General features: G+C 62.8%; 5 protein-coding genes across 6 annotated transcripts; 2 read left to right on the top strand and 3 right to left on the bottom strand.

Annotated features, from left to right (window-relative positions):
- Positions 1 to 22917: 22917 nt before the first annotated feature.
- JRK (Jrk helix-turn-helix protein) lies at positions 22918 to 32962 on the bottom strand. Its single transcript, XM_045803954.2, is given in 3 exon segments — positions 22918 to 29186; positions 29188 to 30660; positions 32890 to 32962. Coding segments are annotated over 2 exon segments (1626 nt in total). The 5' UTR covers positions 30244 to 30660; positions 32890 to 32962; the 3' UTR covers positions 22918 to 28616.
- A 6248-nt stretch (positions 32963 to 39210) lies between these two features.
- PSCA (prostate stem cell antigen) lies at positions 39211 to 42251 on the top strand. Its single transcript, XM_045803948.2, has 3 exons — positions 39211 to 39282; positions 40576 to 40683; positions 41492 to 42251. Exons 1-3 carry the CDS (start codon positions 39231 to 39233, stop codon positions 41704 to 41706), a joined length of 375 nt encoding a protein of 124 aa, XP_045659904.2. The 5' UTR covers positions 39211 to 39230; the 3' UTR covers positions 41707 to 42251.
- Positions 42252 to 48053: 5802 nt separating this feature from the next.
- THEM6 (thioesterase superfamily member 6) lies at positions 48054 to 52473 on the top strand. 2 transcript variants are annotated; one of them, XR_006780757.2, is made up of 3 exons: positions 48054 to 48677; positions 50847 to 51491; positions 52322 to 52473. XR_006780757.2 is itself a non-coding variant. In XM_045803953.2 (2 exons), the coding sequence occupies exons 1-2, from the start codon at positions 48165 to 48167 to the stop codon at positions 50958 to 50960; spliced, it is 627 nt and encodes a 208-aa protein (XP_045659909.1). In that variant the 5' UTR covers positions 48054 to 48164; the 3' UTR covers positions 50961 to 52473. The 2 variants fall into 2 exon arrangements, 1 of the variants encoding a protein (XP_045659909.1); XM_045803953.2 differs by having other exon boundaries at positions 50847 to 52473.
- Positions 52474 to 55159: 2686 nt separating this feature from the next.
- On the bottom strand, positions 55160 to 56530 carry SLURP1 (secreted LY6/PLAUR domain containing 1). Its single transcript, XM_045803947.2, has 3 exons — positions 56380 to 56530; positions 55826 to 55945; positions 55160 to 55477 (listed from the first exon to the last, which is right to left on the bottom strand). The coding sequence occupies exons 1-3, from the start codon at positions 56519 to 56521 to the stop codon at positions 55308 to 55310; spliced, it is 432 nt and encodes a 143-aa protein (XP_045659903.2). The 5' UTR covers positions 56522 to 56530; the 3' UTR covers positions 55160 to 55307.
- A 3384-nt stretch (positions 56531 to 59914) lies between these two features.
- On the bottom strand, positions 59915 to 61817 carry LYPD2 (LY6/PLAUR domain containing 2). Its single transcript, XM_087864409.1, has 3 exons — positions 61745 to 61817; positions 60579 to 60698; positions 59915 to 60134 (listed from the first exon to the last, which is right to left on the bottom strand). Exons 1-3 carry the CDS (start codon positions 61809 to 61811, stop codon positions 59929 to 59931), a joined length of 393 nt encoding a protein of 130 aa, XP_087720535.1. The 5' UTR covers positions 61812 to 61817; the 3' UTR covers positions 59915 to 59928.
- Between the last annotated feature and the right edge of the window lie 5204 nt (positions 61818 to 67021).

Here is a 67021-nt window from a genome sequence, read left to right as displayed (position 1 = left end):
AGGTCGGGCACCTGGCACTGGGCACCACGCTCACCACCGCCCTCAGCCGGCACGGAAGGGGCAACCGAGTCCCGGAGAGAGCCAGGCCTTGTCCATGCTCTGCAGCAGGGAGGCCAGAGCCAGGGCACCGCAGCGAGCATGCGTGGGGAAAGGCCTGTGGGCTCCTGGAGGCCCCGTGGGCTCAGTCCGCGCTCTGTGCCCCCGCGCGTAAGTCCTCTCGGCCCTGCCCCTCCCGGGCAGCCCCATTCTTCCCTGTAGAGAATCTTGGCCCTACTCAGCTGGGGGGCGAGTCAGTCATTCAATCAAGAGCAGCCAGCAGGGCAGGTGCTAAGCAAGGTGGGGTGCAGGGAGGTGCAGTTTGCCCCAGGGGCATCGTGCCCTGGAGGACGCAGCTGCGTGTGGCTCTGGGTAGGCCAGCTGGGCCACTGCCCCTGGAACTGCGGCTCCAGCAGGTCAGGCCTCGGCTCGGAGGCACGGAGGCTCGGAGGCTCAGGCTCTTCCCCACCAGGGAATCAGGCTGGCTCCCCGGCGGCCAAGACAGGACCAGGGGAGGGGGGCTGCCTCTGTGGCATGGGCGGGGGGGGGGGATCTCAGTGTCCCCGCTCCAGGAGGCAGGTGTGCAGGGTGGGAGCCCCGGACAGGGAGCTGGGCCCAGGACACGCTGCACACACGCGGCTCACCCTGTGAGCACCCACATGGTGTCTGGGTCTCAAATGTCCCCTCAGGCTGGGTCTGAGCATCCACAGAGCTCTGGACGGGTCTTGGGCACCTGCTTCCCCTCCGTGCTTCTCCTAAAAGCACTGTGTGACCTCCTGCAGATGCCTTAACCCCTCTGGCCCCAGCGTCCTCCTCGTCACACAATGGGCACACGGTAGAGTGGAGGCCGAGGGTCTCGGTGTGGGCGACTTGGAGGCTGATGGCAGAGGCTGGTGGTGGAGGAGTGGGCTGGACCTCTGACCCCCCTGTTCACTCCACCACGAATGCTCAATCTGACCCACGGCACATCACCCCTGATTCAAATGACAAAGGCCTTTTAAAATCGAACCACAAGAACTCATCATGGTTTTATGTATTGTCTAAATCTGAGCCCATTGTCACCACCTCCAGGAAGGCTTCCCAGCCTCTTAGCTGTGTTAACTGGATCTTCTGTGACCTTGTCATTCTTCATATGTGCCCACCTCAGAGCCCCTGAGCACAATGTCTTCCTCTGCGTGTCAGTCGGAGTGCGAACGTGTGTGCGTGGTGTGCATGTTCATGTGTGTGTGATGTGCGTGTACGTGTGTGTGCGTGGTGTGCATGCACGTGTGTGTGGTGACCATGTACGTGTGTGTGGTGCGTGTGCACGTGTGTGCGTGTGCGTGGTGGCGTGTACGTGTGTGCGTGGTGAGCGTGTACGTGTGTGTGGTGCACGTGTACATGTGTGTGTGGTGAGCGCGTACGTGTGCGTGGTGCGCGCGTACGTGTGTGCGTGGTGAGCGCGTACGTGTGTGCGTGGTGAGCGTGTACGTGTGTGCGTGGTGCGCGTGTACGTGTGTGTGGTGCGCGTGTACGTGTGTGCGTGGTGCGCGCGTACGTGTGTGTGGTGAGCGCGTACGTGTGTGTGGTGACCGTGTACGTGTGTGTGGTGACCGTGTACGTGTGTGTGGTGCGCGCGTACGTGTGTGCGTGGTGAGCGTGTACGTGTGTGTGGTGAGCGCGTACGTGTGTGTGGTGAGCGCGTACGTGTGTGCGTGGTGCGCGTGTACGTGTGCGTGGTGAGCGTGTACGTGTGCGTGGTGCGCGTGTACGTGTGTTTGGTGAGCGCGTACGTGTGTTTGGTGAGCGCGTACGTGTGCGTGGTGCGCGTGTACGTGTGTGCGTGGTGAGCGCGTACGTGTGTGCGTGGTGCGCGTGTACGTGTGCGTGGTGAGTGTGTACGTGTGTGTGGTGCGCGTGTACGTGTGTTTGGTGAGCGTGTACGTGTGTGTGGTGAGCGTGTACGTGTGTGTGGTGCACGTGTACGTGTGTGCGTGGTGAGCGTGTACGTGTGCGTGGTGCACGTGTACGTGTGTGCGTGGTGAGCGTGTACGTGTGCGTGGTGAGCGTGTACGTGTGTGGTGCACATGTACGTGTGTGCGTGGTGAGCGTGTACGTGTACGTGGTGCGCGTGTACGTGTGCGTGGTGCGCGTGTACGTGTGTGCGTGGTGAGCGTGTACGTGTGCGTGGTGAGCGTGTACGTGTGTGCGTCCGTGCCTTCCTGATTCTCCGTCCGAGCAAGGCAAGCTCTTGCTCCCTGACCGCGCAGGCTCTGAGCATGTGCTGGGCCTGTGGATGAACGAGACCGACCTGGTTCCTGCCCTGAGGAGACTCGGTCGGCTCGGGGTCCCCAACACCCCAGATGCTCTGGGGTGAGCAGAGGTGGGCTGGCTGCAGGGGTCCAGCAGGGCGGGGGGAGCAGGATTTCTGGGTTCTGTCCTTCGCCAGGGGCAGAGCCGGGAGGGGAGGATTACTAAAGAGGGGACGGGTCCTAAGGTGGGGACCAGGGCCACCAACATGGGTCTGTGGCCTGGAGAGAGGACATTGGCTTGGGCAGGGCAGGCAGCTGGAGAGCCGCGTTGTGGGTAGGAGACGGCCCCGTTCGAGGGCTGTGAGGTGGGTCAGGATGAGGGGAGAGCCAGGGTCCCAGTGTCCTGGCTGGCAGGTGTAGGGGTGCTGTGAGGACTCGGCAGGCACGGCGGGGAGCCCGCTGTGGGGGTTGGAGGCCGTGGCCACTCCCTCCTCTCTGCCCCACTGGGCCCCCAGCCAGGCTGCGCCACCCCCGCCGCCTCCCTGGACACCCAGGGGACTCAGATTGGATCGTGCAGCAGGAGCCCCGAGCGTGGCCGGCCCCTCCCCCCGGATGGGGGGATGTGCTGCCAGCTGGCCCTGGCCGGACACCCCCGGACGGGTTCAGGACGTCCAGGGAGGGGGTGGTGGCCAACTTTCCTGCTGTTCTGTGCCTCTCCATTTAGATGGCTCCCCAGAGCAGAGCGCCAGCTCCCAGCTACACTTCCGGAGCCATACAAGGAGACGGGCTGAGAATAGCTCAGTGTGACGCAGCCAGGAGCTCCCCCACGCAGGCAGGCTCTGCGCTATGCCTGCACCCTGGAGGGGCCGCCCTGGAGGGACCCCTGCCCGCCACCACCCCCCTCCTGGAAATGGCTTGGAGTCCCTTCTGCATTCTGTCTGCTAGCCACTCCCGCCCCTCCTGCGGGGCTGGGGCCTGGGCCCCCTGCCCTTCACAGCTGTCACCCCTGCCCGGGCTGTCTTTTCCAGGTGAGGCCTCTCTCCTGGGGTCTTGACCTGGATGTCCCAGCGCCACCGCCCTGGCCACCCTGCTCAGCGGCAGGCCCCACAGCTGCCCCTCGCGGGCGTCTGGCGTCTTCCCCCGCTCCTGCTTCACGGGCGTGGGCACCTCCCTGTCTGCCGCAGGCCTCGCAGGTGCCAGGCGTGAGCCGTGATGCTTCTGGGCCCTCAGGGCGCCAGCGTGTGCTGGGCCAAAGCCGCCCGGTCTCCCAGACGTGAGCTCATTATCTCCCCAGCTGCGGGGCCCACGGGGATGCCCTGACGGCATCTGTCACTAGGGCCTGGTCACCTCTGTCTGGGCCCCAGGCCATGCTCTGCCATAGCTGTCCTGCAGTTCTTACCGACTTTGAACAAAGGGCTCCTGTTTCCATTTTGCTGTGGACCCCACCAATTATACAGGCAGTCCGCCTGCCTGGGTCCCTTCCCCATCCTGGGGGTGGGGGTCCGCTGTTCTGTGATCTGTCTGAAAAGAGGGTTGACACAGAGATCACGTGGGAGAAGGGGACCCCACCGCATACTGAGCTTCCCCTGAACCTTGGAAGAGCAGGGCCGGGGGGTGGGGCGCTGGGGATCCCGATCAGGGAGCCACCAGTCCCGGCCCTTCTGCACGTTGTCGTCTGCCGCTGTGCAGCTTGGGCCTGAGCTACTCCAGACACCCTCTGAGCCTCGGCCTCTCATCGTGGATTGCGTACCCCAAGCTGGGTCTGCGGGGGCGGCGGGACACCTGACCAGCGGCTGGTTCACACCCCACATCCCTCATTCTGCATTCTTGGTCTCAAGTCTGTGTCTGGGGGGTGCCTGACCGCGGAGATTGGGAGGGATGGCAGCAAGCCCTAGAAGGAAGCCCTAGGGGCGGTGGGGGCACAGTGCAGAGCGGCCGGGGTGCTCTGAGGTGGGAGATGACCTCTCGGGCATCTGCCTGGCCTACTATGTGCCTCCCCCTGGTTTCAGGACACCTGTCTGTTCCCCGCAAACCAGTGTGGACTGCAGAGCTGGGCTGGGAAGGCCAGGGCGGGGCTACTGGGCTTCTCCCACCATCCCTGGACAGGACCTGGCCTCTGGCCCTTCCTCCCTCTCCCGGGTCAAGCTCCAGGCCGGCCTCCAATACCTCGAGGGTCAGGAGTTGTCCAAGATTGCTGAGGAATTGAGGCTCCACGCAGGACGTGATGGTCGTCTGCGCCCCCAGCCTCCTGTCTGGGCTTTTCCCACTTCATGGATTCCTCCAAATGCACATTCACTCGTCCCTGGCCAGCGTGGGGACGGTGCAGGGGCAACACTTGGAGGACAGGCCTCTAAGACAAGGGCCAGGGAATCAGGAGCAGGCTGGCTGTAGGCTCGGGCTGGGTGGGGCCACACAGTGAGGAAGGGACGGAGCCAGCCATCCTGGGGGGGTCAGCACCACCCACCACCGCCAGAACAAGACTGTCCCCCACCCCCACGACTGCCCTGTGGGCAGCTGTCCTCCCAGGATGCAGTGCTTGTCCCTTACCTGCAAGTGAGGGGACGTTGGGCCCCATCAGCTCTTGAGTGGAGGCAGGGCTGGACTCCAGGGCTCTTCCCACCGCAGCCCACCCTCCCAGACCCATGGCCGCCCCTGCCCTCTGCTCTGTCTTCCTCCTGTGTCCCTCACCAACCACTGGCATCCTAGGCCCATCCAGGGCCCGGGCGCCACCTGCTGGCTGCGGGTCCACCTAGCATGTTCTCTGGCCTCCCCTCCCCCCTCCCCCTTTCCTCTCCACCTCCCCCTCTTCCTTCCTCTCCACTCCCCTCCCCCCATCCCTCTGTTGCACTTCAGTTCCTCTGTCTCCAGGCCTGATGCCCACTGGCCTGACCCCTCAGTCGTCCCTGCGGATGGCGGTCACCGCTGCCACCTTCCTTGCTTCGTGGCAGAAGGAAGTCAGGCCCTCCCTGGTGGGGCTGGGGCTGGGGACAAACCATCAGGCGAGAGGACAAGAGAAGGAGCAGGTTAGGAGGACGGTCCTGGATATGTCCTCTGGGGGCAGTTGTCAGACCCCCAAACCTGGAGGTCTGGATGAGGGTGGGGGACCCTCGGGGGTGCCCCCAACCCACTGCAGTTCCAGCTCACCCCACCCACACCCACACAGTCCCCTCTGAGCTGAGAAGTGGGCCCTTTCTGCCCAGCAGGCTCCCAGACCTTGCCCCCATCAGGCTTCTGCAGGCCCCCAGACCCACTCCTGTAAGGGCCCAGAACACATACCTTTCACTTCCAAAACCTCAGCTAAAGCCACAGCTTCCACAGCCTGCCTCTCTGGCCTCCCCCTGGCCAGGGGCAGTGGTAGACAACACTGAAGCCCTGGGAGTTATGAACCAGGCCCTTGCCTCCCCCTCCACTGGGGGATGCTCACCCACTTATCCCAGAACCCTCAGGTGCCCCCAGGGCCCCATGTGTCCCCCACAGGTGGGGCTCGGGGTCCTGGTTCCTTCAGACCCAGGTCTGGGCAGGGCCTGGGTATCCGGGGAGCCTCAGGGAGGAAGTCAGACACCCCCAGATACTGGCCTCAGCTGTGAGGAGTCAGGTTCCCCACACCTGAGGCAGCCAAACCGACAGGGAAACAGGGCAGACAGGGGCTCCCGTCCCTAGGTCCTGCTCCCCCAAAGCCGCCCAGACCAGAGATGGATGACTGACGTGGGCCCATCACCAGAGCAGAGGCATCGAGAGCAAGCTACGGTGTTCCGCCCCATTTCCACAGCGGAGCAGCCTGGGGAGCCCTGGCCCCCTGTGCGCCCCCGCTGGAAATGGGCCCTTCAGTTACAGCCTCACCACCACACGTGGAGACCACATTCCCTGAGCTGAGTGGCACTGCTTTTTTCCACATAAAAATAAAATGGCTCTACAGGAGCCCACAAGGACCTCAGTGTCAAGTTGAGAGTGAACCCGGAGAACAGGAGATGGTGTCTGGAGAGCCGTCCCATCGGCCTGCAGGCTCAGTGCCCGTGGTGGGAGCAGTGCGCCTGTTACCCGATGCCACCCTCGGTAAGGAGGCAGTCCCACAAAACCCACAGCCACTGGGCAGGGCCTAAGGCCATGCCATAGCCTCACTGCAGGACAAACTTAAGAGAGTGAAAGTAACTTCCGCTGCCAACCCACATCTGGGGCAGGAGGTTGGGAGGCAAGGCTTAAATCTGTAGACAGTCATCTGAGCCAATCCTGGAATACATTCTCAATCCACTCGGCCTCAGAGCCTGATATCATCATTATCATCCTTGTCACCACCCTTGGCATTCACCTGGCCAGCATCCTCATCACCTCCACCAAAACCAAATGCTAGTCATCAATGCCATCATCACCAGTTCCAGCACTGACACCAACACCTCAGCCCCTCCTTCACCATATCACTTTTGACCTCACAGTGATTATCACCATCCCCATCCCCATCATCACCATTATCCTCATCACCACCATCATCATCATCACCATAACCACCATCCCATTATCCTCATCATCGCCATCACTGTCAACACCACCACCATCACTACCATCACCACCATCACCATCACCACCGTCACCATCATCATCATCACATCACCACCATCACCACCATCACCATCATCACATCACCACTGTCACCACCACCATATCACCATCATCACCATCACCACCATCATCACCACCATCACCATCATCATCACCACCAACATCATCACCATCATCACCACCATCACCATCACCATCATCATCACCATCACCATCATCACCACCGTCACCATCGTCACCATCACCACCATCATCACCACCATCATTACCACCATCATCATCACCATCATCACCACCATCACCATCACCATCATCACCACCATCACCACCATCACCATCATCACCATCACCACCATCATCACCACCATCACCATCATCATCACCACCATCACCATCATCACCATCACCACCATCATCACCACCATCACCATCATCATCACCACCATCACCATCATCACATCACCACCATCACCATCATCACCATCACCGTCATCATCATCACATCACCACCATCACCATCATCACATCACCACCGTCACCACCACCATCATCACCATCATCACCATCACCACCATCACCACCATCACCATCATCACATCACCACCATCACCATCATCACCATCACCACCATCACTGTCATCATCACCATCACCGTCATCATCATCACATCACCACTATCACCATCACCACCATCACCATCACCACCATCACCATCACCACCATCACCATCACCATCATCACCATCACCGTCATCATCACCACCATCACCATCATCACATCACCACCATCACCACCATCACCATCACCACCATCACCATCACCATCATCACCATCACTGTCATCATCACCATCATCACCATCACCACCATCACCACCATCACCATCATCACCATCACCACCATCACCATCACCACCATCACCATCACCATCATCACCATCACCGTCATCATCACCATCACCGTCATCATCACCATAACCACCATCCCATCATCCTCATCATCACTATCGCCATCAACAACACCATGACCATCATCACGACCAGTTTCATCACCAATACCCCTGATACCCAATAGCTCATCCACATTTTGGCCTATATAACTATGGTTATATAGATATCTATCTATATATATATATAGAACTTTGGTTCTATATAACTATGAACACAATCAGAGTTCAACCTTTCCCGTCCTTCTTCCATCCTTCCATCCACCACCTACCCTTCCATTCTTCCGTCTAGCAAGACCTTCTCCACCCAGTTTCTGCCCACCTATCCAAGCTTTGAGGTGCAAGATGGTTAAGACCAGACCACAGTCCTCACGGAGTCCAATGTATGCAGACCTCTGGGGCACAGCCCGTGGTGGGCTCTAAAAGTGTGCATCAGGGCTTCAGGGACCGGAGGAGGAACCATTGGTCTTCTGGGGTCCTAGGCACAGAGCCTGGAGCAGCTACTAAGGAGTGGGTGGGTGGTGAATGTGGCTGAGCAAGGGCAGCTCTGTGGGCCTGGGAGCGTCGGTCCCACAGAGCCCTTCCCCTCCGTGCAGACAAGGATCAAGAGGCCGTGCAAGGAGCCCCAGACTTCGGAGGTGTGAGGTGCACAGAGCGTGCGAGCTCCTCTGCCCTGCCCCCAGCCACAGGTTGACTCTGCTGCACTCCTCCTTTGTGTGTCAAAGAGCCTCCCATTGATCCACCTGTCGTATTCAGCCACTCGGTGTTACTGACTTGCTGTGGCCACACAGGGTGTCGGGGTGTCAGTGGTGCACAGGGACTCATCACATCTGCTCTGGAGGCATCTGGGCTTGTTCGCAGGGGGCTCGCGCCCATGGTGGGAATGCCAAGGGCTGCAGAGGTCCGGGGATTCTGATGGCTCAGCTCTGGGGAGGGCAGATGCACAAGAACGGGGATCTCGGGGAGGCCAAGCTGGTCAGGGATGACCTCAGCCGCCTCGCAGGAAGGACTGAGGTCTGCCAGGTGCCCCCAGGTGGGCAGAGCCCCATCAGCCCGAGCACGCTTCTGCCTGGCCTGACACCACTCGCGCAGTGCTACCCTGCTCCGCCAGACCAGCTCCAGCACCCAGAACGGCAGGCTCAGCCCTGTGCTGGCATCTATGCTCCCTACGCAGGGAGGCTGCCAGCACAGAGGGGCCCTGGGGGTGGTTATTTGCTGAATCACCGCAGAGATGTCACTGAGCCCTGGCACCCAGCTGCAATCCAGGTTGGGAGACAAAGCTCCCGCCTCCAGCTCCCCGTGTTCGCTCTCTCTCTCTCTCTCTGAGCCCCTCCCCAGAAAGGCCTGGCCCAGCCCCAGCAGAAAAAGGAGGCTGAACCAGGGTCTTCAAGCATGTTGGCCATCCATTCAGGGCCTGGCTGGATGCCACCTGTCCCCTACTCCCCTGTGAGTGAGGGGGCATCCAGCCAAGCCCTGGGCAGAATAGACTTGACCGTGTGCATAGCTGTGAGAAGTGCGGGAAGAGCTGACTCCCAACGGTATTCCAGGGGGTGGCCTCCCATCACCCAGGGGCTTGTCCGTGAAGGGCCAGCCTCTTGGGATCGCTGACGGTGGCCGTGGCCTCCAGCAGCTTCCCAGAAGTAGGACCTACCATGAGAACATCTGTTCAGTGGTTCACTGAGGGGGGCTCTCCGCAGAGGCAGGACGGGGTAGGGGGCAGAGCTGAGGAAGGGCTTGTACACAGCTCATGTCCGGCTCCAGCAACCCCAGTGGAGCGCCAAAGGGTGACCGTGGCTCCCAGGAGCCCGTCCGCCCACCTTTCATCCCACACCAGTCAGTGGCCTCCACCTGCCTAGAGGGGGTCCCTCCCCGACCAAGGCCGCTCTCCAGCAGAAGGGGCCTTGTGAATTGTTCCCAGCCGGCACTCACAGAAGCTGGGCGGGGTGCCGCCCAAGTGCAGGGGTCTGGGTGGGCCCAAGGGATGGGGCATGTGACTGAGGTCTGCAGTGCCCGAGCTGCCCCGAGCTCAGCAGCTCCAAGCAGCCACCCTCGTTCTCTCTCGGCGTCCCCGGGGCAGCAGCTGGAGGGCCTGGGCCCCCGCGGGCTCTGCGCAGCGCCCTGCTAGCCTGGCTGCCGGCAGCACCTGAGGGACGGACCCAGGACGCGTCTGCTCCTGAGTTCTTGCGTGTGGTGGCTGGCAGGAGGCTCTGGCTTCTCACCGGTTATCGGTCCGGCCGCCCAGCGGGCTGCTTATGGTGGGGAGGAAACGGGGAGAATCAGAGAGAGAACACTTCCGAAGGGATCTGGGCCCCTCCTGGACGATGGCCCCCTTCCTCCCTGGACACTGACCTTTTGCTCTCACAGGGCTCTTTTGCCTTCCCAGTGTCCCCTCTGAGAAGCTTTCTCAGGCTCTTTTCTGTAAACCCCCAGCCCCTGGGCTCAGCCAGTGCCCATCTACAGGCCTCGTCAGGGGGGAGCTGTGTCCCAGTGAGCATGGGGTCAGGTGAGATAGGTGCCAAGAGAAAGGAGTTCCCTGCCCCTTCAGGGACCCCCGCTAGCTCTCTAGGCTCACCCTCACCCTGGGACCTACAACCCTTTGACTTTTGCATCAAAAGGCCTCTGACTTCAGCTGGTGACTGGGAAGGGCCAGAGCCCAAGACCCTGTTAGATGCGGGGGAAAGGCAGGGCAAGTGGTCACTAGGCCCCAAAGACCGATAGCCACTGAGGGTAGAGCCTGGCACAGAGGGGTCTCAGCTCTGGTCCCTGCAGGCCCCTGCCCACTGTGCGACCTGGACGTGCCCCGTTCTGCAGCAAAGCACAGCCCTGGTCACTCCCCCAGGAGCCGCCTGGATAGCTGCCGTCTGAACGTGTGGGGAGCCAGGCTCTGACACCGACACTCCCCCAGCTCTTCAGTGAGTCAGCTCCATGACCACTCGTCTGCCCCCACACCCGGAACCGCTGCTGTCACCCAGAGCACCTGGAACCTCACTCCAAGCTCGAGCTGTGACAGAGGCGGTGCAGGGGGAGTGTTTCAACCAGGGAGAGCACTGAGTCACACGTGGGGAGGAGGCAGGAGGTCAGCACAGGCTCTTGGCTTCTCCAGGTTAAAACACACACACAGGGGCTCCAGGCTCCCTGGTCTTGTCCTCTTTAGGAGCAGAGAAAATACAGGGACTAAAGTGAGAACGCAGCTTGTGACTACCTTCAAGGATCAGCCTGAGACCAGGGTCAGGGCTCAGCGTGTGACCAGGGTCAGGGCTCAGCGTGTGACCAGGGTCAGGGCTCAGAGTGTGACCGGGACCAGGGCTCAGGGTGTGGTTGGAATCAGGGCTCAGTGCTGTGCCTGGGTTTGGAGCATAGTCTGGGGTCCAGGCTGGGTATGATCCCACTGTCCTGGCTGCCGGGAGGAATTGTTATTGGGCACCAGTGCTCGCCCCGATCGGTCCATACCTGTCCATCCGCTAGGGCACCCGAGGTGTGCCCGCCTCAGCTGCATTTGTGGCTTCCGTGTATTTTTCCTGCATTTATGGAGCACACACCTGTCCTGGGCATGCAGGGTTGTCCAGAAGAATCAGCCTGGCCTAAGCCCTGAGACGCTCTGGGGCCTCATGGGGCTCCTGCTTGGACACTGGGGTCTCCCTGGGGTAGAAGGAGCTGGGAGGAGGTGGGGAGACTGGAGGCTGCAGTGTTCTGGGCAATGACAGGGCCCTGGGCTGACCGTGGGCGGTACACAGTGGAGGTGGGAGGGGAGAGGAGGTCATGGAAGGGATGGGGGAAGAGGTAGGTACTGGCTTGGGAAAGGAGTGGCCCTGGGGGTTGGGAGGGGAGGCCTGGCTTTCACCGCATCTCTCAGCCGCCCCGACACGCACCTGCCCGCCCAGGCCAGGCACAGGAGACCCCGGGCTGAGTGGAACCTTCCAGCTCCTTCCGCGACGAGGGGCTAGAGCTACGCATACTCCCTCATGCGTCCAGCAGAGGGCACTGTGCAGTCCAGAGAGAGCAAAGCGAGCCCGTGGTCGTGAGGGTCTGCGTGGTGCCCAAGGCGCCCAGCGTCCACACTCACATGCGTCTTGTGCCCAGGCTGGAGGCTGTCCCCGAGAGGCTGCAACAGAGGAGCGATAATCACATCTTACAGCCTCGTCTCTGGGGGGGGGGGGGAGCCCATCAAGCCCAGACAGGGGCAGCCCCAGGGCCCCCACCCTGCTGTGCCTCTGGCTTGCCCCCTGGCCCAGTTACGGGGTGGTGGGCTGACCCTGCCAGAGGGCTGCGCATCTGCCCCACTGGGCCCGGGAGCTCCAGCCTGTCCTTTGGGCCGTGCCCGACAGTCCCTTCCTGCCCAGGGTCCAGGGAGGTAGACGCATTGGCTGGGCATCACACGGGGGGAGGTCAGTGGTTGGGGAGCGGCGCCTAGGGACCCCCGTGAAATGGGGCGGTGGTGGGCATAGTCCACACTCCACCTTCCTGGACTGGCCTTCTCTACCTCCAAAGGCCCGTGTACCCAGAAGGTCTAGTTGGAACCAGAGAGGTGGCAGACGCAGCCACAGTTCAGCAGCGCCCTGGAGCCCCTGCCATGAACCGCAGCCAGATGGAGGCCCAGGCCACCGTCCCCATTGCCGGCCTCGGTCTCCCCGTATGGGCCCTGAGTGGGCAGAACAGACTTTCCAGGCTCCACGGTCTCAGGCAGGGACCCTGGAGACGTCTGGCCTTCTCCCAAGCAGAGAGGGCTCCTGACCCAGAGTCCCTGGGTGGAGCTGCCCTCTAGACCTGTGTGACCTCGGGCAATCTCTGTCCCCCTGTTCCTGAGGGGCGTGGGGGGAGCTCTGTCAGGGAGGTGGTGCAAGGCTGTGTCCGTGCACAGGAGGGACGTGTTAGCATGGAGCTGGGGGAGGAGGGTCAGGAGGCTGCAGAGGGACAGGATGTCACAAAGCCCTACACGTGGGGGCCACGTCCATTGCACGGGCCCCCATGGCCCTGCCTGTCTGTAGCTGAGGGCCCAGCCTCCCTCCTTCCCTCCGTCGCTTCCTCCCCTCCCTCCTTCCCCCTTTGGGGAAGGGACCACCCCTGCCATCCCTGTGCTGGTCCCTGTGCTGTCCAAAGGGACAGAAGTGACCCATAAGCAGTAACCACCAGCAGTGGCTGGCTCACCCCCTGGGGGGTCTACTGGGACCTCCTCTTCAGTGGCAAGAGGTCTTCGTGCTGCCAAGGAAGGCACATCAAGCCGCCACATCGCAGAGCCCCTCCCCCCACCCCCCCGGACTGTAGGGGTGCCCGCTGTCTGCCTTGGGCGCCGCAGAACAGTGCCCCTGTGTGCCAGGGCTGGGGGAGCTCTGCTGAGCAAAGGCACGGGCTCAGCCTGGAGGCTCTGGGGGGGGGACCCTCCTCAGGCCCCTGTGAAAGCCCCCCTCCCCCAGAGCAATCAGCATTCAGGGGCACGGGCGGATGGTGTAAGAGCCCGCGCCCCCTTGTCACCCTGCCCTTCCCAACATTCCCCATTTCCCCTTCGTTCTCCCCTTTCTCCTGGCGCGTCTTCCAGCAAACCCCATACCCCGCGTCCTTTTGCCTGTAAATCCTTTGGTAAGTGTCTGTGAAACAAAGCCTTTCGGGAATAGAAGCAGACATTACTTATGACTCCAGTAACTTGCGCTGTCCTGCTAGGACCTAAGGCCCCACCCTGCTCAGCGTCCCCCAGCTGACTACAGAATACTTGTTTTATGGGTGGTTTCTCCAGTCGAGAGTGAACGCGGCCCTGCATTGCGTGGGTTGGTTCTTGGCCGGCCACCCTTGCTTTGGGACCTTGAGGGTCAGCCAGGAGACAGCCTTCTGTGCTGGCACTGTGAGACAGACGCCCACGCCAGGACACCTGTCACCAGCAGGTGCCAAAAGCCCAAGACCCACCATAGTGGGGTGGCCAGGGAGGCCCCCGCAGATAGACCTTAATGGACTCAGGCTGAGAGGAAAGCACATGCAAAGGCCCTGAGGCAGGAATAAGCTTTGCCATGTTTGAGAAACAGAAGGAAGGAGCCCTGGAAGGAGGGGAGGCAGGGAACATCAGAAGAGAGGCCAAAGGTTAGCAGCAAGGTCCAGCCAAGAAGGTCCAGCCGAGAAGGCCCGTGGGCTGGGGGGAGGGAACGTATTCCAGGGTAGAGGAGGATGTGCTCTAGCCTTTGTGGGATGGGGGAGGGGGAGCCAGGGCTGGGGAGGGTGGCGGGGCCATGGTCCAGGTTGACCGTCCCCTTCTTTTCTCTGTGGATTAGAGGTCCAAGATGCGGAGGCTGGCCTTCTCCCCTGGGCTTCCTGTCACCTGAGCTGAATATCCCTGCAGGTGGGCCCAGGACCAGAGGGGCCGGCAGGAGCCTGGGCACCCCTTCCTCTGTCAAGGGGGAGGCTGAGGGCGAGGCAGACAGAGAGCAGGCGGCTGCAGGAGGCAGGCTGGAATCTCTGAGCAGCTCTCGTGTGCCAGGCACTGTTTCAGACCCTGCAGCAAACACAATAGTAAACTCCCATCTCTGTCTACTTTCTGCCCATTATCCTCCTCCTCCTGGTCCTTCTCCCCTGGGTGCTCTCAGAGGTCCCTCCCAGGGCACAGTCCCCTCTTCTCTATGCGTGGGCTGCTCAGGGGCGGGGGCGCCGAGGTGGGGGCCAGCGGCGCGGGGCCGGGCTGCAGGGAGGAGCCAAGGGTCGCCAGCAGTCTGCAAGGCTGGCCTACAAGGCCCAGGGGTCCTGCCTGCTCACTGTCTTAGGCTTAAGGTCCCCACGACTAAGTGGCCTGGACCTCAAATAAGGCAAAGAAGATTGTGACCGGTGGCCGCAGGGCCTGCCGTGTCCCCCGCCCAGAGAGCAGAGGCTGGCAGGCTCAGGGTGGGCGGAGGGAGACCTACGCACCGTGCACGCTGTCCCCGGGAGAGCCTGAGGTCGCCGGGGGTGGGTCAGCTGGTTAAGTGTCCCACTCGATTTCGTCTCAGGTCTTGATCTCAGGGTCGTGGGATCGAGCCCCGCGTCGGGCTCCGCACTCTGCTCGAGGATTTTTCACTCTCTCTTTCTCTCAAATAAATACATAAATCTTTAAAAAAGAAAGAAAGAAAGAAAAAAAGCACCTAGGAGCACTAGTGTCCCGGTGTCCGGAGTCCAACAGCCTAGGACACAGGCAGGAGGGTGCGGTTCCAGAAGCTGCTGCAGAGCGTGGACAAGGGGGTGCTGTCCCCCTGCTTGTGTCCCTGCACATACGTGCCCCTTGTCTGTGGACCCCTTGTCCTCTATCGCCTGGCCTCGAAGAGCCTGCTGCAGCTGCCTATGCTGCAGCCCCACCTAGACTGCCCATCCCTCCTTGCCGCTGGCTGCTGGCCTCTTCCAGAGAGCCCTCCATGATGCATGCCGTGCACGTCGCCGTGCCAGGTCCTAAGGTTGTTGAATGTTCTGGGATTGGTTGGTGACGTGTTTGTCACCCCCTCGGGTCAGGACCCCTCAAGTGTCCCCAGTGCCCAGGACTGGCACGTGGTAGGCACAAAGCCCCTGAGGACAATGCGATGAACCAGAAAGGGGATGGGGGGACCAGAGAACCAAGCCAAGGGGGCAGTGGAGACCCCCAGAGAAGCCCCAGTGTTCCTGTGGTGACTCTAGATGAGGGGACCTCTCAGGGTGGCACTGTGAGCCCTTGCCCATAGCACTTCTACACCTGTCACAAGAAAAGGCCACTGGACCAGGAAGCCCTAGGGCCCACTGGACAAGGCTGGAGCATGGGCCCAGGCACCTCTGGTTGGAATGGGGCACCCTCTACTTGCCCACGGTGGTCCTGCCACGTCCCTTCTGCCCACGTTGCCACGGTCATTGGAGGCTGGGAGCTACTGATGGATGTTTTTATTTCCCATCTGGGCCTGGGGTCAGGGACACCTAATTCAGGGAACAGAGCCAGGTCAAGCCCCTCACTGTGGCTTAGTCACGAATACCAGGAGAAAAGCTGGCCTCTGGAAACTCCTGGGCTGTCTGAGGCAGTAAACTGCTCTATGGGAAGAAGTGGGGTGGTGACCGGCCGTGCAGTGGTGGCACGAATGGATTCCCGACGACAAGTCCTGCTCCCACCCCAAGGCTCCAGAGCTTTTTCTCCATCCCTGAGATTTTCTGGGGCTTGGTCTCTTGGTGGCTCGGGTGACTTTCAAGGGCAGTGGGCCAGCCACGGACATGACTTAGGAAGCTGAAGGGCTGCCCCTGCTCCCAGTGGGTGCCTGGTTGAGTGGACACAGGGAACTCAGCTCCTCTGGCCTCAGGCTCCCCACCAGTAAAGGGGTGAGAACACGCTCATCCACAGGAGGTAGCAAGATGAGGGCTTCTAGGGCCCAGCACAGCCTGGCACCATCGGGAGCAAATACAAGTCCAGGTGGAGGACACTCAAGAAGGCCGAGCGCGCTTGAGAAGAAGCCAGTGTCTCAGCTGGTCTCATATGTAGCCCGCCAGCGATTTGCCCTTTCTCTCTGGGCCTCTGCTCCCATCTCTAAGGTGGGAACACCTACAAGAGGATTGTGAATCTGGGAGGTGATTGATAAAGAACAAGTTGTGAACTCTTGTTCTAAGTACAGGAAAGTTGTCCCCAGGGGTAAGGGAGACCTAACGCAGTAAGCTCCAGTGGGAAACAATATCACAGCAGACTGCTCTGTGAGAGTGAGAGGGGTGGATGGACAGACAGATGGATGGATGGATGAGTAGAAGGGTGCATGAATACATTGATGGATGGGTGGATGGGTGGGTGGATGGATGGACAGTGGATGGATGGATGGATGGATGGATGGTGGATGGATGGATGTTGAATGGATGGTGGATGGATGGATGGATGGATGGATGGATGGATGGACGGTGGATGGATAGTGGATGGATGGATGGATGGATGGATGGATGGATGGATGGTGGATGGATGGATGTTGAATGGATGGTGGATGGATGGATGGATGGATGGATGGATGGATGGATGGATGGACGGTGGATGGATAGTGGATGGATGGATGGATGGATGGATGGTGGATGGATGGATGGATGGACGGTGGATGGATAGTGGATGGATGGATGGATGGATGGATGGTGGATGGATGGATGGATGGATGGACGGTGGATGATGGATGGACGATGGATGGATGTGTGGATGGATGGACAGTGGATGGATGGATGGTGGGTGGATGGATGGATGGATGGATGGATGTTGAATGGATGGATGGATAGATGAGTAGAAGGGTGCATGAATACATTGATGGATGGATGGATGGATGGACGGTGGATGGATGGATGGACGATGGATGGATGTGTGGATGGATGGGTGGACGGTGGATGGATGGATGGACGATGGATGGATGTGTGGATGGATGGGTGGGTGGATGGGATGGTTGGGTGGGTGCTTGGGTGGATGGGTGGTTAAGCGAGTTAATGCATGGGTAGCTGGGTGAGTGAGTGGTTAGGTTAAGTAGATGGAAGGGTGTGTGGATAATTAGGTGATGGATGGGTGGGTTAATGGGTGAGTGAATGAATGAGGGCCTGAAGTGAATGAATGAATGAGGGAGTGACCATTTGCTAAACCGAGGTGAGTACCAGCTCTGTGGCTGACTTGACTTCACAGATGTCCAAGAGGAAGACAGTTCTCAAGGGTGGAGGGTGCCCTGTCCAGGGTCACATACTGGCATGGCTGAGACTGAGAGCCAGGTCTATGACGGCGAAGGCTGTGTGCTCTTGGCTGCACAGGGAGATCTCTCAGGCCGAGGCCTCAAAACACCCAGGCACAAACCCAAGAAAGCTGGGCAAGACCTAGGCCACATTCTTGAGCACCATGTCCCTGAGCAGCCCGGTCCTCACTCCTGATGATCCCGGCCCTCCTTGGAGCTGCCCCTCACCCTCCTAGGCTCACAGCAAACACACGATGGATAACCAAGGCCTCTCTCCTTGACCGTCTCCCTCCGGCCCAGGAGTCCAGTGCCGTGCGGGCCTGCTGCCGTGCACAGTGAAATCCGCACACAGTGGGGCTCCATAAATGTAACGAAAGGGACAACACAGGGATGGTGGGCAGAGGTGAGCAGGCCTGGATGGCTTCCCAGGGCTCACTCCAGGCTCACTCACCCCAGCCCAGTCCCCCAGGCTCACCCCACCGGAGCGTGGTCGGGCAGAGGACACAGCCCCAGAGCCCTGACCCTCGGGGCCTCTTTCTGCTCTCAGAGGCAGGGCAGGAGGGGTGTCTGACCTCTCAGCCTCTCTGTTTCCCTGGGCCTACGTTGCCCACAGTAGGTGTTCAGTAAACGTTTGCTGATGGAAGGATGGAAAAAAAGACCCCCAGTGCTTCCCCACTGCGCCAGCCCCACGGCCCCTCTGGCCAGTCCCCCCTGCAAGCTCAGCCATGGTGTTTCCTGGGCTCGTGCCCCTGTGCGCTGGGGGCTGGGTTGCTGAAGAGCACAGGGAGGCGGGGCGAGAGGGACGGTCTGGGGCGTGTCTCCCCACACCCTGCACTTCTTCCTCAGGCTGCAGTCCCCAGGTGCCCCCAGCCCTGGGCGCCTGTCCTCCCGGCAGCCTACTGGTGCTGGCCTCTTGGTGGCCCCAGCTATCTGCTGTGGCTCGTCTGTACCCTCAAGCCCAGAGTCCTGGCCACCAGGCCCTTATGTCCATTTCTTATAACTCTGTGTTTATCGTGGCAAAACAGACACACCATTTTCACCATCGTGGCACTGATCACATCCACAATGTTGTGCACCCATCACCAGCATCTCTAGAACTTTCCTCCACTCCAGACGCTCTGTGGCATTAAGTGCCCTGGCACGCACGGAGAGTCCCAAGCTCGGCCCCTGGCAGGGCCACCCCCACCCCCCAGGCCTCACTGGGGCCTCCAAGGAGGACTTGAGACCGAAGGGTCACATGCCTGTCCCCGAAACAGTGGTACACATATCCCAGCTCAGGGCCCCTACTCGGCCCCCCACCCCCTCTCTATGACTCCAAGGATCACCAGGGCTGCCCAGATGGCGCTCGGAGCGAGGACAGAAAACGTAAATACTAGCGAGACAGAGGCCCGCGATGCGTTCATTACCCGGCAGACAGCAAGCTGGAGAAGACAAGTCAATTAATTGTGAACACCTTGAATTCAATAAACAGAAGGGCTGTTCTATTGACTTAATTGTTTCCGCCGCAGTAAAGCAAGTGCGCACGCGCATTTAATCCTCTGTCCTTGGGAAGCGGGGGACGTGGGTCTCCTCGCAGGGCAGCATCCTGCACGAAGGACGGGTGGGGCTGCAGTCAAGCCCGCGGCCTGCCGTGGGCTCTCCCGTTGCAGGAGTGAGTGCTGGGGGCGGCCCTCAGCAGGACGGAGAGGCTAGCCGGGTCCGCAGAGTGGCGGCTGGCCCCACCCAGGGTGGCCAGAGGGTCAGCGGCTGCCAGGGCCCTGCCAGACCCCTGGCACGTTCTCCTCAGCCCTGGGCTCCTCCCTCCCAGAAGCTGCCCTCCCTCTGACACCTCCCCTGCCCTGGCCCCTCTCTGTTGTTTTAATATCTATTTAATTAAAGAATGAGGCACCGTGACAGCCCATGGCCTCATTTTTGGAGCCACAAGTAAGGAGATTCATGGATGCCCTCGTTAGAGGTGCTGGCCACAGGCACGTTCCCGAGCTGGGAGGAAGTCTTGCACTCTGGGCTCACACCAAAAACGCACTTTATTAAAATGATTGCCCCACGAAAAGGGGCAAAATGACTTATTCAAGCAGGAAGAGAAAGCGTGCTATGGAGGGCCTGCCAGAGGAACACGAGGCAGCCACAGGGACCCACCCCCTCCCACACCCGCCCGGGCCAGGGCCTCCCCCACCAGACAACCCGGGCCCAGTTCCGGCACCTCCTCCCACCGGCCGGCCGCAGGGGGCCAAGCTGCCGCAGCCCCCCCTGGAGTCCTGCCGGGGAGGCCAGAGCCCCCCACAGGCTGCGTGTCTCTGCACACGTGTGTCCCCCGGTCCAGCCAGGACCCCCTCCCTTGCCTCGCAGCAGCAGGGCCTCTGGGACCCACAGTGGAGGGAGCACATGGCTGACAGAGAAGTGGGCGGAGAAGGAACAGTGCCAGCCAACAAGGACCAGGCGAGAGTGGGTCTGATTTGGCACGGCCGTCCCACCGCAGGCTGCAGGCTGGGACCCCAGGAGGAGAAGCCAGAGCGGGGGCAGGCAGGGACTCTGCTGGGGAGAAGCCCGCCGTGGGCCGTACCGCAGCCGACTGGGAGACTGGAAGGCCGTGTGAGGGCATGGGTGGTCCCTCCGTGCGGGCGCACCCTGGCCCCAACACACTGGCCACAGATGGTGGCCCAGCGGAGCTCCCCTCCTCAGGGTACAGGCTGGCCCCTGCTTAGGGACCAGCCCAGGCTCTAGTGCCTTCCGTCCATGTCCAGGTCCCCGTCAAGAGGCCTCGGAGGCATCCGTCAGGGATCCGTCAGGACGCGCAGGCTGTCGGGGGCCCGGAGAGGCCACTGAAGGCTCCATCCCTACGGGGTCCCACTGACTGGAGCAGTAAGCCCAACAAGCCCGGGGTTGGGGGGGGGGGGAAGGTCTGCAGCCCAGCCTAGAGGTCAGGGGCCGTCTGTAGCTTCTGCAGGCCTCTGGCTCCCAAGGTCAAGGCCGCCTGGTCCACACTCCCCTCCACTCCGACTCCAACCCCATGGGGCAGGTGCCACACCCCACCTGGGTGACAGCCTCCCTCCTGCTCCTTGCTCCCTGCTGGAAGCCCATCCCTTAGGGGAGAGTCTCCACCTTGTGGGCCTCCAGGCCCCCCCAGCGCAGCGAGGTCACAGTCCACATTTCAAGGTGGACCTTGGGACAATGGTCCCCGACACACGGGCCAGGAAGGCGAGCTTCTGTGGCATCAGGGGCTGGGGCATCGTGTGACGCATGGACCTCAGCAGCGTGTCCCATGAGATGCACTGTCCAGACCCAGACCCTGGAGAGTGAGGGGATGCTATTAATGATTGTACCCAGACCGCAGGTGCCCACCGGGACCAGGACCAGCCCAAGCCAACCAGGACACAGGGTCCCCTTTGGGTCCCCCAACCCAGCCCAGCAGGGCCCAGATGGACAGTGCAGAGCCAGAAGCCCCCAAGGCTGAGGGGAGCTCCTCCAGCTGTAGGGGCTGGCCAGGGACGTGCTTACCCAGGAAAGCAGCGGGCAGACACAGCCAGGCCTGCAACAGGGCCAGGCCCACCTGGCAGCTGCCCAAACCAGGGAACTGGCCTCAGTGGGGCAGCCTCTTGACGAATGACAACAAGCCGGGGCCAACCCCCCTTCACTCCTCCCCTGGAGCCCGCAGCCCATCACCTGTCCACACTGGAGGGCGTCTGGCAGGCAGCAGACCCATTCGTACTTCCAACCAAGTCTAAGGAGCAGAGAAGACTCTGTTCATCGCAGGTCCCTCAGCCCCCATGGCCGAGCAGGTGCTGAGCTCACTGGCCGGGCCCAGGCCACTGCCCTACTGTGGGGCTGCTCCCAGGTCACAGCCTGGTGACCTCTGTGTGCTGGTGTCCGACCCTGGTGACTCACATCCACATGGGGACCCTGCATCTGTTGGCACGGGAAACACCGCAGCCAGTCCCGGGGTCAGAATCCCGAGGCCCTAGCCCTCCAGGCCGGCTCCCTCTCGTCCATCCGACATTCCTCCAGTCCCTAAGACCCAGTCCACTCAGGTCCCCAGGGCACAGGCCATCCAAACTCTCCCGCGATTCTGCCTCTCTCGAAGTCCCTGGTGTTGACTGGAGGATCTCAGTCCTGGATCACCACCTCAGCCAGGAGCTCCCTGGAGCTGCAGCACCTCAGTGGGGGCCCTGATGGGCTCCCTGACGGGGACAGGCTAGGAGGGAGCCCGGATGGATGCCAGAGCAGTGAGGGGAAGGGCTGGGCGGGAGGCAGCCCAGGGACCACCCTCTCACATCACCATGACCCCACCTGCCGGGTCTCAAGTGTCCTGTCTGTCCTCCTGGGTGGCCACCCTACCTGGGGGCTGCTCCTGCCCTGCCGGTCTCCCTGAGCCTAGTCTGCAGGCAAGGCCTGCTCCCAATTTCAGCCAGAGAACTCCTATGCACCCTCCCAGGCCCACTTCCAAGCTCACCACCTCCATGAAGCCTTCTCAGTTCCCCCAGGCCTTTCCTGCAACCCCAACCTTGCACTTCGTGGCTTGAGGGCTACCTCTCTCGGGCTGCATTCATCCTGGTCACCTCTGTCCCACAAGCCAGGCAGCCCCCGGGACATGAAAAGCCCCAATAAAGGCTGGGTAAATGAGTAAGGGCCCTGAATGGCACTGGGAGAGCCACCTTTCCACACACGAGACTGTCCTGGGCTCCTGCTGGCTCCCAAGGCCACGCTGGCTCTGGTGGAGTGACGCTGCCCCTGCTTCTCCGACAAGCATTTAGCTGGAGCCCTAACTTGGTTCAGCTCCTTCTCCCTCCTGCCTCCCTGTGGGTCTCTGGGACTGAAGTGTGGGATGCGTGCGCAGCCTTGACTGGATGGCCAGAGCTGCACGTTCTGTGCCGTGGCTCCCAGCCACGGAAGCCAGCGCTGGGCTTTAGCAGATCTCTTTCGGTTGCAAGAATTGCTGCCCTGCCCCTGCCTTCCTGAACATTTCTCTGTGCCAGACAAGTGCGAGGTCCGGTAAGGAAAAGCCTGTCCCAACCTCCCCGAGCTCCCCAGTGTAGACAGATGGCTACGGATATAGACGCCAAGGGTCCCAGGTCTCGAGCAAGCCACACACCCACCATCAGGCTGGAGAGCATGGACTGGGTTTGGGGGAGGAGGCAGCCCGCGCCTCCTGAGTCCACCATGGAGAGCCACCCCACCCTGCCCCTGCCCCTCACCTCTGGAGCTCCCTTCCCGGGCCTCCCTGGGACCTGAGGCCACCGCCTCTCACCTTGCCCCAGCTGCCCGAGCACCAGAAGCAGCCAGGAAGCAACGAGGACAGCGCTCTGGGTGGTGTGGGGCTGGTGTCCATGGACACGGAAGTGAAGACCGGGGGGGGGGGGGGGCAGGGGGCCTGGAGGCCGTCTGGGCCCTGCGGGCAGAGGGCGTGGGAAGCACACGCTGCCCTGTGTGGGGGCCTGCGGAGGAGCAGCCTGTTTCCCGCCAGCCCACGAAATATGCTTCTTCAGCACCAAAATACAAAGCAAGTTCTCTAAGGCAAGTTTACTGGAAAAGGTCAATTTTTAATAATTTCGTATGCCTATTAGTCCCGTGTGGCCTGAAATGGCAGTGGTGAGCACCGTGTCCTTCCCAGCTCCCGGCCAGCTCCGAGTGCTCGCGGCAGCCAGGGTGGGCGGTGGCCACAGCAGCGCCGGCCCTTCAGGCCAGGAGCGCGGCCCCGGCTCGAGGGGCCGCTCGGTCACTCTAGCTGCTCCCGGCTCTGCAGGAGGAGCTGAGGTCCAGGGCTGCAGCAGGACCTTGGCTGTGGTGCAGATCGGCTCAGGGCCTTGACCCCTGCTCTGTGCAATGGCGACCACACTGCCAAGCTCAGCAAGGACCAGGGAGGCGAGGCCGGTCTGCGTGCCGAGGGTCCCGCGTCTTTCTGTCGCTCCGTTCACTTGCGGCTTTTACACGAAGTTCTTCTAACGTAGCACTTTAATTTCTCTAACAGACTTGTTCACTATTTTTGGGTGAGCTCCGGAGTGGTTGCTCTCAGGCTGACCAGAACGTACTTCAGATGTGTACGCGCTCACTTCCCACTGGAGACCCTTCTCCTCGCGTGGCCGTGGCACATAGCACATCTGGAAACATGACGCACCCAGGATGATGGCTTTATGGAACGGTAGGCCTTTTTAAGAAGCTGCCAGGGGCGCGTGGGTGGCCAGCTGGTTGGGCGTCCAGTTCATGCCCTCGGCTCGGGTCGTGATCTCAGGGTCATGGGATCGAGCCCTGCGTCGGGCTCTGTGCTATGCACAGCCTGTTGAGATTCTCTCTGCCCCTGCTGCTCATACTCTCTCTCTAAAATACATAAATCTCACACACACTAAAAAAAAAAAAAAAAAAAAAAAGGCAGCAGCTGCCAGAGGAAAGGGCAGCAGGGGGTCGGTGCCCTTAACCCCAGATGTGTCCAAGGTCAAGTGGACACTGTCTTCTCTGAGGACAGAACCGCCTTTACCAGGGCTCTGCGTGGATGTCATTTACCGCCTGGGTCGCTCGCTCGGAGCCTGAAGAACGTCTTTCGCGTTCTTGGAAGGCAGGCCCGGCGGCAGCGAGTTCTGTTCTTGTGTATCTGGAAACATCATTCACTCAGTTTACTCTGAAACAGAGATTTGGCGGACGCGGGGGTCTTGGCCGTGGGTTTCCTTTGAGCACTCGGCCCGCGCCATCCCCGACCGTGCTCGGCTGCCAGCCTTGCCGGGTGCTCTCAGGATGGGGCCATGTTCCCGACGCTGTGGATTGCGGTGTCGGTCCCGCTGGAGCTCACCGGGCCTGCTGCTTTCTAGATGAACGTGGCGATTTTTCGGGCACCGTTTGAGTATTTTTGCTGTTCCTTTCTGCCTCCTGGGGCTCCGGGGGCACGTACCAGGTGTCCCTGCACCGCCTGGTCACCTGGGTCTCTGGGTCAGTCGAGGCCACTGGTTCTTTCTCCTGCCAGTTCACGGCAGCTGCTGAGCCTCTTGGGAGCTCTCCGCTTCAGTTCTCATGGTGTTCAGCTCCGAATCCCCACTCGGTACCTGGCGTGTGCTAATTCTCATCTCCCTGTTAACGCTGCGTGATACGCCATCGCTGTCTCTCCCTTTGCTTCCCCTTTCCTCCTTTAACCGTGCTCTCCTTTACTCTGACCCTGTGTAAAATGGCCAAGTTCAAGTCTCCTCCTGTTAAATCCAGCGCCTGGCTGTTCTGCAACCTACTTTTCTCCTGGGGTCTGAGCCATACTTGACGGTTTCTTCGCATGTTCGGGTGGGAAACGGATCACTTCAAGGAGTGCACCACCCTGGCCACCACCGCCCCCCCCCCCCCGCCCCGGGACGTGAGACTGTTATCCTGTCGCTTACTGTGTGTGCTGGCGCTGCGCTGGGTGGGGGCAGCGCTTGTCGCCGCCCCCTGCCCCGGCCTCTCTGCTGCCTCCCAGGGCTGCAGCCTTGGGCTGGCCCACCGGCGCCGCGGCCCGCACCAGCTCTCAGCGCCGCTCCCTGTTGGCTGACTGCTCTGGGTTTTCCAGTCCCGCCATGGGATAAAGGCTTCAGAGCCTAATCCGAGCAGATGTGGCTCCTTTGGAACAGCTTCTGAGATCATCAGTGTCTGTCTGAGAGCCTCCTGACCCACAGCCAGCCTACAGCTCAGCATGCCACCACTCCTCCCATGGGCTGTTCTCTCCCAGCGCCCGCTCTCTCGAGCGGCCCTGAACCGCACACGCTGCTGCAGTCAGTCCTCCCACGGAGGGAAGGGGATGGGGCCACAGCCTGCCTCTCCCCTGGAAAACACCTCTGAGCCACAGCGCTGGTGCTGGGAGCAGGGCAAACGCCGTTTGTCTCGGACAGTTCTGGGGGTGGGGGCGGCACGCCCAGCTGTCCAAGGCCGGCTCCGTGTGGAGCCCCCACCCCACGAGCCGAGACCACCACGGGCTGCCTGCCTCCATCCTCCACAGGCCGGGCCCTCCTGAATCATCTGCCTGCTGTGTCCTCGCAGAGGGGGCTAAGGCCAGAACGTGGCTGCTGGAGAGAGCGTGGAGGAGGGATGGAGTCACAAGACCCGGTCCAGCTTTCCCGGACGGCTCCCCGGTGTGCGCACTCCCTTCTCCAGCCGTGCTGTCCAGACACCCTGGCAGCCGGTGGGGCCTGTGGGACTGGGACCCGGCCCGAAGGACGGGAGCAAAAGTGACGCGTGCCAGCGGAGGGGCCGCTCAGAGGAAGTCTGCTTCCTGCGGCTGAGGGCTGGAAGCAGCGGACACCGGGAACGGGGACAACCGTCTTCAAACACGACATGGGAGCCGCAGGTCACCAGCGGCAGAGGAGCCTGGCTCCACGTGCTGAGCTGCCCGCACGACCCTGATCACCCTCCTGGACGTGCCGGCCGGAGCCGAGGCAGGCAGGCACCTGCTCTCTCCCGCCCTCGTGGACCCACTAACACCCCGAGCCGCCTTCCACCCCTCACCTGTGTTCCCGCCTCCCCAGCAGCTTCCTGCCCTTGTTGGCGAGCCCGAGCTCTCTGGAGGCAGGACAGGGGCCTGGTCTGATCGCCCTCCAGCCTCAGGCCGAGCACAGCGCCCAGCACACGGCGGGCAGCGACTACATGCCATGCTCCATGCTGACTGCGGGACGACGCGTGCGTGCGTTCACACACCAGGAAAGCCCGCGGAGGCTGGAGCCTCTGACCTCGCCTTCCCCCAGCAGCTCAGCCTGGCCCTGGGGGGCAGTGGCGGCGGCTCCCGTTTGCCCCAAATTCTGCTTCCTGCACACCCCGGGAAAGCTCAGCCTGCATGGCCACCTACCCCTGCCTCTACCCCATCCCTGCATGGTCACCTCTGACTCCAGGGGCCCTGAGCTGCCTCCAAAGGCTCTGCCTTCTGGCCCAGGAAAGACCAGCCAGGAGGGGGTGCGAGAATGTCCCAAAGGGATGGAGAAGCCTCCCAGACACCGTACCGCGGACCCTTCCGCCAGGGCCAAGTGCTCATGGCAGACGTGCAATCCAGGCCTCCTGAAGGTGCCTCCGAGGTGACCGGAGAGGAAGGAAGGGGGGATTGGTCCCACCCGGCTCCGCTTTCACAGCCAGCCTAGTTGGGCTCCACCCAGAACTACTTGGGAAAAAGAATTCTGAGGCGAAAGCATTCTGACCACCTGAGCCCGAGGCGCCGGGCAGGAAGAGCCGAGCGAAGTGGCTGGGAGGGGCTCTCGGGGGACAGGTGGGTGCAGAGGTCTCGGGCAGGAGCGCAGGAGTGTGGCGTGGCGGGACGGGGTGGAGGCGTACACCTGCAGCCGGGCCACACAGCTCAGCAGACGGCCTCGCTGGGCCCTGGGCCTCTGCCAGCACCCTCGTGGGGCCCCACAGCTGGCTGCAGCCCTGGGCACCTCGCTCCACCCGAGGCCTCCGGGGGAGACCCGTCACACGGGGGGGGGGGGGGGGGCAGACCCTGCTCTGCCCCAGGGCCTCCCGAGCAGCAGGAGGGTTCAAGCTGGCGCCGTGCTCTGGCTGCCTGTGGAAGGAGCGCCCTGAGGACAGACACCCCTCAGGCCGTCCGGTGACAAGCATTTATTGATTGGCCACAAATCGGCCAGAACGGGGGCAGGTCGCGAATCCATGGCCTGGGGTCTAAGGTCTGACGGGACAAAGCCTCCACGGAGGACCCAGGAGCCCCACGTGTCCTGCCCCTCCCCCGGCCGCACGCAGCCAGCAGAGTCCTGCTGCTCGAGAAGCACGCTAGGTTGCCGGGGACAGCTGCTCGGTGTCCGCTCGGTGTCTGTCCGCCTCTCCGGACCGCCACGACCGCTGTGAGGGCAGGCACACCGGGGACTCCCGACACCTCACGTCCCGTGACACCACAAGCAGCTGCAATTCAACAGCACGGGGCCACACGAGTCCGCACAGGTGCACGGATGTCACCCAGGCGCAGGGAGGGAAGGGCACGACGGCAGCCCAGCCCAAAGACTCCACAGCGACACTCTGACAACGGCCTCGCTTGGTTCCCGATCTTCACACGCGCATCTGGAGCAGGAAGCACGCACGTCCACAGGGTGGCACCGTGGCAACGACCGTCGCCTCGTGCTTGGGAAGACGCACACACGGCAGAGGACAGGCCATGAAGCACGCGCTGCATCCCCTTGACTGCGGGTGGGCGCCCCAGCAGGCAGGGGAACAAAATCTACCGGCCGGCTGGGCGGCCAGGCCGGAACCCGAGGGCGCAGCGGTGAAAGAAAATACAATGTCGCAGCCCCCAACGTGCGCCAAGGAGGGTGCATGTGGTGTTTCTGGCCGCCGCCAGGCATGGCTCCGGGCCAGTCACAGCTACAGGCGGCGGGAGCCATTGGAGGCGCCACCAAGTCTTCCCACAAGCAAGCCGTGCAGCCGGCCCGTCCCCGCGCGGGGTACTGCGGCGTGAACAGCCGAACACAGAAATTCAAACACGTCTGGAAATGTAGACAGCCTGTTTTACGCGCTGTGCGTGCGCGCCTAAGATTCAATTCTGAACGCGTCAGGAAAATCCGGTAACATGCAGGCGTGAGTGCGAACTCCTGCGGAACGTGAGGCATCACACTACAGAGTGGACTAGGGACCAGAGCACTAAACATGCCCACAGTGCACCATGGCCCCCCTCGGGGCAACAAGAGGCCCGGGCAGACAGTCCTGCTTGTGCCAACTCCGTGTGCGGCCCCCACATGCTAGGTCCCAGCCCAAGGGGTGAGACCTCCTGGCAACAGGGAGGAACTTTCAGGAGGCTGGCGCAGCTGAGTGAGTTCATGGCTCAAACGATGACCCACCACATATAAAGCCTCAAGCAGGGGCGCCCACCTGACACAGGGACTGCCGCCACGCCACAGACCGAGCCCCAAGGGGAGGGCGGGGTAGGCCGGGGAAATGCTAGCCCCGGCAGGTGGCCACAGGTACTGCCATCTGATGGCCCGACAGCCGGTTTTCCTCCTCCTGGATGGACAGACTTCTCCACCCACACACACAGCCGGTGAACACGAGGCCAGAATCTGCCTGGCAGGGTCCTGGCTTCTGGCCATGGGACACTCCAGTTGGCTTCAGGTGTGGGGGACCCTGCCGGAGCGGCTGCTCACATTCACGTGGCAGGACAGAAAACACGGTAAGCCCGTGATGAACCGGACTCACAGGGATGGGCCGTCCCAAGGGCCGAGAGCCCACACCGGGTGCCCCGACCTCCTGGACCAGCCCTGGCCCGCAAGCGAGGGCCGCGCTGACGTCAGTGCTCGCCCACCGTGGAGGAGCAAGGCGGAGGGGAGGCCTCCTGGGAGGCCTCGAGTTTGACCACGGCTCTGAGGGCCACACGCCGCCGCTTCACCTGCCTCTGTCTCGTGAACACGGAGCGTAGGGCGCGCAGCTGCCCCACTTCCTGCTCTGTGAAGCACGGCTGGCCCTCGGCGAAGCGGATCACGGCGTCAAAGGACAAGGCAGCCTGCTCCCAGGCCGCCTCATCGCCGTCCTTCTCGGCCTGCTCCGGGTTCCCCGCAGCCAGGGCCGGGGCCCCCCTGCCCGCATATCCCGGCCCGCCCCTCTCAGCGGCCGCGCCCTGGGGAAGCCGGCTGCCAGGGTGGGCTGGGGCCTCTCTCCCCAGCTCCAGAATGTGCGCGAAAGTCTGATGGTGAGGCTTCACCCGGAGGCGCTCTGGCTCTTCCTCGGAAGACGAGCCCTCGCCGAACGTGACCGCGGGCCACAGCTTCCTCCATGCCCGGCTGAAGACGTCGCCGGGCACAGCGCTCCAGGCGCAGGCTACGTTGAAGACGGCGTCGTTCATACTGTAGCGGGGGGTGGCAGGCCTGCAGCGGGACGGGGGGGCTGATGAAGTGCCTCATGAAATCTCTCCGGATGCCCTGGTCCATGGGCTGAATCAACGAGGTGACGCTGGCGGGCAGGAAGATAGTGAAGATGTTCCCGGAGGCCAACTCGGACTCCCGCGGGCGGGCGCGGGCGTTGTCGAGCAGCAGAATGGCTTTGCCGTCCTCGGGCAGACCCGCCGCTCGGAAGTGCTCCTTCACCGACGGAACGAAGATATGATGGAACCAGTCAGAAAAAATCTCCTTGTCCACCCACGCGTTACCCTGGGCCTTGTAGGCGACGGGCAGGTGCTGAATGCCCCCAAAGGCCCGTGCGCCGCCGCCTTTCCCGATCACCAAGGGCTTGATCTTGTGGGAGCCGGTGGCGTTGGCGCACATGAGGACGGTCAGCCTGTCCTTGCTCTGCTTCATGCCAGGCACAGGCCCACCTTCCAGGCTGGGATCTGGCAGGCGCCGCCAGAAGAGGCCGGTCTCGTCAGCGTTGTAAACCTGCTCGGGGGACAGGCCGTGCTCGGCCGTGAGGCTCCGGAAAAACCCACAGAACTGCTCCGCTGCTCGGTGGTCGGCCACCTGTTTCTCGCTGGACGCATCCAGCTTCTTAATGCCGTGTCTGGCCTTAAAACGCCAGAGCCACCCGCCAGAAAACACGCAGGGCTCTGTTAACTGCATCTGTTCATAGAAGTCCTTGGCCTTCTCGATGAGCATGGGGCCTGAGACGGGCACGCCCTCGGCCCGCTTCCCCAGGAACCACTCGTACAGGACGCGGTCCAGGTGCTCGAGCTTGGGCGTGTGCAGGGTGCGTCGCTGCTCCAGGGCCTTATTGGAGTCCGAGTTGGCGAAGAAGCGGAGCAGCTGCGCCTTGTGGGCCTTGATGTCGTACAGGGTGGACATGCCCACGTTGTACTCCTGCATCAGCACCTTCCTGCTCTCCCCCTTCTCCAGGCGCGTGCAGATGTCGATCTTCTCCTTCAAGGTCAGCACCACCCTCTTGCGCTTCTCCCCTGGGCTCCGCCCGGCAGCCTGCTTGGAGGCCATGGGCGGGGGGGGGGCTTGTCCCCAGGGGCTGGGGCAGACACACGTGGGGGGGTCCTGGCAGACTCCTTGCCTCTCCTCCCCGTTTCCTCTGCTCCCTCACTTGCCTGTCCCGTTCCACTGATCCCGAACCACCAGGAGCCACAGTTCCTCCTTTGATCCCCCGTTCGTGCTAGTGATATTGCCGCCTCCCGGCCTCTCTGCAGGAGCGATGACTAGTGTCACACAGTCCCTGGATGTGTCCACATTGTTGGAACCTCTGGCCTTCTCTGAGGGGGACGGTGGCCACTCCTCCCTTCAAACATGGACCACAGAGTAGAGGGGTCCTGGGAGCTGGCTTGTGGTTAATCGAGGCTGTACTGTCTGTGCTGGGGACGCCTCTCCAGGCTCACGGTGCTGTCTCACACCGTGCTTTAGGAACTGGAAAGCAGAACAGGGGGAGAAAGAATGTCACGGACTGTGGGCCTGGGCCACCTGGAAGCACGCCCTCACCACCTCAGGCGTGCAGAGAAGCTGCAGCAGAAACCACAGTGCTGTAGGGCGACCAACACTGGGAGCTGGCCTGAGTGGCGCAGCGTCAGGGAGGCCGCCCAGCTGGGCACGTGGGCCCTTGCCAGCGACCTCTCGGTCATCACAGCACCTTCAGGCTACACAACTCCATCCTCTCCTAACCCTTTCCCACACACCCCGCCCCCTCCCTGCACCGCTGAGCAGACTCGTGGGGCAGAGCAGAGGCACCCTTGCTGGATCCCTCAGGAATCACATTCCCGCCACGCTTCACCTGCTAAGACACCAACATCCTCTGGCCTGTGAGGAGTCAAGGGCTGTTGCCCTGAAGTGACCGGCCCTGCTGGTCTACTCAGTGCAGTGTTTGCTGGGACGGTCCTGTCTTCTCCCTCACAGCCCGTGTCCCCTCGCTTCCTTCATGACTTGGCCGCCCGCGCCTCGCCCCCTCCCACCAGGGAGAGACGGCAGATGGCCTGGGCGGCAGCTACAGCCAGCTCGCTGCCAGTCATCCCGTCCCACAACGAAAGCCATGCAGTACGCACAGGTGGGCTTTGAGCGACTCCCCCCACCCGCCTCCCACCCAAACCCTTATTTTGGCTGTGTCTTCCCACGGTGTGTGGATGCTTAGGCCACACGACTACTCATACGTGGAGCATAAAAATGTAGCCCTTTGAGACCACAACTCGAGCAAAATGACATTTATTCAAATGTAGCAAGCGCTCCGAAGACTGACTCTAGGCCTCTCACCAGCCAGCTTGGGACACGTCCTCCCCCCCCCCCCACCCCGCCCCAGTCTGCCTCCTGGTCTGCTAGCTGAGCGCGCTGCTCCTTTAGGGAGCCTATCTTCATCCTACTCACAGGGCACGACGGTGTAAGAGCTACTGCTTGGCCCTACGGGGAGCAGAGGGAAGTAAGGGCCACCACGCGCCCTAAAGCAGACCCTCCCTCAGAAAGCACCGCAGCAAGCAGATGAGGGACAAACCAGGCGCAGCAGTGAGGAGGCAGAGGAAGAGGAGGAGGAGGAGGCAGGGAGGGAGAGGGGGGAAGGAGGAGGGAGGGGGAACTGCCGGAAAAGGCCTCCTACAGGCTCTGCCCCTGAAAAGGAGGGTTCTGGATGTTTCCTCTCCCTGACATGCAGGTGTCTGCAAGGTGTGTAGGATGACGTTCAGTAGCTGAAAACACTGTGGTACCGTCTGCGAGACAAACTTCTCTTAAAAGTGAAATTCAGATATCCTGATACTCTGAAACAATTTCTTAAGCACCAAAAGGTCAACTCACACAGCAAGAGAATGAAGGGGGTTTCTAGCCTTGTGAATTCAATGTAAGCACTGGGACTGAGGCCACATGAACACAGGTACACATCTTACCCCCAGCGCCGAGGGACAGACAAACACGGTGGGGGGAGGCCATGAGGGGACAGAGATGGGGCAGGAGGGAAAGGAGGGCGCACCCCTTCACACTGGCTCCCTTTCCCTTCGAGGGGAAGCCCGGGCCTGAGAAGAGAGCCTGAAGGATTTAGGAGAAGAAAGCGGAGCAGCAGTAGCGTGCAGGGGGCCATGAAGGAGAAATACAAAAGAAAACAAGTGATCTGGAGATTGAGGCGGACACGGAGAAGACTCTAGGGGCAAGGAATGCGGACGGGCAGGCGCGCAGAGAGGAGGGGCGCCGGGGCGGGGGTGGGGGTGGGTCCCGGGGGGCGCGGCCCGCTGGGAGGGGGGGACGCCGGGGCGGGGGCGTCCGGGGAGGGGCGTCAGCAGGCCCGCGAAGGCCCGGTTCCGCCCACAGGGCAGGTGCGGGGCCTTTGCAAGAACCCCGGTGCCCGGAGACGAGGCGGGCTTTCGAGCCGCGTGTTTTGAGAACGTTTGCTTCCCGGGCCCCGGGGGGCAGAAGCTGTCTGGGGGCAGAAGCTCGGCCCGGGGCAAACGCAACACCGGAAAGGAAAAAAGGAAAACCGTGCAAGTCCCCGTCCGGCAGGTCCCGGGGCGGGGACCCCGTGACCGACCCTCTCCGCCGGCGGGGCCCCGAGGATCTGCGAGCGGCGGCGCAGCCAAGCCCGGCGGCGGCGAGCCCGGGACGGGAGGAGCCTCCGCCCGGGGAGCACACACGGTGCGACGCCCGTCCCCCGGCCCGGCCCCCACTCACCTGCGGACCGCGGCCGCCGCCGCCGCCGCCGCCGCCGCCGCCGGAAGTGCCGCCCCTCTCCCCGCCGCCGGTCCGCTCCTGGCCGCCTTCCCCCGGCCACTTCCTGGACGCTCTAGGCAGCCCGGAGGACTGACTCGGCCTCTCGGTGGCCTTGCGGGCAGCCGGGCGCCGCGGCGCGGGGGTGGCGGGGCACCTCCCAGTGCACCTGCCGGCGGGGCGCACCCGCCCGGCAGTCGCAGGTCTCGTGTGAGCGGATCCGTGTGCTGAAGGACTCGGGGCTCTTGCAGTCCGGGCCAGGGTTGGCAGGAGCGCCGTGAAGGGACCCCTCCCCTTAGTGAAAGCCAATGGCCCGCGGGGCTTTCTTCCCACTGGGCCGCTTACTTAGCTGGCACCTCATCCACACCTGATGTGCGGGGTTTGGATGTTGGCGTGTGAGGCTTCAGGGCTGCTGAGGCTTGCGCGGGACCTGATGCGGTCATGAGTTGAGACCGCTGGGACCTTGGGATGGGGTGAATGTGGTTTGCATGCGGGACGGATGGGGGTCTTCGGAGACCAGAGTGCAGCTGTGGTGGCTGAGGAGTGCCCCCCCACGCCCACACCCCCATCCCCAGAACCTAGGGATATGTGACCTCAGGTGGCAACAGGGGCTTTGCAGATGTGATTAAGTTAAGATTCTTGAGATGGAGAAGTCATCCTGATTATCGGGTGGGATGGGGGACAGTGTAATCACCGGGTCTAGTAAGAGGGAGGGAGGAGGGACAGTCAGGGAAGGCGACGTGACCACGGGAGCAGAGGGCAAAAGGAAACGTGACCGAGACTGGGGTTGGAGGCTGCAAGCCGAGGAATGTGCAGTCTTTCCTGCAGCCTCAGGAGGAACCCGCGCTGCTGACCCCGTGTGTGTTACTTTCAGCGCACAAGTGTCTAGTTATTTGTTACACAGCCGCGCGGCACTAAGACAGACTTCCATAGCTCCCTCCCACTCCGTTCACTTTCTTCCGGGGCTCCCAGGATGCTACTGCCCCAGGCCCTCCCTCCACCGCCCCGGCCCCAGGTTCCTGACCCGCTGGGCGCACTCCGGGCTTGCTGTCTCTAGCCACACCCACTCCCTGGGTGATCTCCTCTCTGGGCAGTGCCAGCACCCGCAGGTCCTGCCAGGACCCCTCTTGAGAAACGCTCCCAGCATCTCCGTGGGCAGCACCTCATGCCCAGGATTTCTAGGCCTGAGCTCCGGTAAGGCCTGAGCCTTACCCCGTCTGCACACCCCCATCTCAGCAAGTGGCACTGTCATCCTTGCACTCACTCGGGCCAAAAATTCAGTCACGCTTAACTCACGCTGTGCCTTACACCTGCACGCCCTCGGGATACGTGACCTCAGGTGGCAACAGGGGCTTTGCAGGAGGCTTTACCAGGAGCTCTGCCCAGCTCTGCCCCCCCATCCACGCCCCATCTGACCTCCTCATGCCCACAGCTGCTCTCTCCCTGGCCCGAGCCGCCCTGGCCCCCTTGCTTCTGTTTTTGCCCCCCCAGGCAGCCCTCTACTGCTGCATGATGAAGCACCCCCAAACTCAGTGGCTTGAAACTAACCATCTTGTTGCACGTGGTTCTGTGGGTCAGGAATTTGGGGGGCTAGAAGCATATGTGTTTGACAGAGGAGAAAACTGGGGGCACCGAGTATGACTCAAGAGGGACTGAGCAGGGTTTCCTGAGGCAGCCAGGTGCCCCCCCCCCCCCAGCAAGGCTGGCTCCATCCCTGTGAGTGACACTCTGCTGCCACCTCATGGACTTGGGCTCACATGCACTTCCCAAAACCGGCATGGGGCTGGCAGGGGCCTGGGGTTTGACCCCCAAGATGCATGGGGTTCGCTCAGATCCTCCCATCATCACTCTGGGACCCTTGGGCCTCGTCTCCAGGACTGAGCCCATGCCAGCAGAGAAGAAAGGGTCAGGAAGAACCGGTGTCTCCTGGGAGCTGCCACTGAGGACCCCCTGCCCCATCACCCCCCATGCCCAGGACCGAGTCCCCAGACCACACCTGCTCACGACAGCCTCCCTATCCCTGTTCACAGCCAGAATGGCCTTGAGAGTGTCAGTCAGAGCAGATCACCCACCGCCCCACCCCTGGCGTCCCAGTGGGCTCCACAAAAAGGTCCCCAGCAGGCCGCATCACATCTGGCCCCTGCTGCCCCCTCCAGGCCCACCACAGGAGCCCCTTCTGGGCATGTTGTCCCTCAGCCCACAGGCCTCCACTTGGAGGCAGGACCAGGTGCAGCAGAACCACTCACCCAGGTCCTGGAGGCCTCAGGTCGGAAAACATCACCAGCCAGTCCCCGGGGAGGGCCTTGGGGTGACAGGTCTCTCACAGCAAAGAGGGGGGCTCTGGCTCCAGGCTGAGGGTGCTTGTGAACTCCACACCCTCTGGCAGAGGGGCAGTGCTGCCTGAGTGGGCCGGGTCTCCTGGGCTCCCTGACCTCACTCCAGGAGGGAGGTGAGGGGGTAGAGATGAGGAATACCTCTGAGAGGCACCTGAGGAGGAAGGAACCAGCAGGGGGTGGGACAGAAGGCCAGGGACAGGAGGGGGGGATGCATTTGGGGCAGAGCCACTGATGGTTCACCTTTGTGAGAACCAGGAAGAGACCCCTCCTCTGGGGTGCAAGGCCCTTCACAGAATTAGAGGCGGATGGGCTCCCAGGCTGGCGGTGGGCCGTGGGAGCTTGGCCATGGTGGACCGGGGGTGAGAAGCAGGTCCCAGGGCCTGTCATGGGACTCAGTGCCCCCACTACCCACATGCACGCACGCACGGAGCTTGCAAGATGCCTGAATTTCAAGAACCCAAAATGGAGGCCAGGCATGTGCTTTCCCCGGTTGTCAGTGGTCTGGCAGCGTGTGGATGACCCTGTCGATTTTACCGATGTATTTTTCTAGAGGAAAAGGTCTGCAGAAGTGGAAGGTGACATCACTTATGGTTTTGTAACTAACCTACCATCTTTATTTTCAAAATTAATTCTGCCTAAAATATAAGATTCATCCAAAACTGGTGTCCATTCACATGGCAGCCCTGGGAGGTCTGGTCTGTTGGCAAGGACCCTGCAAAAGGTGGGCCTGACGATCCTGCCTCCTCTCGGGGCCTGGCCCTGCTGCTGGTCCCATCAGCCCTGGCTTTCTGTCCTGGCGAGAAGGGAAACGTGAGCGGGCAGGATCTCCAGGGAACCCAACGGGTTGGGCAGGTAGGTGGAGAGGCGAGAAAAAACAGGAAAATCTGGATCCCCAGAAGGTGACGGCAGAGCAGAGGAGAGGAAGGGGGCTAAGGGTGAGCCATATCAAAGCCACACCCTGACCCTGTCCACCACAGGGAGGGACTGCAGGAGCTCAGGCCCCTTAGTGACAGACCTTGCCAGAAAGTTGGGACAGCCAGGGGATCCAGGCTCGGTCTAGGCCAAGGGGCTGTATACAGGGTGTGCCCAAAACATGGGCGATGAGACAGGACGCAGTCAGTGACCAGGGGCAGGTCCTCTGGGGGACCGGCATCAGGGCTCAGACTGTGACCCTAGTGAGGGCTTAATTTTGGACTGAGGTCAGAGGTCAGCCTGTGCCAGAGGGAGGGGGTTGTTAACCGCGTCTAGGGCGTCGTGGCCATGGGCTTCAATATTTGCGCTGTGGGTTTTAGGCCTTCACTCAGTCAACCCGGGCCGCTCGAACAAATGACTGCAGACCGCGTGGTAGAAACAACACATTGGTTTCTCACAGCTCTGGAGGGAAGTCCGAGGCCGCGCTGCCGGCAGGGTCGGGTTCTGGTGAGGACCCACTTCCTGGCCTGCAGCCGGCCCCTCCTCACCGTGTCTTTACCTGGTGGGGGGAGCTCTGGTGTCTGATCTTATCAGGCCACAAACCCCATCATGGGGGCCCCGCCCTCATGACCTCATCTGAACCTAATCACCTCTCAACGGCCCCACCTCCAAAGACATCACACTGGGGCTGGGGCTTCACCACAGGAATTTGGGGAGGGACACAATTCAGACCATAGCGTTTTTGCCCCGGCCCCCCACAATTCATGTCCTTCTCACATGCAATGTACACTCATTCCACCCCAACAGCCTGAAGTCTTAACTCGTTCCGGCACTGAGTCCTACAAGTCAAGTCCGAAGGCCCGTCTAATACCATGCACATCAGGTCTGGGAGAGGCGAGGGTCCTCCCAGCTGCAAATCCGTGAGACCAGACAGGTCGTGGGCTTCCAGAATACAGCGACTAGACAGGCGCCCCATAGACCTTCCGGTTCCCAAAGCGAGCAATTGGAAGAAAGGAAGCAGTGGCGGGTCCCAAGCAAACTCCTAGCCCAGCAAGGCAGAGCTCGGGGTCTCCTTAGACCCAAGGCAATCCTGTTTGGCCTAATTCTCTGCCATCGTCCTCGGTGGGACAGCAGCCTCGACCCCGTGGCTCTGAGCACCTCAGGCTGGGTGTGTCTGTCGTGGGGGCGTCCCATGCAGGGTGCTGAGCCGCAGTCTTGGCCCGCACCCGCTGGAAGGCAGTAGCTCCCCCACCCCGTCGGGACAACTGACAGTGTCCTCAGTCATTGCCAAACGTTCCCTGGGGCCCGGAAGCCCCCCTGCTTGAGAGCCACGGCCTCCATCACCTCATATCGAATCAGATTAACAAACATTTATGCACCTGTCAATATTTGAGGAATGAATGTTCCGGGCTGGTGCTCGGTGCCGGGTGCCTTGAATAAAAAGGCAGATAAGAAGGGCTCCAGGCCAGGGCACCCCCAGTCCCAGTGAGCTGAGGGTGGGTGGACAGACAGACAGCCATACACGGAAACGGTGATGTCACGGTTTAGCACATGAGGTACCCGAGCTGATGGGCCTCTGGGCTGGAGTGGGGGTGTTTAGGGAGAAAGTTCTGAGAGGGCAGAGGAGACCAGAAAGGCAGCTGGTGGAGCCGCCACACTCATCACCCCCCACGTGACCTTGAGCAAGGTCCTGTCCTCTCTGGGCCCCAGGCTCTTCATCTGCCGAAGGAGAGACGCCTCCACAGGAAAGGGCCGGAACTGGTGGGTGCCAGGGGGCCATGCAGGAATGACCCAAGGTGCCGCAAATCCCAGGGAGCTCTGGGTCTCACCCCTGCCCCACATCACCGTGTTATCTTGACCCAGGACTCAGGGTGTGAGGGCGGAAGCTGCCCCCCACCAAGGAAGTCCTTGTGCTCCCCCCACTGCCCAGGAGAGCTGGGAGATGGAGCCCATTCCCCAGCGAGGGCCCTGCCGGCAACATGTCCTGGGCCCTGCCCTGTCCCCGGGGCAAACCCAGGGGGGTGAGGTCAGAGATGCCATCCCAGGGCCAGGTGAGTATCGGGAAGTGAAAAGTGCTCTCCCCTCCCCTGGGAGGGGCCTGTCACCTCCCCAGACACACAGGGTCAGCAGGCAGTAGGTGTGGCCTGTACCTGCCAGCACCCGGCTGGACACTCCAAGGGGTCATGGGGAGACTGTTTACACAGGGAGGGTCACGTTTAGAGGGACAATGGGGAACCAGGCCAGAGCAGCCACTGGGCTCCTGGGCTTGGAGGGTGAGGGGAGGGAACGGTTACCACAGGCTGGCCAGGGCCGGTGCGAAGGGAGGAGGCCGGCCCCTGCACCCCTGGCCTCAGGTCTCCAGCTCCCGCCAGTGGAAGCCCTTTGGGATCCTTATGGGATCCCAGGACACAAACGGAGTGGAGAGTGGGCATAGATGACGTCCAGCCTGGTGCCGACCCCTCCACCTCCTCCTCCAGACGCTGCTACTGCTCTGCTTCCCAGACTCCCTTGCAGCTAAAGCTCCATGGTGTGTGGGGATTAAGGAAGGTCAAAGGGTTAAGTCTACCCCCATCCAGCCTCCACGGCCCTTCCCAGGATGGTCTCCCCCCTCCCCCCACCGAGGCACCTCTCCTGTGCAGCCATTCAAGGCCTGTTGCCCCTGGGGAAGCAGGAGCCCTGGGAGCAGAGAAGGGCTCAAGGGGGCTGGCCCTCAACCTTGGCCCTCCCACTCACCCTTATCTGGCCTCACTGCTCGCTGGGAGGTGGGCAGAGGCTCAGCCCGGCGCCTCACCCTGGGGTGGCCGAGAAGCGGCCGAGAGTGGGGAGGGTGGCCCCCCACCTGGGCAGGCCCTGCCTTCCGGAAACAGACGGAAAGACAAAGGGAGTGGCGGGGAGCAGCCTGGCAGGGCGGCCCTAGACTGGGATCTACCCACCCTGGAGTACCTGCTGGCCCGGGGAACCCGTCCATGTTGACAGGGGGCGGTGGAGCCTCCCCCTTGCCAGCCCAAGCAGTATAAAGCCACCCGGAGTCCAGCCCACTGCCGCCCGCTGGTGACCATGAAGGCCGTCCTCCTCACCCTGCTGGCCGTCAGTTTGGCCCTGCGGCCAGGTGAGACCTCTGCCACGATGGGGCCAGGCCACGGGAACAGGGCTGGTGGGGGGGGGGACAATCAGGGGAGACCAGAGGGGCACTCAGAGAGGGGACCCACCCAGAAGGACAGAGAGAGGAGGTGGAGGTGGGGGGACGGGGGGAGGGAGGTCAGGTGGAAGGTAAGGGAGGCAGCGGCAGGAAGAAGGGGCCTTGGTCCTTGCCGGTGTCCCCCTCTGGGGCAGCTCTGAGTGTAGCCAGGGTGCAGTAGTGACTCACCCAGAGGCATGCAGGGCAGGGCGGGCTCTCCTTTGCCACCGTGGTGCAGGGTCTGGCCCTTGGAGGGATGCCCCGGGAAGCTGCAGGGCTGGGGGAAGCACAGGGGCAAAGAGCCTCGAGGTAAGGAGTGCCACGGAGGCTCAAGGGCAGAATAAAAGGGGGGAGCCTGGGGGTGTCCTGCGAGCACCTGGGGCCTCTGCTCAGACCCAGCCCTGGGGTCCCCTGTGGGCAGCAAGGACAGCAGACACGCAGGCCGTGGTCCTGTGGAAAAGGTGCGGGCCTCGCTGCTCTGGTCTGCGCTCCGGGCCCAGCTCGGTCTCTTCCTGTCCTGGGTAATTACTAAATGTCTTAGAGCCTCAGCTTCCTCTTCTGGAAAGTGGGGAGCATGACCACGGCCCCCAGGGCTGCTGGGGGTCAGCAGTGCGTGTGCTGACCGAGTGGGGGACGGCAGCACGGGGCCCGCCTGCGCTTGGGTGATTTGACCCCATCCCGTTGTTGTTCTAACCGGAAGGGACCTTGTCATGCCAGCTGGGGCCACTACCCCAGGGACAGAGCAGTGCTTGGCCAGGGCCCCACATAGGGTCTCCCAGCACTGGGGAGGCCTGGGAAGGGCCGGGAGGCTGGATTGGGTTGGCACAGGCTATTGGTTGGAATGGCCTTGATGCCTGGTGGCAGGAGCAATTCTGGGAAGGGTCCTGTCCACCCTGCCCTCACCTGCCCAGTGCCCAGCTGGGCCGCCTGCCTAGTGGGGAGGGGGGCTAGTTCCCATCCTGGGGTGCGTCCCTCCCTTCCCTCTGAGACCACGGGCATTGAACATAGGGGTAGGCTGGGGCACTAACGGTTCCAGGCGCCATGGAAGCAGGTGGGCAGAGAAGTGTTCCTGGTGGACTTTGGTGACCAGAGTGCCCTCCCTGGGGGCGGAGGGTCCCAGTTTGCAGTGGGCTCTTGTGCTCTTGCACGCTCCCAGCAGCCTGGAAGCCGTGACAGATGACAAAAGGAGGCTGCTTCCCCACTCTGAGCACCCCCTACCCCCAGGCACAGCCCTGCAGTGCTACTCCTGCAAGGCCCAGGCGAGCAACCATGACTGCCTGCACGTGCGGAACTGCACCGGCTCCGAGACCTACTGCTGGACTGAGCACATCCGTGAGTGGCCCCGCCATCCCCGCAAGTGGCCCCGCCATCCCACACACCTCCCGTGACCTTGCCAGATTCCCCCAGGGCTGGGTGGGGCTCTGCCCTGCCTCTTGCCATTCCCTTTGACTCCCTGCACCTCCCCATCCCCTGCTAGGGACTCAAAGAAACTTCTGTCCACCTCCCCACTCGTTCATCTCGCCGCCCACAGATACAGGTGCTCAGCTTCCCGTCCATTCATCCCCCCACCCATCCCTTGTCTGTTTATCCATCCATTCCCCCTCCATCACTCATCCATCCATCCATCCACCACTCATCCATCCATCCATCCATCCATCCCCCCTCCATCACTCACCCATCCATCCCCCCTCCATCACTCATCCACCCATCTATCCATCCATCCATCCCCCCTCCATCACTCATCCACCCATCCATCCATCCATCCATCCCCCCTCCATCACTCATCCATCCATCCCCCCTCCATCACTCATCCACCCATCTATCCATCCATCCATTCCCCCTCCATCACTCATCCACCCATCCATCCATCCACCCACCCATCACTCACTCACCCCTCCCTGCACTCACCCATTCATTAGGCATTTTTAGTGCCCAGCAGAAGGTCTGGCTGCCTTGGGCATGTCAATACAGATGAACCCAGGCGCTTGTCTTGACACAGCTGGCAGTCTTGAGGTAGTTACCCAGGCTGACTCTACAGTGTTTGTTAGAGTGGGGACAGGAAGACGGCCATGGGAGTGGGGACAAGGCCAGGTGGGTGAGTATCCAGGACCCGCCCTAGCTGAGCGGCCCCCACCCCCAGGTGCTGTTGGCATCGTGACCGTCATTAGCAAGGGCTGCAGCTCGCACTGTGCGGACGACTCGCAGAACTACTACGTGGGCGGGAAGAACATCACGTGTTGCTCCACTGACCTGTGCAACGCCAACGGGGCCCATGCTCTGCAGCCAGCTGCTGGCACCCTGGCACTGCTCACTGCTCTCGGTGGCCTGCTGCTCTGGGGCCCTAGCCGGCTGTAGCATCCGAGAGGACCCCACTGTGTCCCATACTGGGCATCAGTGCCCAGGAGCCCCGGAGCACTCTTCACACACACCTGGCCCAGTTGAGGCCCCTCCTAGACCCTAACTCAGGAGGGCCCATGCCGCTCTGCCCTTCCTGGCCTTCTCTGGCTCCCTCCAGGAGCCCTGCCCCACTGCTCCTGCTCAGCGGGCTGGGTTCTACCGATGTGGCACTGTTCCAGATCAATAGAACCCAACCTGCACACGGTCCCTCCAGCCCCCACATTGCAGCCTACTCCTTAAGCCTTGCTCAAGCATCTCTTCCTCCAGGAAGCCTTCCCTGCCCCACCCCCTCCATCAGCCGAGCCACGTCCCACCCATGGTGTCCCCCGCAACGGGCACTCAGGAGGGCCCCACAGAGGCTGAGGAGAATTACCAGCTGGGAGTGTGAGGTCCCACGGGCCCCAGAGATGAGGTGTGGAGGGGGGTCCAGCTCCCCATGGCCATGGGAGTCCTGGGGCACGAACCCCAGCACACAGGAGGCCCTTAATAAAGTCCCCTGATCTAGCGGCAAAGAGCTCTGTTCTTGCGAGCCCCTGGGTGGAGGTCAGGGTTGGGGTCCAGGCCGTGCTGGGTGCCGCCCAGCCCCGCGTCCGTGGGCTGCGGCCACGTTGAGGGGGTGGAGCTCCGGCCTGGGCAGGAGCAAAGGCCCGACCCCTGGAAGGGAAGGTGGGCAGCATCCCTGGGGACCCCCAGCTCTTGCTGTGGGGCTCACTCATGTCTTTCAACTTCTCTGAGCCTCCCTGTGACCCCTCTCTGCTGTTAGGACTGAGGCGTCACAGGATGCAGAAGCTTCTGGGTGGGAGGGGCTGTTACTCTGTGAAGTCCCCACAGTGTCCCCTCCTTGTCCTCCCCTTTCGCTTGAGGAGAGCCCCTCTGTCTCCTTCTTGAATTTTTTATTTTGTCTGTTATAAGCTCTCCACACCCACAGTGAAAAATTCAAACTATGCAGAAGGGTCCCCAGCTGACCGGCCTGACCACCTGTCCCTCCCCGCTCTCGGAAGCTCCCATCACACATCTTGGGGCTCCTTTCAGAGTACTTGTGTGCCTGGGGCCCACACCTTGCCTTTTTAATTCCTGGAAAGCCTCTTGGAAAACACAGCCTGCCTCCCTGCCCCTCAGGGCCCTGGGCTGAGGGAAGGGCAGCCTGTGGGGGGAGGGGGTGAGCGGGGCGGGGGAGGGGGGAAGCAAGTGAGCGTGGGGGCCAGGGCAGGAACCTGCAAGGGATGGTGCTTCCAGGACGGGTACCAAGCGGTAGATGAGGCAGGATTAGAACCGGGCTCTGGAGCTCTGGGCTGGGGGCGGGGCAGGGTCACACTGACCAGCAAGTTGGGGCCAGAGACCCAGAGCCTCCCTCCTGAGGCATCGGAATGAACGAAAGGGGCGAGCTCCCCATCTTGAGTGCTTTCTCCGCGCTCCCTTCCCAGCCCGGGCGCCCGGCCCAGGGGAGCAACCCTGTGCTCCGGCCTCTCCCACGAGGCCCCTCTGGGGCCCAAGCCACACTCAGCACACAGACCTGGCTCGACTCTGGTCCCGGGTCCAGGGTTCAGGGCTGGGCCTTTGTTTCCTGGGAAGGCACCCCAGAACTGGGGGGCCCTGGGCAGAATGTAGGCCCATCAGGGTCTGGCCCGGGCTGGAGCTTGGGTCAATAGAAGATTGAGGGCTGGTGGGCACTCAGGACTGGGCTTGTGGTGGTACTTTGTGCCCCGAAATTGTGGGGCCCAGTCTCATCGACCCTGCCCAGGTGACCATAGAGGACACCGGGGACATCTGCCTGGTAAACAGTTACGGAGCACCTACTATGTTCCAGGGACTGTTCCAGGTACACCAGAAACCAGTTGCTTGGGCTTGGATGGATTCTCCCCGACCTCTCTTGATCCCTAGAGCCACCCCAGGTCACGGAGCTTACAGGACAATGGGGTTAGGTGAACAGGACAGGTACAGAAACATGCAGCATGTTAGCAGGAGAATCTCGAAGAAGAACAAAGCACAAAGAGAGGGTCACAAAGGCTGGTGCAGCCAGGAAGACCCTGGTGGGGCCAGGAAGTCCAGAGGGATAGGCCACAGTCCACTGAGCAGGGCGGAAGCCCACAGTGGCCCACACATCAGCCACACCCTTGGGCAGGGGTCCTCCTCTCTGGGGCTGAGGCTCAGCGCGGTGAGGCAGTGCCCCAAACCCCCATATCCTGTCCTGGGCTCCTGGGTTTGAAATATTTGGGCCAGGGTGAGGGGAGAGGGCAGGAAGATCCTGTGATGTGGAGGGCCTAGCTGGGGTCTCCATGTCCCGGAACCAGGGCCTCCTCTGACCTCCTGAGCCGTCCCCAAGTTCATGCAGCCTCAAGCTGAGAGCCTGAGGGGGCCAGCCTTGCCCCCCCATCACTCCACAACGGAAAGAGGGACAGGAGCCCCTCCCGACAGACAGCACACTGGGGTGGAGGTCCTCCAGGATGGAGGGCCGAGGGGGGCTCCTCCTCTCGGGGTGGGGACTGGAGGGGGCCACCTGCAGGAGCAGCCCACTGGCCCAGGGCCCCTCAGCAGCTGGCCCAAGGCCGGGTCTGGATGGGACCCTAGTCCTCCTCTCCCCTCACCATCTCGTCTCTAGAACTACAGAAAGGCAAGAAGAAGAGAGAGCGGGACTCAGATCCCCGCACCCGCGGCTGGCGTCTGTTGCTGTCTCCGGATGTCTCCCATGCAAGAGCACGCAGGTGCACACCGCCAACGTGCACACCTGGGTCCCCACACACACGCTCCCCCGCAAACTGCTGTCTAACCATGGACCTTTCCAGAGCAAGAAGTAGAGAGCCTCACGGTTCCATCTGGTGGCTGAGGTGCTCCTCCAGACAGACGGACTGCGTTCGTTTTTAAGATGCCATTTCCTGAGCAGTTTCCGTGTTGGGGACAGTCTGAGCCTTTTGCATCTGTCATAATAGGTGACAACAGGGGGGAGCATACCCTTCGCCACAGGCCCAGTGCTCTCCCACGGGCCTCCATGCAATCGTTCATCGATGCCTCACCACCACCCAGCGAGGCCAGGCTGTACAGGGAAAAAACCAAGGCACAGAGAAGCGAAGGAACGGACCCAAGGCCACACAGCAGGCTCCTCACCACCCTCCCCTGCATGCGCCTTCACCCCAAGCGGCATCCCCTGGGCTGGAGGCCATCTGATGCTGTCCTCCCCCTGGGGACTCTGGCTCAGCCAGATGGTCTGTCCCCGGGGCCTGTCTGTCCGGCCCCTCCAGGGCTGGGATCGATGTCCCCCCGCCCCAGCCCAGGTTGGTGAGGTCTGCATCCACAACCACTCAGGTGTTTATAAAGAGTGCCCTGCCCAAGTGACCCATGACTGGGCAGTCAGGTCGCAGTGTTGGTCAGCAGTCTGGGCCCTGCTCTGCTAAGTGCCACTCCTCCCTGTCTGGGTGTGGGGTGCAGTGGGGAGGGCTGCAGGAGTGGGGCAGGGCAGCTGCCTGAGGGGCGACATGTCAGACACTCTGGAGGCAGGAAAGTGGGGGGTCAGGCGAAGAGTTTAACCTTCCTCTGCCTCTGGGGCCCCATCTTTGTCATGCCCCTCCTCCCTCTTTGCCTGTCTCTCCGTGCCCCCCATCTCTCCCTGCCCCCAGACTCTTCCCTGCAGCGGGGGTCCACCTACCTCTTTGGGGCTTCTCTCCTTCCTCTCCTGAGCCCATGCACGGGGACACGGCTGCAGCAAGAAGGAGGCAAACTAGACAGGAAGGAGCCCTAGGTCCCCGGCTGGGGTGAGCAGGGGTGGGGTGGGGCCTTGGGGCCTGGTGCCACTCACCGGTCCGAGAGGCTCAGCACCCCTGCCCAAGTCCCCTTAGCAGTAGGGCACAGAGCTGGGACCCCGTCGGCCCACTCCACAAAGGCTATGGGGGCAGGGGTGGCTCCCGGTGAGTGGGCCTTCTGAGCCAGGCCCGGCTCGGTGTAGCCCCACGAACTGAGCCCACGAGGCGGCCGGCTGCCTGAGCGTCAGCAGGGGCCTGTGGACACACGGCCCACCTCACTGTGGAGCCCGCCTGCCCCCAGCCCAGGCGCGTGCACAGAGAAGGTGGGCGACCCCGCAGGGAGCAAGAGGCGAGTGTTCCCCTGAGTGCATCTGGGGAAACCAAGGCATGGGGGTTCCCTCCCCAGAGGTGCAGCAGAGCCACCGTCAGCTATAGCCATCCATCCCTTTTTATGGACCTGAGATTCCAGGAGGCTAGGGGCTGGCCCCCGGCTGGAACCACAGACAAATGGGTCTGGGCCCTCTCAAGCCCTGCTTTGCCCGGCCCGCAGGCTACTGCCTCATAGGCAATGTGACAATCACCAGGCATGCGAGCCTTCCACCCGGACAGGTGGGGCCGGGAGCTCAGGGAGCGGCGGGCCTGGGATGGGGCAGGCCTGGGAGTGTGGCTGAAAGGGGCCCAGGGGAGGAGGGTGGCCCTCCAGCTGCTGGCACCGCTGCTCCTGTTCCGCTGGCTGGCGCCACGAGCCCGCGCTCCTCCTCTCCCCCGGAGCCCTGAACCCGGGCGGCAGCCAGTAGAACTTAGGCCGTGGGGCTGCCTCTGTGGGCGACGCCTGGTGCTACCCAGACAGGACAATTCTTGAGGACTCAAGGGGACCCAGGAGTACCCCGCTGAAGCCCCACCACCCCGCACGGCTGCTCGGGCTCACATACTCCACGCAGAGCCATGCCCAAGAGTCCCTGACCCGAGCGGGACCCCTCGTCATCTGCCAATGACCACCCCCGGGTGCCCCGTGCCTGCTGTGGGGGACTGAGGCAGCCGGACGGTGGGCAGCTAGGAACCAAGAAGGAATTGGTTCCTGCAGCCTTCGCGAGTCTGGAGCGCCTGGCTGGGCATCGGTCGTGCTGGCCCTGGGTTTGGGCCATCAGAGAGGCAGATAAGGCCCTGCCTGGCCTCCTGGCCTCGGGGTCCAGCAAAGAGACGGGACTCCCTGCTTACATAATCGAACCTGTGTAAGAGCACGGTGAGACCAGGGCTCTGGGAATCTCAACGGTCTGGGGGTCAGGGAGGGGAAAGATGGGAGGGGGGAGTCCCTGGCAGAGGGCACAGCACGTGCAGTGTGTCTGGTCGGGGGCCAGCATGCATGGCAGAAGCTCAAACGGAAGCTGGGCAGGGGGAGCCCCGGCTGTGAGGAGGATGGGGGCAGGGCTCTTGTGAGCTCCCCACCCCATGTTATCATTTACCAACCTTGCCTAACGTCTCCAGAACAGGCCTGTAGAGGCAGCCCCTCCCCTGTGAGATGAGACAAGCTGAGTGACCAGGCTGCCGAGGGGGCTCAAAGCACACTGTCATCCTGAGAAGCTGCCCCACCTCAGGGACAGGGCCAGCATGACAGGGACAAGTGTCAGCAGCGTGGGGCGGAAGGCTCTTCTTACCTCCAGGGGTTCCTAGGGCAGCGGGGCCGGCCCTGATAGAGAATGAACTTCCTGTCCCTGGGAGCATCCAAGCAGATCCAAGGACCCAGGGAAACCCAGATCCCGTTCTGCCCAACTACTGGCCCAGAAGCAAAGCCAGAGATGCAAAGAACATACTGCAGAGAAGGGACAGGCTGCTGGGTCTGCATCCCACGTGCCGGCGACACCCTGAGTCCTTTACATTGGTGACTCCGCTCCCTCCACCCCTGCCGTTGTGTGCTCCCTTTCTAAAAGGGCCAAGGATGGGAATGCTTGGGAATGAGTTTGAGATTACCAGGACCTGGGGGTGGGGGTAATGAGGTTACAAACTGGGACTGAAAAAGCTCCCGGGGCCGGGCCGTGATGCACCCTGAATCCCCCGCCAAGGCACTGGGGCGGTCGCCCTGCCGACGTGGGGTGCCCCTGGATGGTTTGGAGCATTGGAGGGTCCATTTCCCGTGGAGTCTTGAAGCAGTGCCGCTGGGGATGGCTGCGTCCATTTCTCTTGCAAAGCCCTGCCAGCTGGGCCAGGAAGTGCTGGAGCCTCTGACTCTGCTCAGATCAGTGGCCGAATCTCCCGGGCCAGGTGGTGTCTTCAAGGGCCGCAGAGACGCAGGAGGGGCTCGGGCTCCCAAAGAGGCGGGGTGGGGGGGGGGACGCGGCGGACCAGCCCCGATGCTTCTGCGCCTGCAGCGCGGAGCGCGACCGCCAGATGGCGCTGTGGCGCGGCGCAAGGCGAAAGCGAAAGCGGGGCGGGCCGCGGGCGGACGTGGGGGGGGACGGACCACTGAAGGCGCGGGGGGGGGGGTGGCGCCCGCACGGAGGGGCGGGGCCCTGGCCTGCGGCACCGGCGGCCTCCGGCGCGTCCCTCCCCAGCCGGCCTCGCGGGGTGGTTCGCTCCGGCGGCGCGGCGCTCCCGGCGAGCGGGCAGGCGGGGCGCGGCCACCGGCGCCGCCGACACCAGCGCCGTGGCCGCCGCCGCACCCCGTGTCCTGCGCCCGCAGCCGCGATGCTGGGGCTGCTCGTGGCATCGCTGGTCGTGGCGCTCGCCTACTTCGCGCTGCTGGACGGTTGGTACCTGGTGCGTGTGCCGTGCGCCGTGCTGCGCGCGCGCCTGCTGCAGCCGCGCGTCCGCGACCTGCTGGCCGAGCAGCGCTACGCGGGCCGCGTGCTGCCCTCAGACCTGGACCTGCTGCTGCACATGAACAACGCGCGCTATTTGCGCGAGGCCGACGTGGCGCGCGCCGCGCACCTGGCCCGCTGCGGGGTGCTGGGGGCGCTGCGCGCGCTCGGGGCCCGCGCCGTTCTGGCCGCCTCGTGTGCGCGCTATCGCCGCTCGCTGCGCCTGTTCGAGCCCTTCGAGGTGCGCACCCGCCTGCTGGGCTGGGATGACCGCGCCTTTTACCTGGAGGCGCGCTTCGTCAGCCTGCGCGATGGCTTCGTGTGCGCGCTGCTGCGCTCCCGCCAGCACGTGCTGGGCACCTCTCCGGAGCGAGTCGTGCAGCACCTGTGCAAGCGCCGGGTGAGCACCTCTCCCCCCACCCCACCCCTTGGCCCCGAGTGCACGCCCCCGCAGGGCCCTCAGGGCTCCTTGTCGCTGTCCCCTCTCCTAGGGAAGGCCAGCTGTCTGTGCCTCCTTGGGGGTGCCCCTGTCCCTCTGAGTGGTACCTCTGAGTACCACTCCAGCCCTTTCGTCTGGATCCAGGGCCTCCCTTCACTGATGCCCGTTTTTCCCGGGAGCACCCAGGGCCCCTGAATCAACTCCTCATGCGGGTTCTTAGCATGCGTCCCTCCTGCCATGGCTTAACCTTGCCCCTCCAGACGCCATGCTGTACCCTCCACCTTTCCCAGTACAGGGAACCCTAGACCCGATCTCTCCCAGGAGTCTGAGTCCCGGTGCTGCTGTGTGGCTTGGAGTGTGGAGCCACCTTCTCCGGTCCTTGGTTCTGAACGTGAGGGATGGTGTCAGTGAGAGGAGGTTACTGGGAATTCCCAAGAACCTAAGGACACCCCACCCCTCCCCCTGCCCTTTTAACACAGCTTGGAGCTAATGGGTTGAGTCACCGTCCCCTGGGTTTGGGGTGGGGGGATTGAGCCCCCAAGGGCTGCAAGCTTTTCTACCTTTGCCGGTTGGAGAGAGTACCTCAGTGCCTGCATGGGGCCGAAGGACCCTCCCTGGGGCCTGCTCCTTCCAGCACAGCCCGCTACTGCAGCGTGGCAACAGGGGCCTTGGGGACAAGCTGGGGCACCACACGGTGATGGTTTCCAGGGCAGGCTCCAGCCCAAGGCGGGTTCCCACAAACTTGCCTGGAGCCTGCATGCCAAAGCCGGGGCCCCCATCCCCGAGGTGCCCTAAACCAGGACGCAGCCCTGTCTGGCTTTGGACAGGTGCTTCCTGAGCAAGGAGGGACACAGGGTCACCGTAATTGTGAGAGGCCAGCCTTCCCCCAAATCAGAGGTGGGGAAACTGAGGCTCGGGCAATGGGAACCGCCCAAGGCTGCATCATGGGCCATGGGCACAGCTCCCTGGTTTTCTGTCTCTGTCTCTGAACACCCCCAAAGGTCCTGGGTGTCCCCCACGCCGTAGGGACAGAGATGTTCCACGTGTCCCTTCACATTAGGAGGCCGGCATGGGCAGTCCCGGGTCAGGGAGGCTTTCAGTCGAAGGACTGCGAGCCGGAACTAAAGGAGGGTGCCAGGCGGCCGGTGTGGCTGGAAGGGGCTCCGGAGAGAGTCGGCAGCACAGCTTAGCAGGTGTTCCCTGAGGACACCCAGCCACTGGTGCGAGGGCCAGGGTGTGGCGCAGAGGGGCCCGGGGGGCCTGGCCCGGCCCCTGAGTCAGGAAGAGCCCTTGACAGAGTCTCGGGTTTAGTGCAGGGCCGTCTGAGTCTAGTGCCCAGGGGTCCTACATGCTGAAACCAGGGCGGCCTTGGGGCGAGAGCTGGCCCCCGCCGAGTCATTATAGCTGGTCTCTACAGCTGGCTGGGCAGAGAGCGCTCCCGAAAGCCTGGCCTGGCCACTGAGCAGAGCTCCCCTGTCTGCAGGGAAGGCCAGGGCTTCGGCTCTGAGCCCTTCTGCCCCTGCTTCTCCCCTTGCCCCCGGGAGCGACCACAGCCCATCTGCAAATCCTCTGACCTCTCAGGCCTGACCCCGCATCTTGCCTGCCGCCCCATCACAACATGGTGGCTGCATGCGCAGCCAGGTGCTGGTGTGGCCATGGGCAGGGGTGCGGACGCAGTAGTCAGGCCTGGAGCTGCGGGTCCGGCTGCCCTTGATGCGCTCGAGAAGGAGGGGCTCTGGGCAAGCCCCCATCCAGCACTCTCCCAGCAGAGGTGCTCCGACAGTTCCCCTCCGCCCCCCATTCCCCCGCTCCAGAGTCCTGAAGCCCTCTGGGCCTCCCCTCTCCTGTCACTTGTCCAGCCAGTGGCCTCAGAGGCTCTTGCCTGGGGTCTGGGGACACACAGAGGGCTCAGGTGTGCCCTGTTGGGGAGATGGGCCTGGTGAAGGAGGGTGGGGGAGGTGCAGGCACTGAGGGCCTCAAGGAGGGGCGCCTGGAGGAGGAGGAGGAGGGAACAGTGTGAGCAGAGGCCCAGAGGTGCGAAGGCAGCACCCTGGCTGGGCGCCCCCCTTGCACCCCTCTCGTCCACATTGGCTGTGTGGCCAGTGGGAATCTCCCCATCTCCCCCTGCAGGTGGAGCCCCCTGAGCTGCCCGAAGACCTGCGGCACTGGGTCGCCTACAACGAGGCCAGCAGCCAGCTGCTCAGGGCCGAGAGCGGGCTCAGTGACGTCGTCAAGGACCAGTGACCACCGAGCCCTGCCCGCCGACCTCACCCTGGGGGCAGTTGCCCTCCCGTCCCTGCCCGCCAGGGACAGAGAGTGCAGAACGGGCTGGCCGGGCTGGACCGTCTCCCAGCTGGAGTGGCCTGCCGCCAGCCCAGCTCAGCCCAGCCCCCTCCCCACACTCAGGCCCTCCCTCCCCCAGCCAGTTATCGGCGCCCCTCTCCCCCACGCCATGCCGGGCACCGGCCGGTGGGGGGACACAGATGCCCTGACCCAGCTCTGCCCTCAGGGTGGAGGTGATGAGGAAAGTGGGAGGCCAGGGCCCTCAGCACGTGGGCTGGGGGGGAATGGGGGATGGGTTTGCCACCCTCACACACATACCCCCTGCCCCGCAGATGAAGCCAGGCTTCCGTGGGCTCAGGTTGGGAGAGTGCTTGGACCAGAGGGACCCGCTAAAGCCAGCCTGAGCACTGGAGCCTGCCTGGAGTTTGAGCGAGCTGCAGGGGTGAGGCCAGAGCAGTCTTGGGTGCAGGGCTGGGGCCTGATTCCAGCCTGGTAAGGAGCTTGAAGGGTCAGGACAGCATTTCGAGGCAGATCCTTGTGGCCAGGGGCGGGGGGGGGGGGCAGGCCCAGGGTGGAGTCTGGGCAATCAGGGCCCAGGCCGACTGGCCAGAGGGCACGGGGCTCCCCTGGGGTGGGCACAGGGCCTGGGGCCAGCGCCGGTCAGATGGCACAGGGTCTCCCGTGGTGGTGGTGAGCTTCCCGTCCTGGTTGGGGCCAGCTACTGAGCAGGGAGCAGAGCAGGGAGCGGGATCCTGCCTGGGTGCCCTCTGCACCTTGCCCTTGCTTGACCGCACCCCTGGGTGCTCATAGGACTGCTCTCTGTGACTATGGGTAGGACCCCACCCTCTCTGGGCCTACAAGACCTCAGTTGTCTGCCCTCCTCCTGGGGTCGTCCTCAGCACGTGCCCTGCTGATGACTTTTCCTTTCCTGCGCCGAGGGGCTGCCTCGCTCTGTGGGCTGGGGCCGGGGAGGGGTCTTCCGGGCTTTGCCTGAGCGGCTCCCTGCCGGGCTCGCCAGGCTACTGGGACACCTGCCACGCGGTCTGCTCCTGCCTAGTCACTTGCCTTCCAGCTGGCAAGGCCTGGGGAGAAGCAGAAACTGGCCCGGAGCACCAATGGTGAGGCAGGGGTGAGCGGGGCAGGGGATCTTAGCTCCCTGGCTGGCTGGGGACACGGTCAAGGCCCTGGGGCTGGGCTTGCTGCTTGCTCGTGTGTGTATTTGCTCAGGACAAGGTGGCCGCCTGCCTATGCCCGCCCCCCCCAAGCCTGTGGTATAGGCCAGAGCTGTGGAGCCTCTGAGCCGCCTCTTTCACCCTGTCCAGGCACCCCACCACCCTCTGGAGCTAGGAGCGCTGCAGCACCCCTGATCCCTTGCCTGCCCCCCACGCTGACGTCTGCCTTATAGCCGCAATGGGAAAGCTGCAATGTTTCGATTTTATTTAAAGAAGCCCAAGATTAAAGGGTTTTTAATGTCTGTGTGCTGGGGGAAGTCCTCATTTGTCAAGGCCTGGCCCCCCAGGGAGGCCGTGGACCACTCATGGCGGCGTTTCCCCATGTGGGGGGCTGTCTAGGCTTCTCGGGTTCCCGTGAACTTGGGGACCAGGTAGGCAGAGCAGGACTTGCTCCTATTACACAGAATGTGGGACCGAGGCCAGCAAGGATTTGCCCCAAGCCCCTTGTAGGCCCTGCTGCTCTCCTTGTCCCCAGCCCCTGGGCGTTGCTGTCCCAGTCTGGGTGGCTGGTGTGTGTTTCTGGCTTGGTCCCAGGATCTGGTGCCAGGATCCTCCAGAGGAGTTTGGGAGGTTAGCCCTCAGAGCCTGGGATTACGGGGGCGAGGTCATGGGGAGGCAGGTGGGGCAGAGGTCAGTGGACCGTAATTTGTAGGGGGGTGGTGCCAGCATAGGGGCCATTCTGCAAGCCCCTCGAAGAGGGTAGGAAGTGGGGCTGCCAGGACGTAAGTCAGGAGAGTGACGGCACGGGCCACGTCGTGCCCTGACCACGTGCGCGGGAGGGCCTGGCTCTGCAGGCCTGGAGAAGAGCGGGCAGTTGGGAAAGTTGGATTTGCAGCGGGCATTTGGTGACGGGGAAGCGATGTGGCCTGGCTGAGGTCATGCGGTAGGCAGGTGGTCTGCAGCCAGGGAGCTCGGCTGAGGTCTCCCGCTTCCCACCTCCCAAGCAGGCCCCGGGCGCCCGGGCTGGCCAAGCTGGGCCTCACCCCTGATCTGAGCAGCTGGCGCCTGGCCTGAAGGGGGCGCTTGGGTATCTGCGTGGAATATCTGTGTCTCTTCGGCTAAGAGGTGTTCATGCAGGTCCCATGGGGTGCATACAGGGAGTGAGGGACCAGGAACAACTGGGGGGGTGGGGTTTGGGGAACACCGCAGCTGTCAGGGACAGATTCCCCAGTGCGAGTGGGGACAGGAAATGGTATGCACACAGTGGGTCTGGGTCCCAGCAGGTGCATCCAGTGGTGGCGGCCAGCTGACACCCGGAGCAGGGGCTGGGGAGGCAGGATGGGTCTGTGCGTCTGTATGAGGGGTTCAGGATGGTCGGGGGTATCTGTGTCCCAGGGGCACTGTAGTTTCTCTGGCCACTCAAGGGAGACACACCCCGGCCAGGTGGGGGCGGGGGAGGGGAGGCTCTCTCGCTCTTTGTGTTTGTAGGAGGGCCAACCACAGAGGGGAGGAGGGTCCTTGCAGACTAGGGCACAGGGCTGGCCCCTGTGGATTACCCTTGGTAGGTATCTCCCATCGTTCTGCATTCTTTCTGACCCCACACACCAACTCCTCGATCCGAAGGCCCCAAGTGCCACCTGCTGGTATGAGCAGCTCCTGTCTCCCCTGGGGCCACCCCAGAGCCTGCCCTCCAAAGGCCACATCTGTGGCCTCCCCAGCTCCTGAGGGGGACCCCGGCTGTGCAGGTCTGGCAGGTGTTCTCAGGCCTACAGACATCAGGGGCTTTCCTCGGGCTCAGGCCACTTGGCTGAGTTCACGGTGGCCGCTCCCACCCAGGGAGGGCCTGGCAGCCCGGTTCTCAGGTGGTGATGGGCAGGGGCGCCCTCTGTTGGCCATGCTGGTGCTGTGCGGAGGCCCTGGAGGTGCATGGGGCCACATGCCTGCTTTCCCCAGGAACGGGGTGTCTGCCGCGCCTCCTACCGGCCCACCCCCTCTGCATCCTGGAAAAGCTCAGAGGCCATATCCCTGTAGCCCCACTGGGAGCTGAAGCAGCACTGTGGTATTGCTCGGTCCCCATGGGGGGTGGCGGCCCTGGCCCCTTCCATCCGAACCCAGGGCCCAGTCGAGGCTCTCTGGAAGGCTGGCCGTAATGCAGAGCCTGGGAAGTGCCCAGCCCAGAGGGCACCAGCGTGCATTTGGGCCTGGAGGGGGGCCATGGCATGCTGGGGTGACGCAGGCTCTGAGGCGGCCAGTGTGCTCTGCAGGCTCCTGGCCCCCACCTCCCTCCAGGGCTGCGGAGCTAGGTCATGACCAGGGCCAGCCGGGGGCCCTCACGAGGGGAAAGCGGGAGTCTGAGGTTCAGCCCCTGGGGCCACTGCTGCCTGCCTGCTGGCTGGTGCTGCTGCAGACCCAGCGGGCCACAGAGCCCAGCACCGGCCCTTGGTGTCCGGGGTGACCTGCCATCTCCTTAGGGTCCATGCACACGGTGTCTTCTCATTTCAGCTGTCCCCAGGGCCAAGGATAAGGTAGGCCCCTCAGGGAGGTGACCGAAGCCCGCTGGCCCAGAAGCGCCCCACCCCACATGCTCCCGGGGAGACCTGGGCTGGGCCGGAAGGCTGCCTGCACATGCACGGGCTCTCTTCCCAGCTTCCCCACGCTGGACTGCGGGGAGCCGGACGTGCCCACCCTTGACTCCAGCTTCCTTCCCGCCCGGGGGTGGGGCGAGGCTGAGGGCAGACTCTGGGAGTGGGGCAGACCTCCCTTGGGCTAAGGAACTTGTCCTGCTCGGAGGTGCCGTGGGACTGGTTTGTAGGAAGACAAACCATTGCATTTCTCCCCCAGAGCCTTTGTTTCCCCTTCTGCAAAATGAGTCCCATCGGCCTTGGATGAGGAGGGCCGGGTGTCCGGAATGGGCCTGACTCAGCCCGGCCCTCCTGAAGGCTGGCTCCGTGGACTCTCGACACCCAGGGAGGAAAGAGGTTGCCTCTGCCTCAGCTTTATTTATTCTCTGCAAGTGTGGGAGACAGAGAGTGGCCCCTGGCAAGGCTCTCACCCTGTGGGTCCTGTGATTAACCTGAGTCTCGGGGAGCTCATGGAAGCATGTGGGTAGGGGTGATCTCCGGTGATGCCAGGCCCTTCAGGGAAGGCCAAGGAGTGTGGCCCCCAGCCTGGTGACCTGCATGGAATTGCACAAGTCACGGAAGCAGCAGTAGACGGGGTGGGCGACCCCTATGCTGTCGGGGTCGGTGGCTATGCAGGAGCTGGCGCAGGAACGGGTCACCATGGGGCTCTGGTTGAAGGGGTACTCTGCCGGGGGTGGGCAGGTGTCAGAGCCTGCCCCTCCCCTGCCCAGTGCCCTCCCCGGCTGCCCCAACCTCCAGGCCCTTGATCCGGCCCTTCCTGACTCCTCCAGGGATACCCTGTGACCCCCCAGACTAATGGCTGGACCTGGGCAGTTGTCCATGCTCCCCCAGGCCCTTGTTGGGGCCTGCAGCGTAGCCTTGCGGGGGGGGGGGGAGCTCCGAGGCTGACGCAGCCCTTGTGCCGCACCACCCAGCCAGGCTGCGGGATGCCCGCCCCGCCCCCGCCCCGGCCCTGAGGACCCTCTGGGAAAGGTGATGACTGTGGACCCCAGCCCCTGTGGGCCGGCCTCACCTGACTCCATCTGCACCAGCGTGGTCTTGCAGGCCGTGGCCTCTGGCTTGCAGTGAGTGATGTTCTTGCACAAAGGGACGGCCGTGGGCTGCTCACACGTGAAGCATTTGAAGGCCTCACCTGGGCGAGGGATGTGGCGAAGCTCCTCACCTGGTCTTGAGACCTGTCTTGGAGGCTGGAGCGCAGGCCGCATACGGTCTGGCCCCTGCGCAAACCCCCAGGCCCACCTGGAGCGCCTCCCTTCCCATCCCTGCTTGGGGGAGGTAGCTCGCCTCGCTGAGACCCCTCAAGGCCCAGGGCTCTGGCCAGCAGACTGGGACACTGCATTCCTCCCTTGAGCCTTGGTTTTCCTGCCTAGAAAGTGGGGCCTTGACCCTGTCCCGAGTGAAGGCTCTAGGGCCCGGGAGGCTCATTTAGGGCAAGGCAGATGAGCCTCAAGGGTGCCTAAGGGGGCCTTCTGCCCAAGCCCCCGAAGGGCCTCCTCCCCGCTGAGGAGGTGGGCCAAGTGCGGCCTAGAGACAGTTCCCTCAAGGGCCACGGGCCGTCCCACTCACCAGGATGCAAGCTGCAGGCTGCAACCAGCAGCAGCAGGAGCACAGCCCTGCACCAGGCCATCTGCCGCGCCAGACGCTGGGAGAGCCGGTGCCCGGGCCACATCTGCGGGCACTTATATGCCTGGGCCACGTCTGCGGGCATGCCAGGGTGGTGGCGGAAGTGGCGTGTGAGTCAGCAGGGTGGCACGGGGCACAAGAGGGAGGTAGTGGGCGGGACAGTGGGCAGGCAGGCGGACCGCATCGCTCACAGGCCCTCGGGGAGCAGGACCCCTCATTGCTCGAGCCTGTCTGGTGCCGGCCCACACGGACGCCACATGGGCACTGAGCCCATTTGGCAGGCCCTGGCCTGGACTTGGGTATCTTTCAAACCCAGCCGGGGCCAAGGCCGGTCTCCTTCCCACCCAGATGTCCTCCCTGTGCCGTAGGTGCCCTTCAGCGCACAGGCCCGGAGGTGGGAGGTCAGGCCAGGTGCGGAGGAGGGTGAGTGCCTGGTGAGGTGTGGGGATGGTGTCACGTGGGCTGGCGTGGGACCCCCAGGCTCCTCTCGGGCTGATGGGGGTGGGGCTCCAGAAAGGCCCTGCAGTCACTACCAGCCGCTTCCCTACAGATGACCTTTAAGCCAAGCCTGAGCTTCCTGGTTTCAGGCCCCAGACAACAGCGTTCTGCCCATCCTCCCGACAGCCTTCTCTGACTCTGTTTACTGCCCACCTCCCACCGCAGGCTTTCCCATGCCCACACCTTTGTCTGTGCTCTGCCTCTCGGTGGGCACCCTCTCTGGTCTCCCATCCTAGCCTCAAATCTTCCCCATGCTATAACGCCCAGTCCAGGTGCCCCTCATCCAGAGGTCTTCCTGGTGTTCCAGACTTTCTAGTTTCTCTGTCCTCTGACAGCGGAATGGGTGGATGGGAGGATGGATGGATGGATGAATAAATGAGTAGATGGATGGATGGGTGAGTGGGTGGGTGAGCAGATGGGTGGGTGACTAGAGGGATGGGTGGGTGGGTGATGTTGGAGGGAGTGGGTGGGTAAAGGACAGTGAATGGCTGGAGAGTGCGAGGGAAGATGGGGTAGATGATGGATAGGAGAGCAAGTGGATGGGTAGGTGGCAGATGAGAGAATATGAGTGTGCTGCAGCCTTGGGGTGACTCCCTTGCCCCTCTAGACTGCATTCCTGTTTGAGGATGAGACTAGGGACCCGGGGCAGTTTCGAGGGCAGATGTGACCTGGCCTTGTGGACTGAGGAAACAATGGGAGGGCCTTGTTTGCAAAGGAAGAGACTGTGGTTGCCGCAGATCCAGTAATTGGGCCTCACGTGGTAGGCGCAGACAGCAGCCGCGGCGGCCCTTCCCCAGGGCGGCCCTTCCCTGGGTCCTGGCCCACGATTGCACCCAGGATGTTGCAAGAGGAGCTGGGGAGTGTCTAGTGTGGAGTCTAACAGATTGAGTGGGTCCCAACCCCGCCTGACCTCCTGTGTGACCAGCCTGCTCATGAATCCCTCTGACCCCCTTTCTTTCACCTGTAAACCAGGCCGAGTGTCCTGTGCTCCAGAGGGGAGCTATAAAGACAAGGGGGTGGGTGGGGACCTGGAGCAGCGGTGGGTGCCGAGAAGGTGGCTGGCGTGGGCAGGAGGGTGACAGACCCTGTGTGCTGTCGGGGGCTGCCTGGAAGGGCCCTTGCTCTGGCTTCAGAGGGGCAGGAAGGCCAGGTGGGAGCAGGGGCCAGGAGGGGTCACACAGCTTTCCCATGTTTCCCTGGAGGGCTCTGTGTGTGTGTGTGTGTGTGTGTGTGTGTGTGTGTGTGTACTGGGTCCCAAGCCAGACTCTAAGGCTCAACCCTGCCACTCTCCTCACTTTTGTGGGAGACGTGAGAAATGCCAGGGGAGAGGTACGATGAATTACTGGACGGGGCCCCCTCCATGACAAAGTCACAGTTCAGGTACAACCCCAGATGGAGGTGTCGTGACAGCACTTGGCCATGCCTGGCCTCCCGAGTTCCCTGCCATTCCCGGAGTCCGCCTAAGGGGCTCTCTGGCGGATGGTGGCCATGCCATGCGGCCACTTGCTGGGCAATGGGGAGTCTGTCCCCCAGGATCTGGCTCGGGACCACAGAGCCCCTGAGACTGAAGGTGTTCCCACAGGAGGCAGAGATGTGGGGTTTCTGGGGTCCCACGGCTAGGGGGTCTTCTGGCCACTGGTCTCCCCTCTCAGGGGCATGGGGTGTCCCGTGCCCCAGGACAGACCTGCTTCAGGTCCTGGCTGCTGCCCTCTGCCATCCAAGGGCAGGAAACCGCAGAAGAGGGGTGAGGGCTGGTTGTGAGGGCTACCTGGACTCAGAGTTAGAGGCCAGTGGGGAGCACCCTGATGAACTAGAAGGAGGGCTTCCCAGCCCCATCTCAGCTTGGCTGGATGCCAGTGCTGTGCACCCCTCCTGGGACTGGGCCAGCTCACCCAGGGGCCCAGGAGAAGCTGCCGGAGCAGGGGCACAGAGAGGAGGGGCAGGTCCCAGGGGGACTGAAGGCCCTCTCTTCTCCTCCCCCTCTCGCCTCCCTCAGGTGGTCCTGGGGAGGGGCCAGCACCGGGCAGGAGGGCTGGGGCCTATCCTTTCTCAAGGACTGGGCCCTTGCTGTGTGTCTCCAGGACCACACGTGTGCCCGCGCACACATGCGTGTGTGTGTGTGTGAGCCTCAAGTCTCAACCCAGATGCAGGCCTGGGAGGCCTCTGGGGACAAGAGGCCTGCCGGTCAGGTGACTCCGGGGAAGATGATCTGGAGGACTTGGTGCTGGCCAAGGCCAAGGTGGAGGGAAGGTCCCCTCTGCCCTGGAGCTTGGGCTGCTCTGGGCACCCAGGGAGTGGGGCTTGGTGGGCCTGGAGAAGGCAGGTGCTGGGTGTGCCCAGCAGCAACCCCGGCCACCCAACATAAGGGGCCACGTCACCAGGGGCCAGGTGAGTGGGCCGTAGGTGCTTCATGGATCGATCCCGGACCCCAGGCCACTCTTACCCTGCCTGGATCTTCCTTCCACCTGGCTTGGCCTGCCCTCCTCTACCCAAACAACCTCTCAGTCACTCAAAGCCTGGCTGTAATGGCCGCCTCCTCCGAGAAGCCACCTGTGACCCCTGCCCTGGAGGTGTGGTGCTGCCCCTGCCTGTGGGGTCCCACTTTCTGCCCCACCACAGTCAGGCCCCCCACAGGGCCCAGAGAGCAGAGCCCCGCCCGGTTTGCTGGCCTGATGACCATCCCTGCCTAGCATGTCTTGGGACATGGAAAGGAGATGGGGCAGCCATGTGGGTGAGGAGAGCCCCAGAGAGAACCCAGAGGCCGGGAGGGGCAGAGACGGACCAGGAGAGGAGAGGCTGAGAAGGGGCCGGAGGGGGACCCAGGACCAGGCGGACAGAGCCAGACTCACGGCTGGAGGCCTTCCCGGCCCCTGGGCAGAGCCGCCCGAAAGGAGATTCATGAGGCCGGGTGCAGGGACAATGCTTCTTCAGGGACGCTCAGGGTTGGCTTGCAGGGGGCGCGGGGGGGCGCGGGGGGCAGGGGTGGCAGGGGCTCTACAAGCCGAGGCTCCGGAGCAGGAGGAGTGCCAGCGCCAAGGCCAGGCTGCGGCCGCCGTCCAGGGCGGGCGCCCCGTCCACGTTGCACAGGTCCGTGTTGCAGCAGGACACCGGCCGGGTCTGGCCGATGCCGTCCACGTCCGAGGGCACACACTTGATGGCACAGGACTTGGTCACCGTGGAGTCCCCCAGGAAGGGGTACACTGTGGGCCATGTTGGGTGCTGGTCAACTCGCCAGCTTCAGGGCCCCCACGCCCAGCCCCGTGACCCCAGCGTGGGGTCAGTCCCTCCGTGACCTGTCCACCCCCTTTCCTTCTGCCGCCATGGGCTGAGCGCTGCCTCTGCGCTGGGGACACCATGACTTGCGCCGGACTCCTGGCTGGATGAAGCAGTGTCCTTCCAGGTGTCCCCAGGCAAGGCAAGGCTTCCTTTCCATTAAAGAGGGAGGAGGGAGGAAGGCCTCCTAGCTTGGACCAAGAGCCGTTTTGCAAACGGCTAAGGTGGTGGATGCAGTCTGCGTAGCTGGCGGGGGGCGGCGGCCCTGGAGGCAGCTCTGACCCTGGGGCCCCACCCTGCCCTCCCAGCACCCGCCGACCTATCTCCAGGGAGTAGAGGGTGGTCGCCCCGCCCCCCCAGCACCCGCTGACCTATCTCCAGGGAGTAGAGGGTGGTCTTGCACATGGTCTCGTTGGCATTGCAGGTGGTGATGGTAACACAGCTGGACACACCAGTAGGCTCATGACAGGTGTAGCATTGCAGGGCCACCACTGGGTAAGAAGGGACAAGGGACGCATCAGGCAGGCCCTGCCCCACCCCAAGCCCGTTATCCTGGAGGCCCAGGTTTGAGGGGGACCGTACCATCCAGGCTCCAGTTGCCCAGCGACCCAAGCTCTGGGAGGACTCAGGAGGTTTGAGCTGTGGTCCTTAGAGACAGAGTGTGCCTGCATGGGCTCAGCCTGCAGGGCCAAGGTGGGGAGGGGACAGCTCTGGTGCATCCGGTAGCTGCCTGCAGGGAGCCAGGCATCCCTTCAGGGTCAGGGAGGGCCTCGGTGTTGGCCCTGATCAGCAAAGAGCAGCACCCAAAGGGCCGCAGTGGGCGTCGGGAACAGACAAGGAGGTGTGTGGAGGACAGGGTAGGCCAGGCTGCGCCTGGGCACCCAAGGTGCCAGGTTAGCAAAGGAGAGACGAGCCACAGCGCAGGGGCCCCAGACAGGTAGGGGGGTGGGCCAGCAGGGGCGGGGGCCCCAGGGTGTGCCGCTCTGTGTCCCACCCACCACGGGATCCTAAGTGGGCCTGCCTGGCGCTGGTGGTCCACACACAGTGAGGCCACAGTCTCCTCTACACTCACTGTGTGTCACTGTGTCTCAGGTTGACCTCACTTTCCCCTCTGGCTGGGGCCCACTCTACGCAGCTCCTTTTCTGGTTAGGTGTGGGGGCCCTGAGGGGCGTCTCCCCCCGTTGTTCTCTCATGCCCCCTGTCATCCCCAGTTCCCAGAGCCTTCCTGGTCTCCCCAAGACACCCCCTGAGGCCTGCCTCCCCCGTGGCCCCAGAACCAGGGAGCACGATTCTGACCATGCCCTCTCCAGCCAAAGCCTCTCCAGATGCCCATGGCGCCCAGTGACCCGCGGTCCCCCAGCTGGCACCCAGAGCCTCTGCTGCTGCCCCAGCCCTGGGGGGCGGCCCCTGTGCTCTCCTCTCCCTCAGCCCAGGGCTGTGCCCTTCCCTCCTGGCTCACCCTCGCTCCCTGCCCCGCCTCTGCTCAGTCTCCCAGCCTTCTTCCACTCCCTGGCCCCCCTGCCCACCCTGCCCCGCGCCCCTCACCGAGCTGAGGGCCGCAGGTCGCCAGCACCAGCGCCAGGAGCACCAGCCGTGTCCCCATCGTGGTCCAGTCCTCACACCGCACCGCAGCACACTGGCCTTTGGCCTGCCCGCAGGGACAGTGGGCACCCGGTGCAGCCGCCCGACCGGTCAGCCAAGCAGATTAGCGGGATTGGGTTTCCTGTGGGCGGCCGAGGTGCAGAGACCCGCCCCCCCCCCCCCGCGCACTGGGGCCCCTCCCACCTCCACTGGATGCCCCATTCCTCTGTGGGTACTCCTCCTGTCCTCCTTGTCCCTTTCCCCCTTCCTCTACCTCCCACAGCCTGGGGTCCCTCCCCAGCCCTGATGGCTCCTCTCGATGATTTGGGGGCTCTCACCTTCCTCTGTGACTCCCTTACCTGGGCTCCCCACCTTCCTTCCTCCTCTGCCTGTACCCCCCACCCTGGTTCCTGCCTCTGCCAGGCACCCTTCCCACTTGGGTCCCCAGGCCCATCTCCAGGGCAGATCCCGGGTCTAGTAGTTCTGGGTTTGAACGCTACCAGGGTGCCCTGCACCCCCGCCCCAGCTCCTTTGAGGTCGTCTTGTGGGGTATATGATATGGGGACAGACTGCCTGGACAACCAGCCACAGTGTCCTCAGAGGCTCTGGGGCGACAGAAAGGTCCTGGATGGAGGGTGGAGGTGGGAGGGGCCAGGGTTGCCTTGGAGACACTAACCCCGTTGTCCACTGGAGGGGCAGGTACACCTGGGGCAGGGCCAGGAAACTGACAGGAAGGCCCTCGCCCAAGGCCCAGATGGGACCGAAGTGTGGCTCCAGCCACTGCCCCCCCCAAACACACACGTGTGCACACGCATGCACACAGGCACCCCCCAGAGTGCCTGCACGTCAGCCTCCCCAGGATGTCCTCTGCCTGTGACCTGGTCACAGCCTCCACCAAGCCCGCAGCTGCCAGAGTGAACCCTGGGGTGGGGCGGGGAGGGTTGTTGACAGGACCCAGGGCCTCATCCTGGGCAGTCAAGGCCATGGTGCCCAGACGCACCTGGGGCCACACTGCAACCCCACCCAACTCCTCCATCTTCTCCCAGAGGATCCAAATCTTACTCCCCCTCCTAGACTTTGCCCCTGCTCTTCCTTTTGCCAGGGATGCCCATCCCTCCCCTGCCCTCCCCCGTCCTGCTGTGGTTGAAATTCTCTGTCTGGGGACTCTTCCCCCAACCCCCACCCCACAGCCTTTTTATGGTCCTTGGCTTTCCTTTGAGATCAGCTCCACATGGGAGCCGAAGGGGCCCGCGCCTCCCTGGGCATGGGGTGGGGCCTGCGGGCGAGGCGCGTGGTTTCCCGTAGCACCCAGCCTGTGTCGGCCATGTCCCCTGCCCGATCATGTGTTCCTCACCGTGGCTCTGGAGACGCACAACACTTACAACTCTACTTTGGGCATAGGCTCACACACTCCTGGCAGCCGCTGACTTGGGCAGGTCCCCTCGCGTGGGCTGGGGCAAAGCAAGCAGCGACCGGGCTTGTCTGATTTCACACCTCACTACGCCACCACCTGCAACTGGGCGCTGATGCTGGATGCAGCTGACCGGATTAGACACCACTGCACACACCCAGCTTCCTTCTTCGGTCTAGCCCAAATCCAAGCCCGCAGCCTGTACCAGCCCAACTCCGTGTCCTCAGACCCAAGGGCCCCACCTGTGCTTTCCGCCTAGAACACACCCCTGGCCCCTGGGCGTTCCTCCTCCTACAGTTTCTGCCGATCCCCCGGTAGCCAGGCTGAAACTTCCTGCAGAGTCGCACCTGTCTTAGGTCGGGAGGAATGTGGCTCAGTCAGCGTCTGGGTGGGCTCTGTCTAGGATGCCTCCATGCTGAGAGGTCTTCAGCCACCCCTCAGTTTTACTAGCAGCCTTGAAGACAGGGCTCGGAAAGTGACCAGGGTCAGGGCTCAGAGTGTGACCAGGGTCAGGACTCAGAGTGTGATCAGGATCATTGCTCAGAGAATGACCAGCGTCAGGGCTCAGAGAGCAACCAGGGTCAGGGCTCAGAATATGACCAGGGTCACGGCTCAGAGTCAGGACTCAGAGAGTGACCAGGGTTGGGGCTCAGAGTGTGACCAGGATCAGGACTCAGAGTGTGACCAGGATCAAGGTTCAGAGTGTGACCAGGGTCAGGGGTCAGTGTGTGACCTGGGTCAGGGCTCAGAGAGTGTGTGACAAAGATCAGGGCTCAGAGAGTGACCAGGGTCAGGGGTCACTGTGTGACCTGGGTCAGGGCTCAGAGTGTGACCAGGGTCAGGCCTAGTGTGTGACCAGGATCAGGGCTCAGAGTGTGACCAGGATCAGGACTCAGAGTGTGACCAGGGTCGGGGCTCTGAGAGTGACCAAGGTCAGGACTCAGAGTGTGACCAAGATCAGGACTCAGAGTGTGACCAGGATCAGGGGTCAGTGTGTGACCAGGGTCAAGGCTCAGAGAATACCCAGGGTCAGGGGTCACTGTGTGACCTGGGTCAGGGCTCAGAGTCAGGACTCAGAGAGTGACCAAGGTCAGGGCTCAGAGTGTGACCAGGATCAAGGTTCAGAGTGTGACCAGGGCCAGGGGTCAGTGTCTGACCTGGGTCACGCCTCAGAGAGTGTGTGACAAAGATCAGGGCTCAGAGTGTGACCAGGGTCAAGGCTCAGAGAGTGACCAGGGTCAGGGGTCACTGTGTGACCTGGATCAGGGCTCAGAGTGTGACCAGGGTCAGGCCTAGTGTGTGACCAGGGTCAGGGCTCAGAGTGTGACCAGGGTCAGGGCTCCTCTGCTGCTGTCCTATCTCCCCGGTAGGCTTCGTCTCCAGCTGCCTGTGGGTGGCCTCTGGGAAGTGTGTGCAGAGCCCCAGGAAGGCAGAGGGGTGTCCTGGCTCTGGCTCACCTGTTCCCCTGTGTGGGGTGTCCGGCAGAGTAGACTGATGGCTCCTAAGCTGATGTTTCTACACGGTGAAGAAAATTCCCCCTGAGGAGCCCTTTCTGCTGTACCTTCCTGAAGGACCCCGATGGGGACGTGCCCTAATATGGGCACCTGTGTACTAGCGGGCGTCAGGCTGCTCCCATCTGGGCTGTGGTCAGTATCTTCCAGTGGGACGTGCCCTCGGAGGCACAGAGCTGGGACACCCGGGAACCCTCGCCATCCCCCCCACGCCACGGGCTCCTTGTCCATGCGATCACCACTGCTTGACCCTTCCAGGAGGTTTGCAGGAAGGCAAAGCTGGCAATGACCTCTGTTCATCGCAGGAAATTTGTGAAAGACCCATCCGCTCTTCAGTGAAAATCGTCAGATGTCCGTTTATGCCTCAAGACTCAGAACCCCTGCCTAGGACCCCTAAGCTGCTTTATTAGGGGGCTCATGCAGCCCTCAGCAGGCCCCCGCGCTGGGAGCCCTGCCTGTCACCAGATCCTCAAGCCGCCAGCAGGGAAGGGACAGGCTCTGCGTGGGCCGGGCACTCCCTGCTGTGCACAGGTGTCTGTGACAGTGCGCGGCCAGCACTCAGCGAAGCTCTCGGGGCATCTGGAGTTGCACGCCTGCAGCCGATTTGCCCTGGGGGGGGTTGCGGTAGCAGCTCCCCCCCCACCCCCCCGCCCCGGGGACAGAGGTTGGCTTCCCGCCGGCCCTCACCCCGTCTTCTCTGGGTGCTGTTCATAGGTTTAAAGGGTACTTTCACTTTGCTCCTTTGTGACTCTGAGTGAGGTTGACTTTCCTTCTCGGTGACAGGGCTGCTCAGGCCCTTTGCTCTTCCTGGTGGGTTCGGGAGTGTTCTTTAGTGTTCACAAGTAATTGCACATGTGGCAGGCATTTCCTACCTCGTCTTCTGTGTTTTAGTGCTGTGTGTCGTGTTTTTTCGTGTATTTCATTTGGGTTTTTGTGTGGTCATGAATCTTTCTCAGTCTGGATTTTCAGTCTTGTTTTTCTCTCAAACGCTTGTTTCTTTGTCCTCTTTTTAATTTGTAACAGCTTTATTGGACGTACTTCACATGGCATACAATTCACCCACCGGAAGTGTTTCTGGTTGTTCACGGCTCCTGCAACCCTCCCCCGTCAGGCCCAGGGAGAAGCCCCGCCCCCGGGCTGCCAGCCCCGCGCACCTGCGCGTGTCCAGCGGCGTCCGCCACCGCTCGTGCGCTCGCTGCCTCCCCGGATTTGCCAGCGCCGGGCATTTCGCAGAAACGCTAGCACAGAGTATGGGGTCTCTGTGAGTGGCCTCTTGCCCTTCGCGTCTCAGGTTCGTGCAGCCGTGAGCGGCGCAGGGGGACGCGCTCCGCGCTCGGGACAGACCAGTCTGTCCCCCCATTGGGCCGCCGGCCGTGCGCTCCTTCCACACTGTCCCTGTTACGAGGGGGCTGCTGTGAGCGCGCACGGAGAGGCCCCTGCGTGAACGTGGTCACCTGGCGCGGATGTGTGCCCGCGGATGGGATTGCCGGCGGTCTCCATCTGCTACGCTAAACTGTCATTTTAACAATCTCTTTCTTTTTTCTTTTTTTACATTTAAATCATTGGTTCAATCGGAATGCCTTTCAGTGAATGGGAATGAGGGCCCGAAGCCAATTTGGTTTTCTCCGCAGGGTGGTCAGCGACGCCCTCCCGCGTCGTGTCTCCCTCCGCTGCACTGGCCACCCCACGCTGGCGCAGGCGCAGTGCTGTCCTGCAAGTGGGCTGGTTGGGGCCGCTGGCGCGTGCCCCCAGCCCCGCAGGCCCGAGGCCCTGCTTGTGCCTTTGTGTGGGCTCACCGTCCGCTGGGACACTGCCCCCCACACAGGGTGGCTGCACCACCGCCCTGGCTTCACCACGTTTTCTTTCATGAGAGCGTAGCCAGGGTAAGGACAAGGAAAAGGCCGGGCGCTGTGCCTGGGGGTCACGGGATGGGGAGGAGCCATGCGCCCTGGTTCCGGGGTCCTGGTCCACTTCGCAGCAGGGGGCTGGCTGGAACCATGATTAAAAGTTTCGCAGCGTGTGGAGCTGGGGTGTGGGAGTGTGGGTGTGTCTGTGTGTGCGGGTGTGGGTGCGTGCACCTGTGCATGGGTGGGGGAAGAGCCGCCTCCAGCCTCACCCTCTCACGTGTCTGCTCTGTTCCTTCCATCCTCCCCTTTCCAGTTCCCCCAAGGGCCCCTCCCTGTGCCGAGGGCCCCTCCCCCTTCCTCTGACCCGCCCAGGGCCACCTCTAGTTCTTCCGACCTCCTGCTCTGCACTGGGGCGCTCCTCGGGGGGCCCCCCCCAACCCTGGTGCCCCCTCTCTGCTGCCTG

This window comes from Ursus americanus, chromosome 9 (assembly GCF_024610735.1).
Source record: "Ursus americanus isolate L20-20 chromosome 9, mUrsAme1.1.p, whole genome shotgun sequence".
Lineage (NCBI taxonomy): Eukaryota > Metazoa > Chordata > Mammalia > Carnivora > Ursidae > Ursus > Ursus americanus.
Note: the sequence above shows the minus strand (reverse complement) of the source record. Positions and strands in the feature narration are given on the sequence as shown.

Excerpts from the sequence above, each read along its gene's own strand:
- PSCA (XM_045803948.2), top strand. The coding sequence starts at position 39,231 with ATGAAGGCCGTCCTCCTCACCCTGCTGGCCGTCAGTTTGGCCCTGCGG. Across the intron at positions 39,283-40,575 it reads CAGTTTGGCCCTGCGGCCAG|GCACAGCCCTGCAGTGCTAC; the intron begins GTGAGACCTCTG and ends CCCTACCCCCAG. Across the intron at positions 40,684-41,491 it reads CTGCTGGACTGAGCACATCC|GTGCTGTTGGCATCGTGACC; the intron begins GTGAGTGGCCCC and ends CCCCACCCCCAG.
- THEM6 (XM_045803953.2), top strand. The coding sequence starts at position 48,165 with ATGCTGGGGCTGCTCGTGGCATCGCTGGTCGTGGCGCTCGCCTACTTC. Across the intron at positions 48,678-50,846 it reads AGCACCTGTGCAAGCGCCGG|GTGGAGCCCCCTGAGCTGCC; the intron begins GTGAGCACCTCT and ends CTCCCCCTGCAG.
- SLURP1 (XM_045803947.2), bottom strand. The coding sequence starts at position 56,521 with ATGCCCGCAGACGTGGCCCAGGCATATAAGTGCCCGCAGATGTGGCCC. Across the intron at positions 55,946-56,379 it reads AGCCTGCAGCTTGCATCCTG|GTGAGGCCTTCAAATGCTTC; the intron begins GTGAGTGGGACG and ends TCCCTCGCCCAG. Across the intron at positions 55,478-55,825 it reads GCTGGTGCAGATGGAGTCAG|AGTACCCCTTCAACCAGAGC; the intron begins GTGAGGCCGGCC and ends CACCCCCGGCAG.
- LYPD2 (XM_087864409.1), bottom strand. The coding sequence starts at position 61,811 with ATGGGGACACGGCTGGTGCTCCTGGCGCTGGTGCTGGCGACCTGCGGC. Across the intron at positions 60,699-61,744 it reads CCCTCAGCTCGGTGAGGGGC|TGGTGGCCCTGCAATGCTAC; the intron begins GCGGGGCAGGGT and ends CTTCTTACCCAG. Across the intron at positions 60,135-60,578 it reads CCTCTACTCCCTGGAGATAG|TGTACCCCTTCCTGGGGGAC; the intron begins GTCAGCGGGTGC and ends CATGGCCCACAG.